General features: G+C 33.0%; 1 protein-coding gene and 1 pseudogene across 1 annotated transcript; one reads left to right on the top strand and one right to left on the bottom strand.

The window, feature by feature from the left end:
- Window positions 1-10,086: 10,086 nt before the first annotated feature.
- On the bottom strand, window positions 10,087-54,692 carry LOC107501673 (ovostatin homolog 2-like). Its single transcript, XM_036237698.1, has 36 exons — window positions 54,628-54,692; window positions 54,117-54,300; window positions 53,439-53,595; window positions 52,202-52,254; window positions 51,537-51,557; window positions 49,612-49,780; window positions 49,025-49,109; window positions 46,843-46,960; window positions 44,976-45,087; window positions 43,336-43,445; window positions 42,856-43,014; window positions 40,897-41,124; window positions 39,859-39,913; window positions 39,273-39,418; window positions 38,777-38,926; window positions 35,664-35,834; window positions 34,729-34,870; window positions 32,023-32,119; window positions 31,381-31,609; window positions 30,899-31,028; window positions 29,224-29,342; window positions 28,484-28,535; window positions 27,600-27,683; window positions 26,711-26,887; window positions 25,854-25,935; window positions 25,085-25,241; window positions 23,124-23,198; window positions 22,128-22,293; window positions 20,726-20,937; window positions 19,545-19,754; window positions 18,980-19,104; window positions 17,857-17,947; window positions 17,409-17,477; window positions 16,704-16,806; window positions 15,913-15,988; window positions 10,087-11,022 (listed from the first exon to the last, which is right to left on the bottom strand). The coding sequence occupies exons 1-35, from the start codon at window positions 54,690-54,692 to the stop codon at window positions 15,936-15,938; spliced, it is 4,356 nt and encodes a 1,451-aa protein (XP_036093591.1). The 3' UTR covers window positions 10,087-11,022; window positions 15,913-15,935.
- Window positions 54,693-66,087: 11,395 nt separating this feature from the next.
- Window positions 66,088-66,648, top strand: LOC118613602 (annotated as a pseudogene).
- The last annotated feature ends 3,688 nt before the right edge of the window (window positions 66,649-70,336 follow it).

The raw sequence follows: 70,336 nt of genomic DNA, 5'->3' as shown, positions 1-70,336 counted from the left end.
CTTTTACTCTACTTCTTTTTAGATATTCCTATTCTATTTCTTATTGTGTAAATGTAAACACCAAGAAATCTTGTTTACATAAAGTGAGAGAAATGAGAGAAGCTCTGTTATAAAAATATCATATAATTATTTAGGCATCCAAGTTACAAGTCAAAGGTCATTTTATAATTTTGTTGAAAGCGAAGCACTTGAAACTAGGTCAATTAAAAAAGGATTTGGAACTTAGTCATTGTAATCATTCTTCCTCTGTTTCTAGAAAGTATGCAAAAAAGGCTTACCAGAACTTATAAATGGCTACGATTGTTATTATTTTTTTTACTTGAACACATCTAATATACTTAAGAAATTTGGTAAAATTTAATTATTTAATGTCACTATAAAAATGTCAAAATGCATTTATCTTACTTTTTAAACTATGACTTACACATGTAGCTGAATAAATTTCTAGAAAATGTCCACCAATAACTTAACTTCCAAAGCCTGTTCTAGTTGTCAAAATAGTCCAATTATACTTCTTTTTGACAGAAAAAATAGTACTTGATTTTCAATTTTAATAAACTCACAAATACATATTTCTATGACAATTATCCTACTTCTAAATTCTAAGACAAGGCAAAGAGTCTTGCTGAATACTTATTACCTAGATAAAGCAAGGCACTTCCACTTCAATATTTCTTTCTATGTTCTCTGTTTTATTCTTTTTTAAAAAAAAAACATAATTGCTAAGTATAATTCAATTGTTATACTCAATTCCGCCTTGTTAAAATAAAAAAATAGTTCCAATGGAAATTACATTGTGATGTGATATAGATTTGTTGTTTTTGTGCAACTCTTGAAAAATTTGGCACCAAACTTACATTAAAAAATGTTTTAAAGCTTAATAAAAATACAGACTATTAATTTTTCAATGCAGCCAAAGGTTGAGAACAGGACACTAAGAGTTAATGAATCTTCCAAATTGAAGTAGTCAGTCCTCAGGGTCTAGAGCAGACTAAATCCACTCCTAGGGCCCTAGTGAGGGAGAGAAATGGGAGAGGAGGAGATGGGGAGAAAGATAAGGCAGGGAGTTCCTTCACTGCTTCCCAGAGGCTCTTGCTATAGTTTATGTTTGCCTCATTCCCTCAAGCCTGTGTTCCCATCTCTGGTTTCCTCCATCTCCATCCCAGAAATTCCTGCCAGTAGGCAGAACTAGAGAACTCTTCCTCTCATTTGTCTGACAATGAAAGCGGAGGTGAAGCCACAAGGGCTAGCACTGCAATGTCAGGGTTCTTCTTGACGATCCAATTTGGAATTCATGAATCATTTTCATGTATATTGAAAAACAAAACAAAACAAAACACAGTTGTAAATGGTAGTTCATGTCTACCATTAGAACAATTCATTTTAAGTTAAACCAGTGAGTGTATTGAGCTTAAAAGCTAACCACCATTTATGGTCTTTTTTTTAATGGGGAAAATGCCCTGAATTTCATACAACTTTTTTATAAATGACCAAAGGAAGGAGACAGGAAGTACTTTGACAGAGTCATGTGTAATGAGTATTTTTGGGGTCCAAAGTCAGCAGGGCAATTGAAAGGGAGAAAACTGTTTTGAGTTGACAAAGCCATGTACAGATACCCTCCATGTACCATGGGAGAAACTTTTGCCTGATAGATTAAAGCAACATGACTCTTGTCAGCCCATTTCTTTGCTGGCAAATACCATGGAAACGACTCCAATTGGGACTTTGCTGCCAAACTACTTAATCTCTTGAGCTAAGTTCTCAAAGTCTCTTCTGGAAACTGCGAGTATGGTCCAGAGGTGCTGCTGAGCTTTATAAAGGGTGTGCTAAGCAAACTTTTCTTTCTCTTTGGTGTACTTGAGCAACTGTTTTTTTCTAGAAAGTTTTCAGAAACAGACCAGAGTCAATGGGCACTTATCTAAAGATAGTATCTCAGAATGGTTCTTTAGCTACTATTAAAGAATTCAAATCTAAGAACCCAAGGTTCTCAAATAACCTTGTTACCTGGATAGAGCTAGATAGAGTTTTAAAGTTTTGCAGAAGTCAAATTTTTTTTACTGATATCAGTTTTTACTGATAAAAAACAAACAAAAACAAACAAACAAACAAAAAACTGTAGCTTGTGAAAGAAACCATGCACATCATTGGTGAAGAGCAAAAGACTGGACTTCAGGCTCATGAGAAAAAAAAGGAACACTTCACAAGCGAAACCATCTTGTGAAGAGACCAAACTCAGCCCCTTGTGAATGAAAGGCAGAGATCCCTATATAAGATCCGGCCACGTTTTGCATGGCAGAAATGGAGCACCTTAGAGGATCAGGGTGCAAAATCTTTCCAAGAAGCATAAGACTGAGAACAACTTTTTGGTTTTTGTGGACAGTTTCCAAGGAAAAACAATCAACATGTTTCAAGAAAAGACTGCAGAACAATACACTGGGGCTGACGTGGAAAAGAGGCTTTGGACATTAGCAGAGGTAGTCCTAGGAATGGAGAGCTTATCCATGAAGGGTAAATGGCATTAGGATAGGACGGGGTGATTTACCCAGAGATTCCCCCCTTCCATCCTTAGTCTTTCAGTTTATGCCTTGCTCCATGATCCTACAGCAATGAAGAGGTCGTTTTCAGTTTTCTTTCAAAAGCTTTAAACTCTGCTACTACCGTGTTAGTGGTTTCTAGATACCCACTTAGCTGGCATGTGGCTGACCCCACCAGGATGTGGAAGATCCCATTTCATCAAGCCTCCCTGTGGCCGTAACCACCTCCCCATCTGCCCCTATGCTAGAGTTCCTCTCACAACTGGAACTATAAATGAGTGTACACCAAGGAGTCACATTTTATTGCCATGAAGACATGTGGAAGACAAGATCCTCTGCAGCTCTCTCGATGGCAGTGGTGCCTGAGTAGTGGTTCAGACACATGACACACCTCCTCCCCACAACTGCGTCTTTGGGCTAACAGAAACTGTATTTGTAATTCTGTCTCTCAAGTTTTTTGTCTGGCTATGTGGAAGCAGCAGGTTCATTTAGTAGAAGGAAGTGCTGAATTGGCTTCTAGGTAGTTTGGACTGTGTTGCAAGAATGAGGCCTTGGGCTTGGTTCCTGAGCATTGTCTGCCTCTCTCTGTCTTCTTTCCTGTCCAATTCTTCTCTTGGCAAAGTGCTTCTTGTCTCTTTATGGAATGATTTTGGGTTTTCTCTTTCACACCAGAACGCATGGTCCCTGGGGTTTTTTTTTGAGTGTGTCAGGGGTGCAGCAGCAGTGACTGGGGATCAAAAATGTCACTGGTTTTCCTACCAGGTGGCTTTAGATGCTGTCAAGCCTGCACAGATGTTGATTCGTCAGAAATACCACTTCCTTTTTTTCCCTTGGGAGACTGGTCTTTTTAGGTATATTCTGAGGTTCTTCAGTTAGTCCAAAAATATTAGATGCCATCCTGTTAGGCCTGCTTGAAGAAACAGCTATTTCTGGATTTCTAAGAAGATCGCTCGATTTTCTTTGTGGGGGCTGCATGACCTTGGAGCTGGACAGGCCACCCTCGCTCTCCAGGCCCTGAAACATGTCAGCCACTGCTGGATACTTTAATCTAATGGAACTCCCAGAGGCAATACAAACATTGACAAGAGTTGGAGTGGGGAAGAGGTGAGGGTTTTAAATAAAAATTGTTGTTATTGCTGCCATCCACAACTACAGTATATATGTGCAAAAAAGTCCAAAACATCCCTAAAATACACATTTTTAATGTCATACTTTTTTAAAATAAATAACAGAAATATATTAAAGACAGATGGTTGTACGTGGCCTACAATGGGTTTATGATGCCTTAGGAAAATTTGTACAAATATCAATATTTAGAATTTTTTTTGGTAAAAGACAAGCAAAAAAATTTTTACTCCAAAGGACATCTAAAATACATATAAATGAATATTCATATATTAAAATAACTCCCCATCATGACTTAACATTATTATAGTGATTTTATATAATTATTTCCTACAAAGACCATAGGATTATTGATCATGTACAATTTCAGAGATTCCAACAATGATGTTGAAATAGGTTGAGGCCAAAGATGAACTCGAATGGCAGATTTTAGCCAAATGTCAAAGTCAAAGATCAAAGTCATGGCATTCCAACTTTTAACAGCAGGTAGCCACTTAATTCATATGAATGAAAATATAGTAATGACATTCCAGTCATCAGTTTAATAGATACTCAATAAATATTTGTTATTTGTTGAATGGAAGAATAAATAAAATAATTTGGCATCATTTACTGGCTAAAGTAATGTTCACATAGGAAGTGAAAGCACATAGAAAAGAAACAATCTGAAATATAACTGCACAAAGCAGCACAGCATAGTGGTTAAGAGATTGTCAATTGTCAAACTGCCTAGGATAGAATTTCGGGTTCTCTTACTGTGCCATTTTGAGAAATTACATAACTTCTTCATGCTTCGGCTTCCTGTATGGAAAGTTGGCTTAATAATAATTTTCCTATGATTGCATTACATTAATTAACATATGTAAAGCACTTAGAAAGTACCTGGTATAGAGTAAGCATTTTATAAGTGTCAGTTATTTTTAGTAAGATTACCTTTCCAGTTACTGTTGCTGATTTTTGTCTTAGAAACTTTACTGTGCAAGAGATGTTTGCTATACCTAACTAATGTGTAAGATTCATGGTTTTAAGCACCAAGTATAACTGACTCGGTTAAGAAATTCTCACATAAAGAATAAAAATGCATCTATGGAATCACTTACTAAAACTAAAATTAATATTAGATGAGTGGAAATGTTTAATAATAACTAAGAAATATGTTGTAGATTGCCTCGGTAGAATATTACACATATATCAAAAGTGAAAAATATGAAGACTTTATCACAGCATCAAAAGCTTTAATTAGTTACTGCTATATGAAAAAAGACAGAACAAATGCTAAGTTGTGACTCTAATAACAACATTAAACATTTACAAGGACTAGAGGAGAATAACAAAACATGAAGAACTGACTTTGTAATTGTTGATAATTCTGACATGTTAATTGTACAACAATAGATTAAAAACATTTTTTTAATAAAGCTATTTTAAGAAACTATGAAAGGCACCATTACCTTTGGACATATTTCTAAACCAATGTCATTTCCAAAAAAAAATGTGTTTACAGAGCATTGAGCAACTGTGAGTGGGTGAGAATGAAAGTGTCCTTGCCATCTCAGTGAACAATGGGGGAGGTAGAGTTAGAATCTAGCATATGTAGAATGAAATCAAAGCTCATATCAACAGATATGGGATATTCATAGCAACATTTTTAATAAATAAAAAAGTCAGAATCCTGGTTGTGATCATTTATCCTTCATGATAACTTGCTGATTTTCTGTATGTTTTTTCTTCTTTTGAATACTTGGCCCAGTAGAGAACAGGCTGGAAAATTCTGGGGCTTAATGGACTCATTTCCTCTTTCGAGGTTTCCTGCCACCAATTTTGAGAGGTAGGACAAATGATAAAAACAATATAAGGAATGTGTTATTTTTTTTTTTTGTCTTACTAGAAGGTCTCATGTTTAACATTACTATGATGATTCAGAGATCAGGCCAGTGGGCTTGTCAACTGAGCTGTGATTTCTTCATCCTGACTTATTCAGACTGTAGTAGTATTTTCTTCATACATGCCATTAAAAATTGCCCTAGTGGCAAATCTTCTTCCTCTGAGTCATCAGTGGAAGTCTTGTCCAGGAGCATGGCATTCTATGCCTGCATACCCCCCCCACCCCCCGCCCTGTGATTCCCATTCTCCACTCCCTGCTGACTCCTCTCTACCTTATCTATTTCAGCTATACTGAACTCCTCACTTCCCTCCAGCACTTGAGAACCATCCTGCCTTAAAGACTTTGTGCTTTTTGTTCCTTTCTCTAGTATTTGTCTTTTCTCAGAAGTTCACACATCATAACTTAAGATGTTATCTATCATAACTTTCTCATCTTAAACCTTTGCTCCTCTATCAACTTCTCAATGAGAAGCAAGTGTCATGTCTCATGGGCACATGATTCTTCATCCATTTATCCAACAAATAATTTTTGAATGCTTGCTTTCCATGCTAGGAGACAAAGCAAATCCAAATGCTCTGATACAGGATGAAAGACCATCTCCTCCCTTCTCTCCACTCCCTATACACACCAAGTTTCCATGCAGCTCCATTGTATATTGCCTTACTATGATTTCAAATTTATTTGTTTATGACTTAGTGAAGTTATTTTAATTCACTTGCTTATGACACTGATAGGCAGTCAGCAGCCCACTGCTGAGGAGATGCCCTGCTGGGATAAGAACATGGAGAAATGCAACTATGACCAGGAGACTATAAATACTGAGTTTGCGAGGACCGTTTAAGACTTTCACTTTGGGCAAGGAGACACGTCGATAACCTGAAATCTCTCACAAGACCCCTGAGACATTTACTCCTACCACAGCCAAGTTGACTGTTTGGTAGCTAGCAGTGTTAAACCATGTAAGTGGACTCAAGAGTGGTAATCTTTGGAGCAGCTCAGACTGCCCTTTCGTTCCCTAACAATGATCTCTGATAACAGGGATCTTTTGCGTAGGTAGCTAGAAATCAGCTGATTATTATTTTATTACAAATAATTTAAAATTTGAAACAAAGGATCTGTATTATATAAATTGATGTATTTTTTTTAAAAGCACCTCACTGTGCTTAATTTAATAAGCATTTTTTAAAAATCAGAAGCTTGTTGTAGTGTCATATTTTTTCTTTAAAACTTGTCAGAATTATTTGAAATTTTTTTTCTTATGGTTTTAATTTACATGAACAGATAATGTCAATTGATTTCCATATATTGAAGCATTATTTAATTCCTGCAATACTTCCTTCTAAGGTATTATTGTTGAAACTTTTTAAGAGATTAATAAATCTATTTTAATGAATGAGATTCATCTGTAGTTTTATTTTATATACAGAAAATAAAAACCATAGTATTAGAAAGATAACAGACATAAGGATATTAAAAGAAAGTTTTGTTCATGCATACTATTAAATAAGAATAGAAATTAGGTACAACAATTACTCAAGAATATGTTTATTTAAAAAAAGGAAAATGATGAGAAATAAGATGATAAAATAAATATATTAAAATATAGTGGGCTAAATAACATCATTAAACAAACCCATTAATTTAAAATAAAAAAATAGATTAAGCCTAGTTCAAAATAGAATTACTGACCTAGAAAATAAGTATAGACTGAGAACTAAATAATTACAAGTTTAAAGGGATTTGAGAAGAAAATGAGTTTGAAGTTCAGAGAAAAATGATCCCAAGTAAATATCACTGATGTCTCCTAAAGCAAACTAACAAATAGAAAAGGTATTTTTAGGAGTAAAGATCCACATTCTGCTTTTAAATTAAAATGTCAACGTTTGCATGTAAAAGAAAAGAATTAGAAAGTGTCAGTAAATTGGGAAGGAGTGATGTGTTTAGGTCTCAGAATAGGAGAAGGGATTTGCCTCAGAAAAAAAAATAAAAATAAAAGATATTAAGGTGGAAATCCAAAAATACAGATATACACTTCAAATTTCCAACTTTTGATCAAGCTTTGATAAGTGCCATCACAGAGTATAATTTTAGAAATGCAATGTAAGACTTCCTGAAACAAAATTATGTTAGGGACTATGTTTACCATGATCTCTCATCTTTACCAATAGTTTAAAACATATTAACACATGTATTTATATTCTGAAGCAATAGGAAAGACATGAACTATTTTAAAGGAAATATTAATGATAGACTCATTAAAACTGCTAACTGAATTGATCCTATATTTTAGGCCGGTGCCTGACTTAATCACAGCGGAGACTAGAGGGGCTTTATTGCTTATGTGAAAATAAGTAGGACAGACAAAACAACATCTTTTGGAACAGCATTCTGACATTCCCAAATCGTGGAGCAACTGGGACACATATGGTCATGGGGTCATGATAGATAGTGTTGAGTTGGCTCAGACCACTTCAGCTCAGGGCAGCCATTAATTCTGGGTACTTTAAGATTTTATGCTCTGTTAGTCACATCACCTTCCCTGATGTCCATTCCAGCTGTATGTTACTTGTCTATACCTCATCACCACAGATTACTCTTTACTCAATAAACCTGACAATGAATACAGAGTAGCCTTATCCAGATTTTCATTTATTTTAGATCCGGTGTAGTCATACATTTTTAAGTTAGTGTGTCAAGGAAGATTTGACCAAAAATAAAATCCTCAGCATTCCTAAGGTTGGAAGGTAGATCATATACCAGCTTTTCACCTTCCTTCAACTTTTTTTTCCCTCCTGCTTTTTCTTTTCTGCTTGCTTCTTCTCATCCTTCTGAGTTTTTCTCTTTCTCGTCTATACACACACTCTCAGTATTGTGATGGAAAGTCTTAACAAATCCCAACCTTTGCCTATTGAGCTCTTCTCTGAAATACCATGAGAGTGCGTAGAACATACTCTTTAGAACAAGTAGGAAAATATTTCTTGTCACACTTTGTCTCTGAAATGTGTGTCTTATCCATGACTTCAGCTGTCCATAAAAACACAGAGCTATATAATTAATTTGAATATCTTTTTTTCATTTCTTCCAGGAAGAACTTATTTCAAATATCCTGAATGTTATGAAATTAGTACTACTTTTAGAAGATCAACTCTCTGGAAATATTTGTGATGGAAATATCATGATTGGTGCATTACTAATACATTTAGTTTTCCTTTTAAGTTCTGAAACATCGTAAATATATCTTAATGTTTTCTATATTGACCCTCTACTTACTTGCCACCACACAGCTATAAGTTAGAGCAAAATCTCTTGTTTGCTAAGTTTGATATCTTTTTAAAAGAAACTCTAATTCCGATTCATGAATAATCAATCCAATGTACATTATTGACATAAATTGTATTAAATGATGTCTAAATATTAAATTACTTTTGTATTTTATAAATAGAACTTGATTTTTGATATATTACTAGATCATACTTGATAACATTTTATTTAAAATTTTTAACTACACTCATAATTAATGTTGATGTTAGTTTTTATTTATGAAGTCATATCTCTGGTTTTCAGCATTTTGTTGACTTCATACAGTGAAGTGGAGGTGAAATCTTATTGGAAGTCTCTTGCTCACTAAAGGTCAGATATACTTCAGTTAGGAAACCATATGTAGGTGCCTTTATCAGTAAAATTAAGTTGCTAACCTTTTCTGTGGTACTTATTCCAGGTTTCCATTCCCTTTGGGTCAATTTTAGTCATTTATTTTATACTAGGAAATACCTGTTTTCCCTCTAGTTTCAGATTATTTTCCTGATAGTCATTGTAATAATCTCTTGTAATTAAGGAAACTATATATTCTATTGCCCAATTTAAGACTTTTGAGAGCAAAAGACCACTATTAATAATCATTTAAGTGAGGACAACAGGCATAAGCCAGTGGGTCTTAGGCCAACTAGAATTTAGGTTTTCCATTCATAAATTTTTCATTATGTATAGGCATAAGCTACGTATCTTTTTTCATTTCAATGTTGTTTTTAGTTTTTATATTTATTTTCAAAGAATTCACTTTTAGATTTGCCTGCTTTTTTTTTTAGTTTGGTTTTATGTTTTATTTAGTTTTAGTTTAATCTTTATTAATTCACTCTTTTCAAGTTTTCTTCAGTTAGCTTCTTGTAATATATTTTTTTTAATTTCACAGAATGAGTCATGGACACCTTTATTTATAGTCTTTCTTTGATAATCACATTTAAAGTCAGACATTTTCCTCAGAATACCACTTTTCTTCTGCCCTGGTAATGGTGGTATGAAGGGTCTTTGATTTTCATTTCTCTTTAAATGGTTTGTATATCTGCAAGTAATTTTCAAGGTAAACTATAAATAAGACATATGTTCAAATCTGTGTAACTTCTGACTATATTTCAATAATATTATTAATAGAAATGGAGTACTTCTATTTCCACTGAAAATTTCCGTATATAATATATGAACATATTTTATATCCACTTAACTTCATCTACCATAAAAAAAATGATTGAAGAGAATATAGGCAACATATATTTTTAAAAAGTAAGTAGGTAAAAAGTAAAAATAAAAAAAAGAAAAAATCATGTTCTCTGTCTTAGTGAAAATATTTTATCTGTTCCAAAGTCAATTTTGGAATATACCTGCTCATCCCTTTGTCCTCACCTTTTCTGCTTCCCTTTCTTTAAGTATGGTTCTTCAGGTGGTATTAATCAATTTAATATTAAGGAAATATGAAACTCCTGGAAAAAACCTTAACCATTTTTCAACCTTTAACTCTCATTACTTTACATACCATTCAGTGTTAGGTAACATTTCTTCTTAGACAGGGGCTAACAGGCTTAGAGAAAATCTGCCAGGAGCTTATTGTGAGGCAGGTAACAAATAAGAACTTGTTCTTCCCTCTGCAGGACCTGTTCTTATGCAGAATTCCACCCACATCCCCCGCAGGCAGATATGTTGTGCAGTAGATGGTCAGCCACAATCATCTGTCTTCTCCCTTCAGATTTCTCTTTGTGTGCAGACCTACAGGAGTACGTGCTGTGGTGGGGCACTGTCAGGGGTGGCAAGCTCGCAGTGACCTCTTCTGAATTACCATTCCTGATCATAATAAGGTGTCCATAAACCTGTTGGTTTTGGCACAGCAAGTTTTAAAATTTTCTAGAATCTTTTTGCCAGCAGAGGCAGACTTAAGCTTTCAGTGAGAGGTGGTTGGGAATGAATGCAACTCGCTAGGAAAGGTTTGTAGTCAATGCAACCTCTTGGCATAAAAAAAAAAAGGTATAGTTTTGTTGTAGCCCAAAGGAAACTAGGTTCACTCACCCTGTTTTTTAAACATTAGTGTATTAAGAAGGTGATTTGTGCGTAGAATGTTTCTTCCTTTCTTTGCAAGCCAGTTACAAGAAGGTCCCCCGGTGCTGGAGCCTCATAGCCAATGAATGTCTAGGTCCTCCGTTGAAAGAGAGTCTGGGAGAGAAAAGAAGAAGAAGAAGAAAGGGAAATTCTGATTGAATTCCTCTAAGTTAGACATCACCATCTATGTTTTTTAAAACACCCCAGGCACCTAGAAAGTTTAAAAAAAAATTCACAACTCTTTTAATACATATGTTGCAATGGTTCAGAAGAATGAATGCAAATTACTTTGGTATATGATATCCCTTTGCGAGTAATGTTTTTCTAAGTAAGTAATCAATTCACAGTTCTCATTTTACTTGACTAGTCAGCAGCACTCAGTGTACAGTTCATTCCTTTTTCCTTAATACATTTTTTTTTCACCTGGCCTCCAGGAGACCACACTATTTTGGTTTTCATCTTACTGCATCGGTTTCTCCTTCATGGTCTCCTTTACAGAGTCCTCCTCAACCTACCTGTTCTCCACTATTTGATGTTCAAGTGTCTTACAGCAAATTTATTTGTTCTCTTCTATATCCAAGCTCACTGCCTGAGTAATTCCCTCCCATCCAGGGTCTCTGTGCTAAAATTGCCCAAATTTATAATTTTAATTCATAGCTTCCTCTCCCAAACTCCTGTACTGATTGTTCAACTTCCTACTTGATATCTCCACTTGAGAACAGTTGACCCTTGAGCAATATGATTTGAATTGCACGAGTCCACTTATAAGCAGAGTTTTTCATTAAGTACCATTGTCCTTTTGTAAGTGTTGATTTTACATCTATAGATTCAACCGACCATGGATGGAAAGTGCTTTTTCCAGCCCTGGTTTGTTGAATCCATAATGCCAAAAGCAGAGTGCAGAATAAAAGTCATATGCAAATTTTCAAGTGTGTGAGAGTGGAGGGTGGCTCCCCTAACACCTTCATTGTTTAAGGGTCAACTGTATTCGGCCTTGGATACAAAACGAATTCCTCACCTTCTACCCAAAATTTACTTCAACCACCGCTAGCTCATGTGATGACAATTCTATTTTCCAGTAGCTCAGACCAAAAGCATGGAAATAATCTCTGATCACTCTTTTTCTTATTCCTTATATTGTGTCCATCAGGAAATTCTGTTGGTTTTGCCTTCAAAATATACCTAGAATCTGAGCACTTCTTACCATCTCCACTGCTGCAACCCTGGCTCAAGCCAGCATTATTTTTTACCTGGATTACTGCAATGGCCTCTATCAGGTTTCTTTGTTTCTACTTTTGCACTCCTGTAGCTTATTCTCAACACAGAAGCCAGATGATCATTTCTAAACATAACCAGAGCAGGTCACTCCTTTGTGTAGAACCTTGCACTTGTTCCCAGTTTTGCTCAGCATGAAAGCTAAAATCCTAACAGTGACCCTCAACCCCCTACTTATTCTGTCTCTCCATTGTGATCCCCATGTGCTTACCTACTACCATATGCTCCTCTTTGCTCTCTGTTATGGCACACTGTGTTAGTGGCTGCTCCTTGAACACACAAGACACATTTCTACCTTATGCCCTACCTTCTCTCCTTTATGTTTTCTAGCTGTTCCTGCTGCCTGGAATATTTTTTCCTCAGATATCTATGTGGATAACTCTCTCACCTCCTTCAAAACTTTCCTCAAATCTCACTGCCTCAGTGAGGTGGACTCTCGGTCCGCTACTTGGTATTTCGGTCTTTCCCTTCTTATCTCTTTGAGCATTCTAGATCCTCTTACTTACCTCTATTTTTTTTTTTTTTTTTATGATCTACAACATGTATCATCTTCAAATTCTCTACATATTGTTTATCTATTATGTTGATTTTATGTCTATATAGATTGTTTGATTGTATTACATGTGTCTCCTCTGTTAGTGTGTAAGCTCCAAAGGGCAACCATTTTTATCATTTTCATTCGTTTTATTATTTTCATATTGAAAACATCTATAAGAGTGCTTAGCACAATAAACCCTCAAGATTGGTGATGTGAACTAAGGCAGCATAGCAGTGGTAGGTTAAAGCAAGTGGATCCATAAGTCATTCAGGAGGTGGATCAATAGTTATCGCTTTTAAAGAGTAATTAATAGAATGTGAGACATGAGAAAAGAAAGGAATTAATGTTGATACTAAGATGATTGTTTGGTGATATTATTACACACTGGATAGGAATCTCAGTAGGATAAGATGGTTTGGGGGTAGATGATGAATCCTATTCAGGTGGCTGTACGCTATTGTGCTAAAGAACACAGAAATTAGTGGCATATATGGGGCTAAAATGTAGATATAGAGGCATATATTTGGAAATCATAAAAATACAGATGGTAATTTAAATCATGATTTTAAGTATGTACAGTGAGAAGAGAAGGCTTGCTAGAAATATAAAGAAAAATATTTATGTTTGGGAAAACAAGTGGAGCTTAAAAAAGTTAGTAAGTTTTCAGAAAGTGAGAAGAAAAATGTGTATATTATGGAGAAAGAAATCAAATCTTTAAGAGATGATGAAAATAAAAAACAATGAATGAAAATAAGCCAAGACTAAAGAAAAGAGAAAGAAAACAAAATTGATGAAAAGAGGAGGAGGCCAAAGAAGATAGGATTTCTAGAAGACAGTAAAAAGGATGCTAAGTGTCTCAAGTACTAGTTAAATATATGTATAATTTATTTCAAAATACAAAAAAAAACATGTGTAATTACTATATAGGAACATGATAGATGGAATTAATTCCCATTGTTGAAAGTACTTTTGTGTGGTAGGGAAAGAGAAGCAAGTGCCAAACGAATGCTTTGATAACACAAGCCTCATCCAAATCAGTACTATACAACCTACATGAAATATTTCATGGTGTTCTGGTTTACTAAAGATCACTTCTTAAACACACACACACACACACACACACACTCATATCAAAGCTCACGTTTCTCATTCAATACTCCTCAACTGGAATGTTCCTTATGCTGCATTTTCTGTTAAAATTTGGACCAGGGAAATTACTGTTATCATTATTATTATTTTTTGTCCAAAATACACTGGAGAGAGGTTTCAATAAAAATGGTAAGTAACAAAGCGGTATTGTTCCTCTACTGTCTTTGACAATTTTTTAGAAGGTATTTTGATCTCAGTTTCTTGTTACCTCCTATACTCATTGTGACATTAAAAAAATTTGCAAATGTAAACATTAAATCAGACTTTCTCTTGATGTACACCAAATAGTTGACTCTACATACCTTCCCTGCTTGCTTATACTTTGAGGAACAGATTTATTATGTGAGCAGTCTAATTATTGAATACATGTTGAGTAAAATAAGGACTAAAAATTAATTGTTTACTTTGGGAAAAAAAGCTTCCCACCAAGAGATATTATTTGCCTCAAAGTAAATTCCCTTAATGTTTCTTGAACCTTTAGCAAAAATCATACTAGAAGAGTCACATTTTCCTTTTGTAGAATCCTTGAATAACTATAGAGCCTGAGTATTTTTAAAACTGTGAATACTGATGCCTTATCTATACATGTGATGTGCCATGTTTTGGTAAAATAGGAGAACTAAGATAGTATAAAGGAATTCTTAACACAGTGAAGTAAAATTTTATAGCACCAGACATGGACTAACTGTCCATCTATGATAAAATAATTAATAAATATTTATTAAGGGTCAGATGTAATTTAGGTATTAGAATATACATTGAACAGGAAGACTACAAAAATAAATAAGTTTAACCATCTTCTATTAAAACATTATGTTTTAAATTTGTTGAATATTGATGGAGTCTCAGGCATTCTGTTTCCAAATTTTTTAAGTCCATATCTGGAACTATTATCTATGGCTTTTCATTGACTGTAGAAGTATCTTAGGAGAGTCAGAAGCTTGTGTTAAAATTAGTAGAGAAATTTTTGTTTCCTTTCTTTTCTTAATATTAATGTATTGCTATCATAATAGTATTAAGTTAAGCAAAGGATAGACATTGCTTATCAATAATAAGTGATAAGTTCAGAATAATAAAATAATTTTTACAAAGATAAAATACCTCTGAATTACCCTTTCAATAATAAACATGAACCCAAATAAATTGATCATTTGTGACACTCTAAATAATCCTCCCCACTCTTTGATGATCTTTTACTGACAAGAGTCTGTGTGTCTTTGTTTTTTATGTGTTTATTTTTATTTTCTTGAGCTCACATGAGGTCCTCTTCAACTTAGTCGCTTTCTCTCTCCCTCATCAACTTTGCCTTTCTCTCTTTCTCTGAATGTTAGGAGATTCCATATTTGGTATGCCATAATGTCTAAAAACTTCAATTTAGGATTGACAACAATAAAGCAAGTTTCTAGAGTTGCTATCAAATGAAGCCCTGTGTTTTCTAAAATTAAAATTATGAACAAAGTACTAGAAGAATAAAAATCATAGACTCAGATGTAAAATCACAGTATTTAATGAGACAATAAAGAAATACAATTTGAAAAGAAGTCATGGCAGATAGCAGACTATTCATCATGTTTTTCCAGGTTTGGTATAGAAGAATGAGTTTGTTCAAAGTAAATAGCTTTCCACCTGGGATTTAAAAACATCATTTAAACAATAAATAAATGTGTATGTGTACATATACATAAATGTATAGATATGCAAACATACATATTACCTACACAAATATACACATATACATATATACATGAATGTGTATGAATATACATATTTAATAATCTATCAACTTATAAAACAAAAATGAGTTTTTTTAAATGAGAGATTTACAAAAAGGCATATATATAGCTGTATATTCTTTTAAAACTATTTTAAGGAAACTAATGAAATCTGAAATACTATCAGAATACTCATCTAGTGCACATAGCTATGCAAATCTTGTAAAGTACTAGAGACTTCTCTTTGTTTCATTCCTTGTTTTATTTTTAGGTTTTCATTTTGTTATCAGATATGTTTTCAATGGTCTTCAATGTATATAATTTCCTTACCTTTACTTGTGCTTTGTTTTGTCTCATTGGGAAACTGAAACATTGTTGACATTATAAGAAACAATAGCATATTCATCTAGAAAATAAAGGAAAAATTTATCCTTTAGATCTCCAAATTTCTATAATCCGATTATGTCAGACAATTACAGATACAGTGCGTCTAGTCTCTTCAGTATTTTGCAAGAGAGTCAGTCACTTCTGTTTTCTGAATCCAAAAAATATCACTAAAATTTAAGGCACTTGATGAAGTGCATTCAAGTAGTTAATGTTCACTGGAATTCAAATACTTCTTGACAAACTTTGTAAAACATTCACCAGGAAACTAATAGCACTAACAATCCAGGGAAAATTTTTATGGTCCCTATAACATCTTAGTAACTTATATAGAACCTCATCTATCAACATTTTCCTATACCATTTCAGAATATTGCCCACTCTTTTTCTCAAATCCAAGTTAATAGAGGTAGCATGAAACGGAAAGTTTTGCCATTACAACAACAACAACGACAACAATAAAAGACCTGAAATAGTTCTTATTTCAAGTTAAGGGGTGGGGAGCTCTTGCACATTATATCAAAAGGATTCTATGTGTTGAAAAACACCAACTAACTGGAAACTGGTCCAGTCAGAGGATATATCATGAAGTAAAAAAAAATCAATATATAAAACAAAATCATTTGTTTTTTAGTCTTCGTAGACTGAGGATGATTTTGGATAAACTGAAAGCTCAGGGAATCTTAGATATAGATATCATGTTCGATAGCTTTAGAACGTGGTTGCTGCTTCCCTACCTTTTTCATAATAATCATAGACCATGACTGAGGCTGGCTGAATGTTGGACACAAGGCTGCTTTGCTCAACAGAGAAAGTGAAACTATTTACTGTACCAGAAACCTATAAAAACACAAATTACAAATAGAGCAGATTTGCTGGGGAAAAAAATCACTGAGCAAATTATCTTCAGAAATTCATGATCTACCCAATTAAATAGATCCAAGATATCAATATCCTACATAATCTTAGATGATGATGAAATAATGAGTTAGGTAACATTAAATTGTATAAAAATCTATGTTCCATGGCTTGTATTGAGATGCAAGGGATTTAGTTGAAAGCAGGAGAGTAATACAAGCATTTATGTGAATGGTAACGAGGCACACATAGAAAAGATGACTTTAAAACTCACACCAGCCTTCGTTGGAGTTCATGTCAAACTATAAAAGAATTATACATCTACTCTGGACCAGACTGTGTTAGATGCCATGAAGAATGAAAAACAGGTAAATTAGTCTCCAAACGTAAGAATTATCTAGTCATATAGTCAAGGCATACGTGACATAACATTGGAAGATGATCAGTGGAACAGAACACCAATCATCTTTAATGTCCTATATGTGTTTTTGACAAATCCTGTCCTGCGTGTCTTTAAAAAAGGATTATCTAATTACCCTCTCAAGAAAAGAATGTCACGGAAGAAAAGTTATTGCTCAACTTACATTTTCCAAGTAGAAAAGAACATGGTCATTCTTGACTTCAGTCTTTATCACGTGGCCATTGTTCTCAAGCTTTGAAGATATTGGCAGGGAGGCATGGGGGATAAATATTACAGAGTGCCATTCCAATACTAAATGTGTCATAATTTTTATTTAACCAATTGTCAGGATTATATCTTATGACATGTTCCCTTGTGCCATGATGCTTTCATAAGCACAAGTAGAAACTAAATAAAGAAATAGATGATAAACTATAAAGAATAATGACTTAATTACTACAAATGAAGAATATCATCCCTCCAGTGTTACAGCCAAAATAAAATAAAAGTGTGAATTGAGAATAAGTTTGTTTAAATGAAGCATTCTGTAGCTCGGTTTTGTTAACCAATTACTTCACTATTGTTTGTGTGTGTGTGTGTGTGTGTGCTGAAACTGAGCTTCTGTTACTTACCTCCTCAATGGATGACATGACTGGAGTGAATCCTGACAGCATTTTTACATCAACAAGAACCATATTGGAGTTATTACGGATTCCAATGTATCTGAAATTTAAGAACAAAACACTAGTTTAGACATCAGTCTAGAAAAGTGACATCTTGTGGCAAGAGTGAAGGGCAAATAGTTTCTAATTGGCTATAGGTCTGGAAGCAAAGCTGAAGAGGAAAACACCTGAAGAAAGTCATTCTAAGACATCTGAGAATAGGGACAACGAGAATGATAACGGATGATACAAAGCAACATACGCTGATAGTACACATACTTGTGGTGGTCTTAGGTTTGCACAACATGAAAAGGAAATCTTTGCTTAAAAATCAGGATGTTGGTAGAACCATAGAATAGCCATGTCCCTAAGAGAGCTTTCAGGTTATGTCCCTAACTCAATAACATTGTTGGGACATGAAGTTAAGAGTTTCACAAAGTATCTACTTCTGATTTTAGCTCTTGTGTTCATGAGATTATCATTTGGAAATCCTAAGAAAATCCTCCAAACTAATTTTACTCAGTGTTTCCTCACATATTAACTAAGGTTAAAACTCTTTGGCATCTATATATTATATTTTAATTTAAGAGAATTATTTTGTTTTTCTACTCGGAAAAATAAATATTTAAAATTTTGCTCTGTATAGTTATGCAATAAGCACTTGTAGGTTTTCTCTTATCAACCTACCTGTGGTTGTTTTTAGGACAAAAAATAAAACTTCCATCGCCAAAAACTGACAGTATTTCCACACACAGACACACAGACACACACACACACACACACACACACAGATATACATACAAATGGAAGCATTGCTGAAATATTGGTGTGGCAGAAGCTTGCAAATTATACTTGCATACAGTACAAATTTTACTTGCCTAATTTTAGCTCTGACTTGATTAAAGTGTACTAAATTGTGATGTCTACACAGAGAGCTATAAAGTGACTATGCTATAGAAATTACACACCAGTAAGTGAACTCATCATGATTACCATTATTCATATTTTGTTATTCTGCGATTGTTTAAAATAATTTTTTATATATATTACTCTGTCTCTAACCTGGGAGTTGATAGTAAAATGGGGCACTTACTTGACAGACACTGTCAGGTCAAAATTACTCCGGAATATATCTGAAGAGTTTTTCTTTGCCATCTTCAAGGAAAGGGAAAATCCAGATGCCTTCTTAGGTAGTAGCACATTATACCTAAGGATAGCCTAGAAAAGAGCAAATTATAAGAAAATTCATCTATTTATCCTGTAGTAAAACCTGAACTTATTGTTTCTCTTATTTCTTTATCAATGCACTTTATTTTAAATCTTTGCTATACAAGAATAACACTAAAATTGTTTAGTTTTCAGAAGATACAATAATCTTTAACATAATTTAACAAAAATATTAGAATACTTTCAAACAGTGACATTCCTCTATTCCTCAAAAAATCTTCTCAGTTACCCAGTTATCTTTAAGAGTAAATATCTCTTCATTAAATAACTTGCATTTTAAGCTATTAAGTAGAAATTTTAAATGAGAGAAAAAATAAAGCTAATCATGGAAACAAGCAAAATGATAAAATAACACTTCACATATAACCGAGTAGACAGTCTGACTTTTTTCTGGCAAACATTCATTTCCCCCTCAGGTAGATTTCTGTTACCTGGATAAATACACAACCTTGCCCTTCCACATCTACTGTGTATTGTCCATGTGCTTTTGTTAGCTCTGAACGTTGGACCAGTAAGCGGTTGTCACTGTGAACCTGGAAAATCTCATTGGATTCTTCACTGCTAAAGGTGACAGTATTTTGATCATTAGAGAAGGTTAACTTCAGGTAGCGGGTTATGGCAAGAAGGCAGACAGCAGTGTCCTGCATAAAACAGTACAAGCAACAATCCTAGTTTTGTTATGCTGTAATATTAATCATAATTTAACCTTGAACTTTATATGAATTCATATGAATATTCGTAAGACATGTCAGTGCAACAGCAAGAAGCAATGTTCTAAAGAATAGAAAAATATATTTGCTTGTGCTGATCATTGCCATTTAAATTAATTTTCTTCCACAAATCTTAGATTTTAGTTTTCTAAATGATTTTATAAAGTATAATCTTTGATGCTGAAAATAGTGCCAAATATTTTCTAAAAATTAAAGGTGTTATACAATCAGGCTGCCTTGGATAATGCTTATACACAATTATGTTCAAAGATGGGAAGTCAGAATCCAGAAAGGATGTTGGGAGATTCACTAATGTATGGTTTCACTTAGAAACTAAGACTGAAAAAAGGTAAATAAAGAGGGAAGTAAAGATTTTTCCCATGGTAATGAAACTACATTTCTTTGTATTAAAATTTTTTTTTCTGATAAGACATTCATCATTGTTTTTCATAATCACTTCTTCTGTTACTCATTCATTTTATTTGCTTTTCACAATATGCAGACCACAGAAATAGAGAGACATTTCTTCTTAATTGGTATGTGGTTCATCCATAGTATCATCAGATATCTAATTTATCATCAAGACTGATGCTTATGACAACAATTTCTTCTAGACTTACATTCTATATTTATTGTGTGAATGGAGATATAAATCAGGCATAAATTCCTTGAAAAGGGGCTTCATTTTATTCATTTGTATATAGTGAATTCTTAGTAGAGTGCCTGATACACAAGAATTGCCCAATAAAAAATTGTTAATTAAATGTAATAAAACTTATAACAGGAAATATTCCTCATCTCAGAAAGTGTTTTCTATAATTACCTCTGCTGTCTAAATTATCGTAGAGTACTGCTTTTTGCATTAAATATATTGTTATTAATGTCAGACTCACGCCAATCACCTGAGTGGAAGAGAAGCCTCCATGGGAATTCATCTGTTGGGCAAGCCACTGCACAACCTTACTAGCATAGGTGAGATTAGGCATTTTCTGGGAAATGAGAGCCAATAGCACATAACAAGTCTTCTCAGTCTCAGCAGAAGGTGCCCAAGGAATAAAGAATGGGGTTGCTTCTGTCTTAGGTTTCTTTGCTCTTTCCCAGTATATCATGTTATCTGAGAGAAAGGAAAAAAATTTCACACAGTCTCTATGAAGAGAACTGATTAAACAATGTAAGAATACTGTAAATATCATTATTGGCCTCTGTTATGGGCTGGATTGTGTCCTTCAAAATACCTATTTTCAAGCCCTACTCCTCAGAACCTTGGAATGTGACTAATTAGAGATGGAGCCTTTAAAGAGGCGATTAAGTTAAAATAAGGCCAGTATAGTGGGCCCCAATACCATATGATTGGTGTCCATATCAAAAGAAGAACCGTGGATACATGAAAGGAACACCAGGGATGCATGCACACAGAAACAAAACAAAACAAAACAAACAAAACTGAACATGGAGAGGGAAGATGACTTTCTATAAAATAAGAATAGAGGACTCAGAACAAACCACACCTGCTGACACCCTGATCTTAGAATGCTAACCTCCAGAACCATGAAAAAAATGAATTTCTGTTGTTTAAGCCACTCAGTCTATGGTACTTTGTTATGGCAGCCTTAAGAAACTGATATAGTTTTAAATAGCAACTTCCTAAGGTCAAAAATGGTATGTAATTAAGTTTTACAAGCGGTTTTAATGGCATGGTCATTATGCTTGATTTTCTTTATTTCACTCATTTACGAAGAAACTAGGGGGGATAAAAGCAGGAAACAGAAAGCCTATAATATTCTTTAAAGATAAAAGTCCACTCAAACAACAAAAAAAGAACAAACAAAACAGAAACAGATTTGTAGATGCAAAGAAGGAGCTGATGGTTGCCAGAGACGGGTGGATGGGAGTACTGGATGAAAAAGGTGAAGGGATTAAGAAGTACAAATTGATAGTTACAAACTAGTCATGGGGATGTAAAGTATAGCACAAGGAATAGAGTCAATAATATTGTAATAACTGTGGATAGTGCCAGGTAGCTACTTATCGAAGGGGAGGGGTCACGTTGTAAATTATAGAAATGTCTAACCACAGTTATGTATACTTGAAACCAATGTAAAATTATATTGAATATCAACTATTATTGAAAAATAAAATTAATAATAAATAAATAAACCCAGTTAAAAAAAAAAGCCACTTGGAAATTCCATAAGAGAAATACAAACATACTAGTGAAAAGGGTTCCTGTATGATTGCTCACTAATTTTCCTCACTTTATTCTCAAGGCCATCTTCATTAGCAAAAGTGAATAATCATATTTACTTATTTTTGTAGCAGATTGATCGAGGATCTGGAGTAAGGATTCCACTTGCCCCTCTTTTCCAGCCAATCCAAAAGCATAAGCTAGCACTGCATGAGTATAGCCATTGGTGACACCATTTTCCAGTGCCTCCTCTAGACAAAAGAGCCCATGTCGTAGAATGGGAAACTAGTCATAAAAAAGAACAATGCATTTTAAAATAATCCCATGAATATAGATTTGCTGAATATTTAAACTAATTATTCTCTATATTACATAATGTATCCTTGAAGTATATTTTACATACAAACCTGTTTTTATATACACATGCATTATACTTTATACATATCATTAAAATAAATATTAATGGATTACTAGTATTTAAGAAATGAAAGTTAGGTAGTATGAAAATGGCAGCTTCTATATCTGATCAGTCATAGTCTAGTTAAAAATGTAAATTTCTTCTATGCAGCAAAGAATGTAAATTTATTTTTACACCTAAGATATTTCAACACCTAAAATAAAAGCTTATATTTCTAAAGATGATTTCTGAGATATGCTGATGACCCTGAAATTTTCTAGTATTTGATTTAGGAGTAGATTTTGCAATCAGATAATTTGACCTTTGGATTGGGAGGTAGCCAACACTTAAGTTGAAACATTTGCACACTGAATTGGTGAGACAAACAGAACACAGGTTACGATAATACTTAAAGTACGGGTTCTTAATCTGAATTTCATGGCTGAACGTCAGGAGATCTGTAAATACCTGAAATGGTATGAAAAACTTGCATACGTGTGTATATGTATGCTCTCCCTAGGGAAAAACTCAATAGTGTTCATCAAAGATTTAGATGCATGAAAAAAGTTTTGAGTAACACGAACTTAAAGAGAGGTAATGAATAAAGTGTTCTTTTGATGTTTCATTGAGTCTAAAAATTTCAAATCACTCTGAATCTACAGTCTATTTAATAAATGCATTCAGCTGACTGAAACTAAAAGATGATAGGCATCCTTACAGTGAAATTGAGCCCGGCTTCAAGAAATGCTCCAATGATATATGCAGTGAGTAAAATGTCCTCTTCATCTCCACTCTAAATACAAAGGAACAATGAGTCATACAGGATAGTAGAGCACAAAAGAACAACTATTCTTCCGAAGTGAAACTAGGTATGAAAGGAACACTGGAGCAACTACTGTGCAATTCATAAAATTAAATTAAATGGTAAATTTTAAATTAAATGGTAAATAACCAAACTCTCTGAGCAAGAATCCATCAAGATCCAATGCAATAATGGAATAAAACATACAATTAATCTCAAGTATACTTAATGACATATATAATTGTATTATGTGGCCTGGAATTAAGCTTTAATTTCAAACAATTCATATGAAGAGTCATATTTTACTTTTTTTGGTATTAATTTGAAAAAGCAAGCAAAGAATTTCTTATGGGATGGAACAGAAAGTTGCTGCGAAGCTTTCTGAACATCTCTGGAAAAGATCCCAGGAGGCAACGATAGTCAGATCTTACAGATTCTTCCAGTGTAAACTTAGGAAAATATTTATAAATGATGTGGTTTGCAAACTGACTGTACATAAAAATCTCTAGGAAACTTAAACATGAAATCAACCAGAATCCACAGAAGAGATTCTGATTCAAGAAGTCAGGAATGAGATATAGAGAAATAAATTTTAATGGGTGTTCTAATGTACTGATGCAAATAATATCCAGACAGTATTTGAAACCCACTGATCTAGTATAAACTACTTGTTTTACCTATTTAAGCAAAAGATGACCCTCTCTTTTCTTCAGAAAAGAATATTTCTGAGGAGCTCTGTTTTCAGGATATAAATAATTACAGATGGTGGATACTAAAATAAAAAGTAGGGACCCAAAGAATACTTAAATTATAAGAAAGTTCTATCATCATTTCTCTCCATTGTAAGTTTTTATCTTTCCCTTGCTTCTTTCTTCTTCCCAATTCAACACACACACACACACACACACACACACACACACACATGCACACACACAATTACAGAAGAAGAATTGGTAAGATCAGGCAAACTGCAGTAGCGATCAGTAACGAATCCAACAAGAAAGATCTGGAGATGTTTGGAAGGGAACATGACAAATTCTGATTTTTTCATAGAGGAATAAATTGTCTTTTCTTTCAGGTCCTCCTGATGTAAGGGATGGGTTTGGAATAACATAAAGACATTTATATCCTACACTCCATAATGGTAAAGCAATTTGAAAACAATTCACATTAAAATTAAATACCATTCAGAGTTGCCATTCATCCATATTTTGAAGTGGGTAAGCTTTACATTAGAAAATCCAAGACTAAGAGTGGTATTATGAAGGACATAGAGGAAAAGTTCAGGATATTTCAGGGACATCAGGGCATGCCACAACATTATAATCAGGTATTTTGTTTCCAGGGGAACATAATAAAGGACACAGATGATGGGATGGAGGTGAAGGAAGGACATCAGAAGGAAGGGAGAATGCCTTAGGTAGTGACTTATCTAAATATGAACAGGAAAAGGGAAGGAGTGATTACTCTCAAGGACATACTTCATCTCATTTGGGTTTTGAACAAGGGCAAGCTAGGCCTTTATGTTTTGACTTGAGAGGTTATTGAAAGAGTGATCATTGAAACAATGTAAATTACTAGATACTATTGCAGAACTTTCTTGCCATACACAAGCTCCCCTCCCTTAACAGATTGTCTGGCTCTAAATTTACATTTCTTCTCTGGGTTCCTTTTCTGTCTCCTCTCCCCTATCTCCAGTTTATCTACTGACAGAGACTGGTTCTTTGGAAAGGGCTAAACACAATAGATTTGTGAGGAGTTATATCTAGACTGTGTTTAACATGTATGCAGTAGACTCAAAGGGGTAATATTCCCTAGAGGTAAAGAAAACAGGTAGGCAAAGGAGCAAGGAAAGCCTGCTTCTCTTAATCCCTTACCTCCCAGGCATTGTTAAAAAGCTTGCCATCACTTTTAAAGCAGCCATTGCTTTCCTGTTTGCTTGAAAGCCAGATTAAGGTCTGTTGTTGAACTTGTTCATCAATGAAAACATATTTCTTCATTCCTTCTAATGTCTTAAAAGTAAGTGCACTGAGCCTGCAGTGCAAATCACCAGTTAGACAAAAGTTAGATAAGAAAGAAATGATGATGCCAGCTACTCAACAGGTTCATTACCATTGTTCCCTTTGGGTAGTGGATGCATCTAATTTGTCCAAAGTTGACTGTAATGAGTCTTTATTGATAGTGGCTCTTTCCTTTGGATCAGTTAAATGTTTTGAATAGCAATATGTGAAAATAAGACTAGATAATTTCCAGCATGTTTGCACCCAAAGTTCTTGCTATACAGTTCATTAGACTATCCACATGTGGAGAGAGAACGGGTGTAATTGGATGCTTTGGGGCCTTATAGTTTTACTCTGCTGAATCTATACGGGACTCTGAGAAGTGCAGACTAAGTTGTAGTATTTTCCATGGAGTTAATAAGCTGTGGAAGTAGAGGGGCTGTCATTTAATTTGCCATGAGACTCGAGGTATATTGTATGAGAGTGGAAATAATCAAAGATTTCGTTTTATCTGATTTGCCTCTGTAAATTCACCTTGACACTCACTTTGTGTTTAAATCCCCAGCTAACTCAACTCCCTTTATTCTCTCATAAGCCCTCCTCAGATCATTTCTCCATTATTTAAAATAAAATGTTCATGTCTCACCATACGCTTCCTTTCTGATTTCTCTGCTGAAACACACTATAGGAGCCATCGGAGTTTTTGAAAGACAACTGCTTTTGATAACCTAAAATACAACATTGTAGAAAATTATTATTTTTTTTAATTTAAGAAAGTTAAAAGAAAAAAATGATGTAGTGAAAATTCTGTGTTTTGGTGTTAAACAGACATAAATTACTAAGATGATCATTTCAACTTAATTTCTGAGACTCAGGTTCTCTATCCATAATGAAAGAAAAAATTCTTCCCTTATTCGGTTTTAATGGCAAATAAATTACATGTGACTAAGCCTAGTTCAATACTTAACATTTACTAATTGTTTAATACTTTTCTGTTAAGGTTATTTTACTTCAGTGTTATCTTTCTGAAAAGAAAACCCCCTAAAATTATACCCCTGGACTTTTTCTTAACATCACATTTTACAAGGTTTATACATCCTTTTTCTACATTCAAATCCAATCTCTTTATTGCATTGGAATACAATCGAAAGACAAACACGGAAGTTGATAAATGAACCATTTCTAGCTACTATTAAGAGCAACAACAACAAATAAGGAAGCCTGGCAAAATTATAGGCATTAAAAAAAACTGAGCTCATATTTGGAAATGTTACAGTTTTGAATTGTGAAACTTAAATGACCATTCAGGTATTAAAATTAAAAAAAAAAAAATCCCCAAATGCCAAAACCAAAAAAAGAAAAAGCAGCTCAGACACAGAGTGTGTCAGTTCAGATCCACTTTTTCCCTACGAGATCACCTCATAATAACAACTTTTTGAAATCTGGTTATCGGTAATGAGTGATTTTATCTCTCATGGGCAGAAGTTACTTAAATCTTCTTACCACTAGATAAGGAAAATAAAGCCTTAGATTTAACTTCCTCTGTTAATTGTTCAGTAGATTCCAGATAGTCAAGGACATAGGTATCAGATGCGAGTAGAGCAATATTCTGTTCTCCAGATCCATAAGGCATTTGGAGAAGATTCTCCAGATTCTGCGTTGCAAGTCCTAGAATATCCCCTAGAAATAGGAAAAGCAGAAGGTTATCATTGCTTAAAGCTGGCATCTCAGCATTAATAACTGTAGATAAAAGTCACAGGGGAAATAGAAAATGTTAAAAATTGAGTCTAAAAGGTGGAAATAAGGAATATTTTTCTGAAGTAATTCTAAAGAGGAGATAGGCATAAAGGGTGATGTTAAAGGGGTTTCTGGTATGAAAGTTATTTCTGAAAACTTCATTACTAAAGAAGAGCAAGTGAAGAAAATGCTTGCTTGCTTGTTTTTGTAAAACTAACCTTATGAACTATAAAGTATAATTCATATCTTCCTAAAAAGTCTTAATGATAGACAAAGATATTTAACTTTTGTGAAAAAGATTTCTCCTATTACTGAGAAAATGTCCAGCACCTTTAACAAGCAAAGATTATTCTGATTCTCCAAAGGGAAATTTAATATTTCAGATTAATGGGCTGTAATAGAACTCTTTGTTTTCCAAACACCAATTATCATCTACCAGAACAAGTGTTTCCTAGGGACGGAGATTTGAAAATAGTATTGTAATTTCCTCAGATCCCCTACAGAAGCAAGCATAGAGGATAATCCTCAACAATAATTCTCTCCAACTGATATCATAAGAAAACCTCTTTATCCTGTTATTTTTAAGAAAGATTTTGAAGACTACCTCAATCAAAAATTTCAAATTGTTTTGAAACACAAAATTTAACCAGCTTACCCACAACAATGTAAAAGGCCCTGGCTGATCCTTCTACCACATTGTTTGGTAAATCCAAAATTATCTGTTTGGAGGCTTTGGTACCTGGAAAGAAAATATTGATAAAATAATGTGATGACTTCCTTTTATAAAAAAGTAGCAGAAGTTTTGTAGGACAGACATATTAGGAAATGTATTCACCTATTTATTTTTATTTTAAAAGTTGCTTGTTAGAAGAGATGAAATTGAGGTTTAAATTTAGTTCAAATAAAAATACATTCAGAAAATGGCATATAAATCTGTGTGTTAGATAATGACTCCTATTTTCCATCAGTTTAATGCCTAAATTATTTATATATAGGAAAAAATGTAAAACAAACTACTGACTATTACATATAAAACAGTACATAAAAAGATAAAGTTTTGAGAGTCCTATTAGGCATTAAAATTATATCATAATCATCCAGATAAAACAATACTCATGATTACCATAAAAGAGGCAATTGAGGGGCAATGATTTATCTATAACTTGTTTCATCCCAAGAGTAAAAAACCAGAAGTTACATTATGTGCTATTTAGGCATAACCCTGATTTCCCACTGTCTAAATTTATGCCAATCATATGACAAAAGGAGTTAAAAATATACAAGATAGGAAAAATAGGCTGAGGCATACTAATGTTATGGGCAAACTAAAAAAAAAAAATCTCATAAATAATTTTTGTTTGCTAAAATTATATAATGAAGATAGGTCATGAAATAAAATAATCCTCCAGTAGGTATTTAGAATGAAATCACTGAGGTACTCAGTACATCAAGTGGACTAAAGTGGAAGAAAAGAAATAAACTGACCCCGTTGATAAATTTTTGTTAGAACTAATTGGACCACTTAAAAGATTCCCTTACCTTTAGTACAGATAAGGAAACTTTCAGTCTTTTCTTTTTCAATACCTTCAGGCTGTCAAAAAGTAAACAAAGACAAGCACAGAATAATGAGTCTGGATCATCCTTCCATGAAGGCAAAGTAATTAAGCATCAGTTTACATAGGCAGGAAATGTTTGTCCCCAGGAGAAGATCCATTCATTGCCCTCTTCTGTTTATATCAGGAAGCCACTATACGTTACCAGCCCCCATTTGGGGCTGTGTGTTCTCATAGTTTAGACAGAGATAATATTGATGTCACTGTGAGATTCTCTTAACTCCTCCAATCCTGTCCGGCATTTCCAGTAGACAAACAAAAGCATTTCACAGAGTAGAAACATGCAAAGAGGTGAGGTGAGAATGCTCTACCAACTAACATCGGTGGTTTTTTTTTTTAGGACTATGAGAACTACATAAGACAAATAGATTTGTCTTGGATTTCAATCAGTTAAAAAAAGGAAAGGAAGAAGAATAAGTGTTCAAGAAACATCACGAGTCTGGAGCAAACAAAAAATCAATAAGCCCGTTTCAAGTGATAAATTTTACTAATCTGGGTCAGGTATTAATTAGGTAAGGATGAACTTTAATGATGTTTTAATTAATTTAAAATGACATGTCTTGTGTCGAAAGTAACTGTAAAGATAATTTTTTTAAACAGTTAATCTATCAGATACTGTGACTTTTTTTTTTTCAATAAGAGTTTGATAGTTTTGTGTGTACATACCTCTACCAACAAGCTTCTGACCACAGTATCTTTCCAGTTTAGATTTCGCTGCTCAGTTGCTCCATTAGGGCAAGCACTACTCCGTTTGGACTCAGCGACTACAGTGATGTTCATTTTACCTGGAAGATTCCCAAACATAAGTTGAATTGACAACTGGCCCCCTCTGTAGTGGGAAATGATGAGTCTGAACTACATCTTGAACTGGAGAAATGAAATTCTATCATCTTTATGCTTAGACCAAAATAACTTGTTCTTTCTCCTGACTGGACATAATTTGGTATGTTCTGTTTTACCTGTTTCAGGATTCCTTGAATTAAATAAGCAATTTGTTTACTTAATTAGAACTCAAGAAAGTTTAAGGAAAAATAATAATTCTGCAAATTTAACTAAGCCATTTCCTTGATATTGGTTTTTATATGACAACCAATTGGTTAGATATGACAGTGAGGGATATAACATTAGATAAGCAGAGCTCCTACCTTTTCATAAGATCAAACAAGCAAAAATAGTAAAATATGACATAGTTGGAAGGGTATTGGATTTAAATCAAGTACTAGCAAGGAATCAATTATTTTTAACTCCCTGTGATATCATGGATCACATAATTAATACTAATCACCAGTTTCCTTACTTGCAAAAATTAGAAGATTGAAAAACATAATTATTTTGGTTTAATGTTACCTATCTACCAATATATTATTCTTGCTTTTTGTTTGATGGTATATTTTGTTTCATTTGTTTCTTTTTTAGAAAATCTTTGATACTCCACTCTTAGAATGATGTCCTCCACTTAATACTATAAAACTATACAAATGAGTACAGTATTTTATCTCAATTGCCAGGGTAAGATTTTTAAAGACATTGTGTAGTTAGAAAAATTGAGAAACTTAAGATTTAATAGGAAAACTAGTCTTAGAGAGATCAACATCACAGATGAACTAAAATAATATAATAAACACACTCTGTTGCTAAAATAATATAATGAATATGAGACATGAAGTTAAGGAAATTTTAATGATCCTTAATTTTTTTAATTAATAATAATGAGTATCATGCATCTATAACATCTAGCATTGTTTACTAGACTCTTTTAAACTCTTCCCTTATATGTTCAACAAGATACTTTCAAATTTATTTTTTTAATGTAGAAGATAATATCTATGCACCGAGACAATACTCAGTGTTTGATCTTCATCCGAGTGTTCAGTGTTTTTGGTGTCTCATGGCATATTTGGTAAATCTACAAATCTGGCAATTGCGGTTGAGGAGCAATGTTTGTATAGGTGATATGGGTTCATGATGACAGGTGAAGAAGCAAATGAGAAGTGAAGGAGCTGGTCAGCATTAATGAACATACGACCTTCATTTGGGATAATATATATAGACTCGATAGGTCATGCAAATTAGCATTTATATTGTATTTTGATCACTTATATTGATCATTGATATTGTATTATGCTTTTATACAAATGAAGGGTGGTTTTACTCTACACAGACACTAGCAACCAGAAATTAGATTAGAAAAATAGGATTTTTAATTGAGAATTTTTAAAAAGAATTTTAAAATGTGATGGAGGAAGTTATATTTGTGTAGAGAACTGAAGGAAAATAAAGAAAGGCCGTAAAGATGGTCTGGTTTTCCATGACAGATGGGCATAGACACATAGCTGCTTACCCAATTTCTTAGGCGTAAGAGTCCAGACATATGTTTTCCTCTCTCCAGCTTGAATAATCTCACTGCCATTGTTTTTAGGGCTGTTGATATTTGCCTCAAAATTCTGAGATGCTTCCAGTTGAACAGAAATCTAAAAGAACAGTCATGGTAATGAAGGCGGCACTCTAAATACGTTGTTCTTACTATTCCTTCCATCTTGAGAAAATTCTGCTCTACTTATTTTGTTTTAAAATAGCAAAAATAAAAGAAACCAAATGGCTCTTCTCACAAAAAAATAAACATGGTAGAACACATATCATTACGAAATGACATTCTCAAAGCAGTAATTAAATCATCTCTGTGAATTAAAGGACTACAGAAACTAGTCATCGCTTTATAGTAATATTATTCATTTAAGAATAAAAATAATATTATAATATTCAAGGAAAATGTTAAGAATTCTTTTGTCCTTGTTAGATTTTTGTCTCCAGGGAGCAACTTACCTCTACACATGTATTCAGGTAGCTGAAGACATTGACAATCACATCAGATTGTTCATTTTGAATGACTGAAAAGGGTAAGGTCATTTCAACAAAGAAAGATTGGGAGACTTCCAGGGCAATTGTTGATGAAATGCCAAAACCAGCTTCTCCATTCACACAGAAGCCACTTGTCTCCCATCGAGTGATAGTGTCAGGGATGAGAAATGAAAGATTTGCTGAACCTGAGGAACTGCAAGGCTAGATTTTTAGTAAAATGCATTTTTTTTTCTAATCCAGGAACCCAAATTTAATCTAGAGCAAGCAAAAAAGTATTAGCTGAAGGTTAAAAATGAGCTATAGTGTTTGGAAAGGCATTAGATAAAAGTCTTGAGAGTTATATTTCTATGAAATTTAACTTTCAAAAGGTCACATTTCTTTTAACATCATATTTTTTAAAAAAAATTTGAAGCATTTTACATCTATCTACATAAAATTAATAAATGAGAAACAAGGCTGGAGAAAAAAATTAAATATGTGGTCAGTACATATTATATATTTTACAAATGTGGTTCTGCTTCATATACCCAGAAATAAAGCTTCATAAATAATAAAAGAAAAAATAAAAATAAAGACACATAGGAGAGAAAACTGTTAAAAGCTCACTTGACACTGACGAGGTCCCATATCCATGTCTCTGGAAAGTTTGTTCTTATTGTTTCCGTTATGGCTTGTTCTACAGAGTCAAAACTCTCCTGCGTGACTTCACCAGGTATAAGAAAAGAGAAATGCTTAATTTAGAGAGAATAAAAATACATGTTTCAATGACCCATACCCATAAGCTATGCCTTCACCACACATGTTTAGTGTGAAGCAATACAGGGATTTGCTCCTCGGGCTCATTGATAATAAATCTCAAGCTTGGCATCAACATTTTGATGCTCAGATCGCTCCTATCATTAAAAACAACAACAACAACAACAAATAAACAATCAGCCTACATTTTCCACCTATAGCTAGATTCAGAAAAAGTGATATGTATTCACTGAATCTAGTTTCTCATCTAAAATCCTGGCTTCTGTCAGAAAGCACTCTGGTGCTTGCCAACGCCACCACACTCACGTTGCTTTCACTAAAGCTCCAAATGACATTAATGTTGTTAATTCTAACTTGGCCTCTAGGCTATGTGTGATAGTCTTATAATCACTGTGTCCTTTTCAAACAGTCACTTTTGTTAACTTCTATCACACAACATTCCTTCTAGTTTTTGTTTCATCTCTTTTTGTTGCTCTTGTTTTGCCATTCTTGTTTGAGAATGCAATTTCCTCGCCTTAGACATGCTCCTAAGAGTTCTGCTTTAGGTCCTCTTCTTACTTGGCACTCTCTATTATTGATACCCTCACACATGGCTTCGTTACAATACTTATGCCGAAGTCTCCTAATCTGCGTCTCCCACCCAGACCTCTTTTCTGAGCTCCACGTTGGACACGCAACACCCTTGCACACATTTCTTTTTAGATGCTTTACAGACATTTCAAATGACACTGCTCCAAAGATACCAAAATCTAATTACTTAACCAATTGGAAATTTAAGAATTTTCCTTGACCCTAACCCCTCACATCATGGATTTCCTGTCATAACCAACTAAATGAAACAGCTTAAAAACAGCCTTTTTATAGTATAGTCCAAGCACCTTTGTCTCTCAGCTCAATTACTAGCTTTTAAAACATTAAGACAGACCTAAACAGCCCAAGTCCTAATCCTTTTTTCCACAGAGCAGCCAGAGATACTTTTGAAATCACATATTAGATTGTCTGCTTAAAACTTGCCGATAATGTATTATTACATTAAAATGAATTCCAAATTCTTTAAATGCCTTATAAAGTCTTCATGGTGTGTCTGTTTATCTCTTTTATTTTAGCTGTCTTTATTCTTTCCCTTGAACCCTACTTTCTGCCATTCTGAGTGCATTTAGTTTCTTACCTTATTTTTCATAGTATTCCCCTCTATGCTTGAAAGGCCCTTCTCTTTCTTTTCTTTAAATTTATTGGGATGACATTGGTTAATAAAATTATATGTTTCAAGTGTACTGTTCAATAACATGTCATATGTATGCCTTTCTAACTCTTTTTGTGGTATATTATCATTCACCTTTCAGGATTTAGTATAAATGCTACTTCCTCCAAGAGGACAGAAAAGGCCCTTGAGAAATTTAGATCTCTTCTATTGATCTTATTACCATTTGATACACTCTTTCCAGGTTTTGTAAATTATCTGTTTCACTGTAAGGCTTCCCTGTTAGACTAAAAATTCCAAAAAAGCAGAGGTTAAGCCATTGCATTTGTGATATGTAACTACATTCTTGGCCTCAATAAATGTTCAGTGAATTAATAAATGAATAACTGAAGAAAGAAGAGATTAAAATTGATGACTTGTGAGTTTCAGTATATTTTATTTCAGTACATTTTATTCAACAATACTAAAAAGTTTAGATCTTTCTGATAAAGTTAAGTAAGTATGGTTTAACCTAGTAGCAGAAAAGTAGATAGCTTCAACCTCTCGAGAGGACTTCAAAGTAGTTTTAACTTCTGGACCCTATAGGGCCTCTTGAATTCACTGAGTCTACTCTTGTAGAAAGTTACGAGGTCTTTCATTTTTCTCAAGTGGGGTTTCTAATATCCATTTTCAAGATCAGCCCCACTTCAGTTACTAGACGAATCTCAATGGTAAGCCAGAGAGATTTAAGGCATGTTCAAGTATTTTTAGATCTGAAATACAGCTTTTATTTTAGTTCTGTTCTTATGTCCTTGTTTCATTTTGCTTCCCTGATGAAATTTCTGTATTGGAAATCTGCCTAATTACCTTTCTCACCTAAGATATAACTGAGTTTTGTGCTTATAGTCCTTATATCAGGAAATAGACTAGTATTTGAATATAATTCTCTGATGTCAGCCATTTGGCTTTCTAGGAATCAAAATATCCTCTCCCTTGAACTCTTCGAGTTATGGTCTCTATATAATAGTGTATAAGGTTCCCCATAAGGATACCTCATTCTTCTGTATCATACTCATTTATGATGACTGTCTTCTCATATCACCACACATTGCCTGCTCCTACATACTTCTGATATTGTGATCTACCAATGAAAATAGACTTTCTCGCATATCTAAAGCTAATTCTTTTTTTTAGCCCAAACCAATCCCATCCTTTCTTATTCTGCTTTATTTTGCAGGATGTGTAGTTGGAGCCAAAATCTGACATAATTCACCTATAAAATCCCATTTTTTGATAGTTTTATCTCAAAATACACCTAGTTCCATAACATCCTTTCGGCCATCTTTCGGACACAAAATTCTAGCTAGATTACTCACATGCAGTTTTAGATGCACTATACAACAGTTTAGAATCTTCTCTGGCTAGATACAGTGGCCTAGGAAATGGCCTCATTCTCTCCATTGAACATACTTCTGGTTTCCGGTAATGGAGATTGGTAAAAACTTTCAGACCCATGTCCTTCAAAGAAACAAACAATGAAAGAACAATTGTGCATTCCTTTTATGCAATACCTAAAAAAGGCCTATTACCTACATTAATGATAAATATATGTACTTTCTTTTCTAGTAAAGGTCTGGAATTTTAGAAGCCAAGTCATGTCTATTTAGCGTATGGGAGATCTCTAATTTAGAGAAAAAATGATAATCAGTCTGATTTATCTAACACTCATCATGTGCTAGGATTCTGCTAAGTATTTTACATTATTTTCCATTTAATTCTAAGGGAAAATTACTTATGAGATAGGTACTATTATAACCCTAATTAAACACACACACACACACACACACACACACACACACACACAATATACAGTCCGTAATTTGGAGAACTTGGACTTAAACTAAAATCTCTATGCCCTTTTTCTTCTATACCTATGACTTCAATTATAAAAACCCTTTCATGGAAGTCTCAGCATATCTAATTGATAATCCAGGTGTGAATAGAGCCCATACTATATTCTAGCCTCTTGATTTGATAATTTCTGCATAAGATTTATCATAACAAATAAAAGATTATCTCATTACTTCAAACACAGGTTTTTATAATTTCAGCTGCCATTTATTTTCATCAAAAGAGAGAAAATCAACAAAAATTAAGACCTCCTTTTAATGACAACTTCCAACTGCTCTTTAAGCAGGTTACTGACACTTCTTTCAAAGAATAGGAAGAAAACTACATAATCAGATATACATTATAAATACTAAAATTAAAATCGAAATAAAATAATTTTTAAAATTTTAAGTGATCTTACCCTGATGATATCGTATATGTCTCCATCCTCACTGTTGCTTACGGGTATGTAATACAAGCCATTATAAAACATATCCTTCTGAGGAATGCAAGGGTCTAGCTTGTCATCATCAAGGTTGAGATCATGATAGAAATAACCATAGAGTTCTATATTTGGAAGCAGATTGTACACCTATGAGAAAAATCACATCGTTCCCAATGATTTTAAGCCCTATTTTTATTTTTACAAAATTGGAAAATTTGTGCCATAACTACTTATTCTTATTTTTTTCTTTAAGACCATAGCTGTAATATTGAATCTCACTTTTGAATCAGCTCATTCTTCTAGGAGGGGAAACCTTCAATTTTATTTTAAGTGGTCAGTGACACATTTATAAAATTTTTCAGCATTGGTACAAGAATAACATCTAAAAAAAAGAAGCCCAAAGATCTATGGCTTAATCCGAAGCCCAGTGTACAGATAATTCCTTACAATTATGATGCTAGAACTCTCAATTTTGGAGAAAAATGATATTTGCCTGGTTCTAAATCTTTTCACAAATCCTTTCAAAGAAAATATAAAATTGAAGAAAAGTAATAAAATCCATGACTTATATCTTTAACATTACTTGGGTACAGATAATATTGTGATCTTCAAATGACTTGTTAGTAGAGAAATAAATACCAAATTTCAACTGAGTTTCTACTGCTTCTGAAAATCTAAGGGTATGGAAAGCTGGAGAGGAAAGGCTCAAGAGACTACAAGAAAAAAATAAAAACAGAAGAAAGCTAGAGAAATTAGAGAAAATATACAACAAATCAACTCCAGATTAATAAAAGTTCAACATTAAGTGTGAAAAAAAATCAATCATTGGATGCGAGAGTTTCCAGTATAGGAAACAGGGAAGGTGCTTGAAATGAATGGACCTAGAAGTGGCAGATTTCAAACAGCATGGCTGATGGGAAATCAGTTCATTCAAGGAAGTATAGCAACCCTTGGAAATAGAGCACTTAAAGGAAAAAAGGATGTAAAAGGGTAAAATTTAGGACACTGCAGAAACAAGAGGAATAAAATATGCTAATCTCTTCATTCCTATTTCTGTCACCAACAACATTTTTATTAAAGAAATTTCATTTCACTAAAATAACAGGAAATGGTATCCTTTATCTATGAACGCTGTCCACAAAATATCGAGAACTGGAAAAAATTAATTCCAACAAAGTTTCTATAAGATAAAAGAGAAATAAATGCTAAAGTGTTAAGAGCTCAAGAAAACAATAGATTGAAAGAAAAAATTAAAAAGTAGCATAGCAAAAAAAAAGAATAAAAGTGAGAGAAAAATGGATTAAAATAGGACATAGGCAAAGTGGTTGAACTGGAAAGCAGGCAAAGATAGAGAATATTTATAGAGTTTTTCTAGAAATAGAAAAATAAATAATAGAAAAACCAATATTTAAAATTGTAATTCAAATTCTGGAAATAAAAGATCTGTATTTACTCATTGTGCAGGTCCACTGAGTACTTAGTAAAACTTCCTCCAAACAATAAATTCTGACAGGTATTCTACTAAAATGATTACATTTAAAATATAAAGGGCAAAAAAAAAAAAAAAAAAAAAAAGAACCTCAAGGCCTTCAGGCAAAAAGATTAAATAATTTACAAGGGCAAATGAATTAGACCTATGTCTGAATTTTTCAAAGCAATATTCAAAGCAAAGCAATAGTGAAGAAGCATTTTCAAGAAACCTAAATAAAGTGGGAACCAAGTATTTAATAAACAGATAACTTGTCCTCCTCACAACAAAACTTTAGTAAAACAATTTTATATTGGAAAAAAATATGTAGTTTATGGCATTATTCATAGTTATTAGATATTGTTATTAATTAATTTTTATAGCTTTGTATTTAAAGCGATTTACTGTTGAGTGTTAATAACAAAATTTAAAAAACTGCATTTTTCAGTGAGATCTTGTTTGTTAATTACATATGCTATCAGAAAAGAAATTTAAAAAATTACCAAAAAAAATGTACTTATGTCTAAGTTTTAAGATTATGAGTAATTTTAAAGATTTCCTTCTTCATGCTTATGTTTATTTCGTATATTTCCTACAATACACAGGTGCTGTGGTCTGAATGTTTGCATCTTCCCAAAATTCATGAGTTGAAATCCTAATGCCCAGTGTGATGACGTTAGGAAGTTGGGCCTTTGCGAAGTGATTGGATCATGAGGAAAGAGCTCTAAAGAATGAGATTAATGCCCTTAAAAGAGGTGATTAAACTTTGCTAGTTATGTGGATCTCTGATCGCTATACTATACAATTGAAACTGGTATATTATTGTGTCAACTATAATTGAAAAAATAACCTCTTTGAATTGTACAATGTAAATACAATCAACTAATTGTCTATAATATTTCAATAAAGATGAAAAAAAGAAAAACTCCCTTGTCCCTTTACCATGTGAGGACACAAGAAGTCTGCAATCCAGTAGAGGGACGTCAGCTGATGGTACTGGCGCCCCGATTTCAGACATCCAGCCTCCCAAACAGTGAGAAATAGATTTCTGTAGTTTATAAGCATCCCTGTTTGTGGCATTTTGTTACAGCAGCACCAATGGATTAAGAAAATAGGTGTAATTTAAATAATAATAATTTTTTAAATTATTAGATTAATTTTAGATGTGATCATAAATTTCCATATTTATATATATTTGTGTTAAAAATAAAGAGAAAATTATCAAACAGGTATTAACTGAAACAATTTTGGTGTGAAATTCTGAGATTTCTGGCCAGAAATGCTTATGAAAATACGAGATTCATTAATAGATAATAACTTTAGACTGTATCTAAGCATATCTTTAAATGTAGAGCTATAACTCTAGGTTTCCATATATGTATGATTATATCTATGATTTTTTAAAAAACCACATTGTATGATCCTTAACCTGTTACAATTATCTGCAGAATTCTATATTGTTATGAGTGCTGGGTCAGCCAAGGGAAATAAAAATATAACTCATGAAGAAACGAAGAAAGAATATTTGGTATTTTCAACATGTTCGGTTTCAAACAAGAAATATCATCTGAGAAGTTCAGATTAAAATGAGGAAAATGAGGAAATCAGAGAGCTTACTTACACTTTCAGGCAATAGCTCCTTTTCCGATTTCAGTAGAAGAACACTCTTATCCACAGCCCGGAGGGCACAGAGTGAGTCAGGGGCTGTTTGAAGATACAAGCTAGTATTGGAGCCAGGTAGTCCCTGCTCCTTAGAGAACTTTATGCTAACCTAAAAGAAAAAGAATGAGAGTGAAATAATTTTATATGAAAATAATTTGAATATATTCAATATTTTCCAAATAAGTCTTTATAGATTTCTTACCTGTATCTCCCCTGCCTACTCTCACCTTCGACACTTCTACAGGGACATCCCCTAACATGTCAGGATTGGCATTGCTGTCAAAAGTTATTCATTCCATTTGATAATTCTCTCATCCCCTAATAATTTAATTATGCCAATATTTATTGTGAGATTGCCATGTAAAGTTTATAGTAGTGAGACAAGAAAAAGGTGACAGAGAGAAAACTACTCACCCCTCTCACTCAGGACCAACAAGAAATAAAAGAAACCTCACCTTGTTTTTAAAGCACTTGTCAACCTGGAATTTGACACTGTCAGCCACGATTTCCCCACTGGGATGAAGGGTGTAGACAAACATGATGGTTACAGGAGCCAGGTCAGCACTGATGTCGATTGGGAATGAGAAGTTTCCATTCCACACTGTGTAAATAGGAGATGCCATTGACAGATATAATACTAAAAGTTTCCTGGCTCACTGAGTATACTTACATAAAAGAGAATTGGCTTATGGATAGAAAGAGCAAATTGAGCTTTATTTTAAAGGCAAATAAATTAAATAGTGGGAACTACACAGACAAATAAAGAAGGCTACCTAATTTAGGCAATAACAGTAATTGATTTCCAGACACCACTTTTCTATAATGTGCTTGATAACTTGGCAATAATAGAAACAGGTTGAAATAGACTTCATCAAAATATTTAGTAGGTTACCTTGGACCATGCTATTGCCCTCCATCCACAAATAGTAATGTTAAGCATTCTTCTAATCTAATTGTTGACTCTATCACTATAACATTTCCTTAAAAAGAAAGAAAAATGAAAGTAGAGTACATATTAAAAAATAAATGTATTATATACACCTTTGTTTCTGATTTCCTTTTGTCCACTGAGGAAGATAGTTCCTTTTGCCATGACCTGTGCAGAACAAGACAACCCAATATGTGAAATCATATTATTTAATGTGATATTATATTATTATTAGATAATGAATGATCTAGTGATAATTCTATTTGTATGATAAGGTATTTTCCATGAACAAATATTAAAAAAGGACTTCACACAACTTGGAAAAGAACAGAGCAAGTATCTATACTTTATTGAGAGTCTATTATGTGCTAAAAACGTGTTGAATAATAAGCAATGCACTGTGTGGGAGGGGGTGCATAAAGCTGCATAAAACTGCATAAAATCATTTAGATCATCTGGCTTCAAATAAGTCAAGTCATTTCAATTCTTTGCCTCTGTTTCCTTATTTATAAAATGGAGATATTCATAAGGCTGACAACCAAAGTAATACTCATAACATGGCCTGATACATAATACTTACCCCAGGAGGTAAGTCATTATTTCCAATTACAAATACAGAGAAGAAAAATCTAAGGCTTAGAGAGTTTAAACAATCTGTCCAAGATCAACTAGCTGGCATGATAAATAGGAGAGAATAAAAAATTTCAATTAGGAGTCTGAATTTCTAAGTCTGTAGATTTTTACCTTTTAATATGCCTTATAGAGACAAAATAGTTAAATATAAGGACAGAACCAAAAGGGCAAATTCCTTTTATTGCTTATTAAAACTGGCCTTTCACTTTAGTCTTTGATATCTGCCTAACATCTTACTCTCATGAAGGGTCATAAATATTTGATATACATTATAGTTGAATGCTTAAAATAGCAACTCTAAATGTTAAGTTTCTCAGCCTTAGGGAAACTGAAATTAACTTGGATCTTTTCATCAGTTCATTGACCTGTTTCTGTTTGTTTTTAATGGTTCCAATAGTATTCATCAGCAAAGTAAGGTTGGCTCACTCAGATTAACATGCATGACTGATATACCTATTTTAAGCTCAACTGTGTTAAGTGGACAGACAAGATCCAAAAATCCACCAGCTGAGACTTACCAAATAAAAGAAGTTTATATTTGAATCATCCTTATATGCTTCACTGTTTAGTGAGTAATGCACAGTAACAATTTTCTGTTGATCGCATCTAAGTTGCTCTTGTTCAGGAACAATCTTTAGGAAACTGTTCGTTCGAGAGTAAAAGCGTGCGACTGAAAAATGGGCATCCACATACTTAGGCGTCAACCAGCTGGGAAGATAGCAGCTCTTAGGGTGAAGATATGAGGCCTGATAAGATAAAAGAAAATAAAAGATCTGAGACAAGAAAAAGCTGAAGGAGTTCATCACCATAAAACCAGTATTACAAAAAATATTAAAGGGATTCCTTTAAGAAGAAGAAAATCAAAAATATAAGTAGGAAAAAAAAACTCAAAGGAAAAAAATCTCACTACTAAAGGCAAATGCATAATAAAAGCAATAGATAAACCAACACTAAAGCTAGTGCAAAAGTAGAAAGATTATGTGTAAGTTTAACAATAAATTAAGGGATATGGATATGCACACACACACAAAAGAAGTAAAAAATAATAACAAAAACATAAACTTGAGAGGGTTGAGTAAAAATGGTAGCGATTTTAGAATATGTTCAAAGTTAAACAACCATCAACTTAAAATAGGCTCCTATAAGCATAGCTTGGTGTGTATGAAGCACTTGGTGACCACAAATCAAAAATCTTTTAAGAGATATACAAGAAATTAGGAAAACAAAATCCAAACATAGGAATAAGAAAGGAACAGAGAAGAACTCCAAAAACATTCAGAAAGAAATTAATAAAATGGCAATAACTATATACCTATCAATAATTACTTTAAATGTAAATAGATTAAATGTTCCAATCAAAAGACAAATGGGTAAAGAATATGTGGTACATATATACAATGGAATATTACTTGGTCTTTAAAAAGAATGAAATTTTACCGTTTATGACAAGATAGATGGACCTAGAGGGTATTATGCTAAGTGGAATAAGTCAGACGGTGACAGACAAACACCATGTGATTCTACTTATGTGCCTAATCTAAAGAACAAAATAAAAAAATGAACAAAACAGGAACAAATTTATAGATTCAGAAAACAAACTGATGGTGGCTGGGTGTTGGAATGGGGTTGGTGACTGTATGAAAAAGGTTAACGTATTAAGAAGTACAAATTTGTAGTTACCAACTAGTCATGAGATGTAAAGTACAACTTAGGGAATATACTCAATAATATTGTAATAATTACATATGGTATCAGGTGGGTGCAAAACTTACTGGGGCATCACTTTGTAAGTTATATAAATGTCTAACCATGATACTGTACACCTGAAACTAATATAATATTGAATGTCAACTGTAACTGAAAAAAAAGAAAACCAAAGATCTTAGCACAATTACCATTTCAAGGACAGTAATTATTACAGAATGGGAGGCTTCTTATGTTTTCAAAATAGGGAGGAATTTTAGCTTGTGGCTGACTTTTAACCTTAAGCTGTCAGAAGTAAAATAATAATAGCACTCTCCTCTTTTTGTGTACAAAACATGACCGTAATTGTATGTCTATTTCATTAGGCCTACAATGAATTGTTTATTTTTAGTTTGTAATTGAAGTCAGAGAATAGCCTTAGGCCCTCTGTCTTTCAGCTACATTTGAACACTGATAAATTTTTTAACTGCAAAATTCTGCTTAACAGAAAAAGAAAATCATAGTATCTCCCCTATCTATTCATACAATGGTCAGAAGAAAAAAGTCAGATCATCTTCATAAGCTATTTCATTTTCTCAGAGAAAAATATTGGTAGTTAGAGAATTTATAACAGTTGTGATAGGTTATTATCTCATCTCGAATAAATATTCTTACATGTTATTTAATGAACGAGCAAACATAAAATACCCTAAATTTTAAAATGTTGTTAAAATTTTCAATACGTTATATTTTAAGCGATTCTTAACATCCAAATCCTCTTTAGGATATCTTACTTTAAGGGTGAACTCCGGAACAAACATATCTGAAGTATCAATAGATAACTGAGCTTCACCATTCTCATCTGTGGTGTAATTTCCTATAAATTCGTCATTAAGCTCCAATTGCAATAACTTGTTTGCCATCGGTACATTATTAGGGCCGGAAAATTTAAGCTGTTAAAACAAAAAGAAGTATTAATTTTTAAAATTCAAAATGTCATATTTATGCAGAGAAGGAATTTTCTATTCATAATTTAATCATTTCTTTGTAATTTTCTTAAGTTTTGACAGAAAGATGTTCTAATAAATAAATGTCTAATATGGAAACAGCTATAATTTTATCTATTGCTTTCTTTAAACTTAAGACTTTTTCCAGTATATCAGACACAGTAATGCTGCAAATGTGTTATGAAAAAGGTACTCAGAAATTTTAAAAGGGCAAACTAGGATCGAAGAAAATGAAACAAGTAAATGTGTTTTTTTAGTCAGACTCACAGTTCCAGAATAAGGAATTCCTCTTCTATAAAAAGTGTCCATGTTCTCAAAATTCACACTCCCAAGCAATTGAGTGATAGAAATAGAAGCCTTTTCACTGATCTGTATACCTGTAAGAAATGAAAAACAGTGTCAGGGAAGATCGATCATTTGATTAAGAATTTCAAAAGAACAAATAGCTTAGGGTACATGTGCAAATGTCTTTACATAGAATTATATTCTTGCTCTACATTGAAAGGGAGTTGTGGATATTTCATGGATATTACATATTTTATTTTACAGCCTATTATTGATACACATTTAGGCTAATTTTTATTTTTTTAATTAAGTTTATTGGGGTAACATTGGTTAATACAATTATATAATTTTCAGGTGTACATTATAGTTTGACATCTATATATTCTATTGTGTGATTATCACCCAAAGTCCAGTTTCCTTCAGCAATTATATATTTGATCCCCTTTGAGGTGTGAATGTTTCAAAGCATGTTCCAGGGTACTCTATATCAATCTAATTATAGTATACATCAAACTGAATAATATAATTAATATGAAAATATTTAAATCAGAAGCAGGAGAAAATGTTCTTAATTTCTTTTCTCTTGCCATTCTACTCAGTTGTTGCTTATAACTCTCTTTATGATAGCAAATGTCAAAGATATCTCAAGAATAAGGCTTTCGCTTTCTGAAATCTTTTTTTAGCCTGCAAGATAACTGTTTTTATACTTTCACCAGATTCAAAAATTATCTGATAGTAAAGTAAGTAGAAATGCATTGTGATGTCAACAAAGCATGTAATAAGTAGAGGCAAACACACCTAGCTAAATTACAATATAAGTGCGACAAACATCCCTCAAGAATGCCATCACAATATTGGCCAACTATATTTATATAAAGTACTTTATAAAAATATGATCCCAATTATTTTTAAGTAACAAGAAATAATTAGTACTTGAATCTGGTTTTCCCCATCTCAAATTAAATTTCACTTTACTTTTTTTCTTTTTTTTAACAAATATTTGAGTACTCACTATGTATAATCTTATAAATGTCTCACTAATAATTTTTGACTTGCAAATGTCTCCAGTTGTATTACATCAGAGGCTGAAAAACTTCTGTAAAGGATCTGATAGTTATTATTATTAGCTCATGGACTACATGTATCTCTGTCACAACTATTTGACTTTGTCATTATAGCTCATAAGAAGGTAAACAAATGTGGTCCTCAACCAATAAAGTCTCATAACAGGCAGAGAGGTGGATGTGACCTTGTAGATGTAGATTGTGAACTCATATTAAATCAAAGATTAGACACTAGCAGTTGATAACCAACTAATTTACACAAGTTAAAAAGAGATACCTAACTTATTAGCTTAGCTCTACTACTTCAGCTCATCTGCCTGATTGATGCAGGCGTAGAAGCAGTTTTAAACATGTAACAATTACATAGTAATTTTATTTTAAATATGGGGAGAATCTTATTCCAAAGCAACCCTTCAGTTGACCTATTGGCATATGTACCCCACTTTACTATGTTGAGCAGTTATTGATCTGTAGTAGGTGAATACTGCTAACTCAACAAAATTATCCCTAGTAAAACACTGCACATGTCCTCAACTGCCCATAAAACACAATCATTACCTGTCCCAATTTCTGTCGTAGTTACAGTGATATGAAATGACATGTCAAATCCAGAACGGTAGAGTTGGAAGACTTTTGTATTTACAATTTGAGAAACGCAACCATTTCTCAACTGAAAAATAAAGAGTAAGTATAATTTAAAAAGTTAGGAATTCAAAAGTCAAACAAATATGGAGTTTGATTTAGCACAAATACATAACTTCCCCCGCTACCCCATGTTTCTATCTCACAAACTTGTTGAAATGATCAAATAATTACAGAAGAAGGGGAAAGGTGAATTAAAACAGCAAAGTAAACAAAGTAAAGAGATAATGTATACTCCATAGATTTCAGAATTATTCTCCTGGAAACGTTGTGGAAGGGGAAAAAAACCAAAAGATAAAAATGGAACTGAATGATATTTTAAGAATAAGAAATTAAAATTATCTCTAGAGGCACTATGAATGGATGGAACAGAAGAACCCCTCAGATGTGTAATACCAGAACATGATTTAAGGTAAATCATTCTTAAAATATGGAAAAATCTGTAGATAAACTTTCATTGGTGACACCAGTAATTAGAGAAATATAGATTTAGTTATTTTTAAAATAAAAAATATTAACAATTTCAAATTTAAAATGTTAGAGGATATATCAATTTCACTTAAACAAAAAAAAAAACAGGAATTATCGAGTTCTCAAAAGAGCAATCCAAACTGATAATAAAAATATGAAGATATGGTCTAACTACCTAATAATACCAATTTAAACAAAACAAATTTCTATCAAAATGACAAAAAATTTAAAACTTCTTTATATATTGCTAATAGTAATTTGGAAAATATTTTATATTCATATGTTACTGATGGAAATGTGAATTCTTAAAATTTTTTTGACAATATGTTAATATTTTTTAAATTAAAATTATGTGTAATTTTATCTATCTATATCTGTCTTTTTACTTTAACTCAAAAAAAAGAAAAAAACAACTCCAAGTAATCTATGTCAAATAAATAAAGCTTCTCATTTAAAAAGATAGGTTTAGCAGATCATTTATTACTAAATTTTTCACACTGGGGAAAAAAATAAAAGATTAACTAAATGAACATCCATCACTTGTTAAAATGGTTGACTAAATTGTATAACAACCACATCACAGAATCATGTGCTGTTGATGTAGAAGAATTTCACTCAGCCTTTCTTAGCCTATAGTTCTTATCTAAAAGATAGGTTTCAGCCTATCTTTACTGAATATTAATATTTATCTAACTGGTGTTCAGAAAATTTGGTGAGTAACTTCAGGACGATCAGGCTTAAAAATATAAACAGTGTGGTGTATACAATTTTTGCTTTGAAAGTCTAAAGGTGATCCTCAGAGAATGGGGAGAGTTGCTCACTTAAGGTTAAAATGCTACAGGTTAAGAAAGCAAAATAGTAGCTTCAAATATGAACTTAGAATCTAAAGCAACAAAAGCAGCTACTCTGAATTGCAGATGTCTATAAACAACCCTTTTTCATAAGAACTATTCTAGGTTGCATGAGGAATCCTCTGAGGGATTCATTTGTTTAAAGGATGATTAATGATTCCCAAAGAAAGATCAAGGAGGTCACTAAGACTGAATATGATACAAGGAAGCCAATAAGATCTTTAAATTCTAAAACTGTATTAATCTGTAGGTGGATAACAATTTAAATGACCTAGAAAATAAGAGACTACTGTTAAACATTGTATTTTCCCCCTCATTCTTTACCTTATGGTAGCTGCAACCTCCATTATTCACAAAATAAAAATAATATTAAGTCCCTCTAATAACTGAAACCAAAGAAAAAACAATAATGAAAATGAACAAGAACTTTCTTTTTTTTGAATAAAGATCATGATCTGTACCTGTGCAATAAATTGTTCACATATTTCATTGTTGTCTGTCTCACAATTCTGTGAGGAAAAATACTCTCTGCACACACGGATTTGGGCTTTCCCTTGCACGGGCTGGCCAAAGGTATACCTAGCAGGAGAAGGTGTACTGGTAATTATGAATGAACAAAACCATCATAACATTTTATGGACTTCTTCAGAAATTATATATGAAATCTCTAAACTAGGACCACCCCAGTGATCAAATTCCATTAGGAATTCTCATCTACTGGTGCTGCCATCCCCACAGAATTTAGGTTAATTTAGTCATTTGATCTGTTAGGAGGATTCAGCATCTTTTTAAAAATCAAATCCAAGATAATGTGGACTCTAAAATCTCAGTGAACAAGATTTAATGATAAATTGAGTTTCTCAAATTATATTTTAATCTGACAGGAATATTACAAAAATTGTTTATAAAACTTTTTTTCTTTATCAGAAAATATATACATACATAAATGCAACTTGGATTATTTAGGATTTGAAGAACTTCTAGATCAACATTTTAAACAATAATTCTCATTTTACCACTTAATAACTATAAAAAGTATAGAGATTGGCATAAACTAAATATACTTTGACCAGAAGTATAATGTCTTATGAGGTGGGATTAAATAAATATCTCATTATCTCCTAAAACACAAAAGACTACAAGTTTTTTAATGGTTCAATCATAGGCGAATATGATTTTGTTAGCATACCATTGGCAGATAAATTACAGATATTAATCCTATTGACAATTCTGGCATAGTGTAGGGTTTTTCATGTGAAGCCAGTTTAGGATCTTGGATTTCTTCAAGCTTATATTTATTACCCCATTACTTTTAACATAGGTAAAATAATACACATTCTTTCAAATATTACATTTAGGAAATTCTGGCATTTATTCAGCTACTCTTCATTAAAACTCAGAAAAATATTATGATTATTTTCCTAGAGTCCAAAATACATTTTAAATACTAACTCCACCAAAAAGGGGTCGGTGGTGGTAAAAACTGATTTTCAAGATTCTTTGTGGCATCCTCCAGCACTACAACTATTTTGTTAAACAGCCCTTTACCCATCGTACATTTTAATAAACTGCTGAAAATATTCGAAGGCAAGGAATTTTCATGTGATCAATTAGTGTTTATGAAATATGGCAAATATTAATATTTTTAATCATTTATATCAAAGGTCTTAAGAGAATGGCTCTGAAGCCAAATAGCTAAGGTCTAAATCCTAGTTCTATCATCAAAACACTCCACATTTAGCATTGTGATAAGAATATCAGTCTAATGCTTAGCACAGTAATTGCCATATGTTAATAAATATTAACTATTTTTATTACGATTAGAAATTTGAGAAAGGCATCACACTTTAAAAAATGATGACACTAAAAATAATTTCCCAAAAAGAAAATAAAAAATTTTCAGATCACATAGGGATTTTTTTACATTAAAAGGATTCAAATTAATTCAAATTAAATTGATAATGCCTTTTTATTCCACCAAGTTTATTTTATTTTATTTTTTGATGAAGATTCAATGAGGCCATTATTTCTGTACAAACTGTGGGAATTGTACATTGCACAACATATTTTGGGAGGATCGTGACAATCAAAAGACTAAAATAATGTAACACATTTTGTTTTGGTAATTCCAATTCTGGAAATCCTTCTTAAATATTTTTAATTCAAAAGCCACTCCTTATACACTTATATACAAAGACATATACTTTGATACTATTTATTACTACGAAAACCAGTGGAACAGCCTACATGCTATATAATAAAAGAATAGTTAAATAACTTTAGTCAAGCCACATAGAGACATGTTTATGCAGCAAGGAATTGGAATTCGTGGAAAAGTTGCCATAATATGAGTGCATGTTTTCTTAATTATAGTGGGTAGAAAAGTATGACTGCAGTTGTGGAAACTATTCATAAAAGATTGGAGGGAAAAAAAATCCCAATGTTAATGGCAGTCAGTAAAATTAATTAAGGTAATTTCTAATATTTTTCTTTATATTTTTCAAATATTCTACAATAAGAATTCATTATTTCTCTAACCATTTTAATGTAAACATATAAATAATTAAAGCTATAGGATTAATTTCATTTCTTTCTCTCTGGGTCTTGTATTAACCTGAGGAGTCGACTCTCCTGAATACTTACTTAGCACATGCATCCACTTGGAATTCATCATCTGAAATAGTTATTGTTTGTGGCACATTGACTTTAACTTCAAACTTGGGCAACACTGGAAGCAACAAGAAAGATGCTTCAGCCTTAGCAATCACTGGTGAGCAAAACTTTTTGCAATCATGTAACTAAGCCAGCTACCATGCACATTTTCCTATGCACACATCCTTATAGACCACCTTTCAATTGTCCCACATTCTGTGTGGTTCCAGTAACTGATCATGTCTCATTAATGGTCAATTAATTCTTTTCTCTTCCATAGTCTCAGATTTTCACATTTTATTTGTTGTAATACTTTAGATCCTTGCTAGAATACTATTTGGATTCTATAAAATGAGATATTTCCTGGAGAGGAAAAGTTGGGGTCAAAATAAGAGTACGAGCAAGGAAGGAGCGAGGAGCAAGAAAGGAGAGACGACGAAGCAGAAGAGGCCAAGAAAGAAAGGTGGCGGAACACGAAATCGAATCTCGCCTAGATTTGTGTGATTCTAACATCGAAGTTGTTTTGTTCAGTCCTTGAACTCTTCATTTGTGTAATACAACCATAAGTAATGGGTTACCATATCTATTAACAGTAAATTGGTGAATCAATGTATTTCCTGATTTTCTTTGCACAATAATAGAGTAATCTCCAAACATTGGTTCTGAAATCAATAGGAATGAGAGTTGGGTGATATTTTGAAAAGAAGTCACATTTTTCCATTGAAATATCCTGTTATTTTGAGGATCCTAGAAAATAAAGAAGAAACAAAAGGAAGAGGTCATATAAGAATATTATTTGTTCCTTATTGATTTGGGGCACTTTCTGTAGTTATGGGAAGTGAGGAAAGCTCTACCATATCATTAGACTAATATCTCCAATTGTAAAAACAATATAATTTCCTTAGGTATTCACATTCAGTCTTATAGCATATCTCTCTTCAGCCCAAAATAAGATAAGAAAAAATAATCTATAATTAATGTCTTTGCTTGTGATCTTTCTGAACCAGAGTTGCATAAAGAATTTAAAACTCAGTGTGCATGCTGTGGAGTAGTGCTCTCTGAAGTATAGTGGACCCGCAGCAAGAGATGCACAAGGAAATACTCATCCTAACGAATACTTATAAATATTGTCACTAAATCTTATTTGGTCTGAAGTAAGTTGGTCGTGAATTTCACATGGCATACAAGAGCTGTTAAATGGAAGTTCTACAATAAGAAAGGATTGATAATACCATTCTGCTCCCTTTATTTGTTTATAGCCTATTGCAGATTATGTGAGAATGGGTCAATAAATTTATTGATATCATCCAATTGTGGTTAAAGAAATTCTGATAAAAAGATTTCTACAGAGCAACACAAACATTCTCTACTATTTTTTTTCTTTCCTTTACAAGAAAATCTAGAAAGCTAAATTAATCTTCGATACTTCCTTTCAGCAAGGATTGCCCATGTGACCAGGTGCTGGCCAATTAAATGTGAGTGTAGTCACTAGATTAAAACATCTTTCATAAAAATCAGACTCATTTGGCATTGAAAATAAAACAACACATCGAAGATGCCAAAGAAGTAGAAGCCTGGGTCCTCGATAGTGTTATGCTGCTTCTGTTCTAAACTCGAAGTGCCTACACTCAAACATAATGGTTTGAGAAAATGGTAAACTTTTTACTCAATATAAAACAGTGTTAATTAAGCTTTCTGTCGCTTTCAATGGAACACAACACTAGCAGAATTAGGACGTAAAAATAACACTATTTATAGATTACAAATAATGCAGAAAACATTAAAATGGCTGACCTAATATTTATCCTACTAGAAGGATGTGCTATTCAACACCAATATACCAAAGTCAAAACATTCAAATTATAAAGAAGACTATTTGAAGTACGAATTTACACACATAATCATTAATGATTAACCTAGATATCAGTGTGTTAACCTTCAGAATTAGTTAATAATAATGGCACATATATCTTCTGTAAAGATTTAAATATATACGTTGGAGTTGAATGTTATTTGCTGGCAGGCATAAGACTTCAAATACGTTTGAATGTCACACTACACAACATTAGAGATTTGAATTAGTAGAAAGAGACTCCATTAACTATTGTCAGAAAACAAAGATTCCATTTTATATTATCGCCTTCTAGCTAATTTCTAAATTTGTACTTGTTTATGTTTTCTATTTCCTTAAACAAGATATAGCTAAATTAAGATAGAGAAGGGCTAGCAGCCCAAATTAAGCAATTCTAAATATAAACCTCTCTTAAAAAAAAAAACTCCAATCTTTTCTTTGCATGAAAACCTAAGTTACTGCATATACCACACAGTCTACACTAAAAATGACAATCCTTTATTTAAAGCTTCATCTGATGTCTTACTAAAGATTTCTCTCCCCCTTATTTCGGTTATCTTAATTTCTAACTAGACATAATGAAAACTAGGACTAATCAAAAATCATTATCTGAATATTTTAAATAATGCATATGAAAGGTAGATCTCTTACCTGTAGCGTGATTAAAGGATACTGAAAGAGGGGGGAAAATGCAGGTTAATATTATAATAGTGCATTCATTTTTTTTTACCACATAGTGCATGATAAAGATTATATGACTTAATTTGAGTGTTGAAACTTAGCTCTCACTTTCCCAGAGTGCAAATTTTGTACAACTAAAGATGCCAAGAAAACCCCCAAAGTGAAAGGGATCTCGAACCTGTTCTTGGAAATAAGTGGAAAGGTTTCATTCAACCCATTTTCTATCTTATATGGTGAAATGTCCTAAAGTATAAATAACTCACTATAAAGAAAAGTTTTATCTATGAATTTGAGGTTTAATAATGAAACTATAGCTATATATTTCTCCATGTTAGAATTTATTTATTTATTTATCTATTTATTTATTTATTAATTTTTTTGCAGTGACATTGGTTAATAAAATTATATAGATTCAACTATACAATTCGATCATATGTTATATGTATATTGTATTATGTGTTCATTGCCCAAAGTTAAATTTCCTCTGTCACCATGTATTTGACCTCCTTTACCCTTATGTACCTCCCCCACCCTAGAATTTATTTTTATATTTATGAAAAGCTTCCTAACGACACTTTCTATAACAATGGATTTAATGTTTAAATTTCCTTGTAGTTAGAAATTGTTGAACTTACCAAATCCTCAACAGGTTTGAACTTGATATTCAGTGTCACGATGCGAATTTGAACTAAAAGAGAAGATATGATTGCTTATAAATAGACAGAAATCAATTGCCTTGCTATCATAGAGTACTGCCTTCCCTTCTCCCTTAGCTCTGACTAGTCCCTTTGAGATCAGAGTTCCATTTGGAAGGATCTCTTATTGCACATTTCTAATACCTCTGTTGATAATGCTGACACTAGCTACTGCCACTGCTGGAAACTTTTACCCCAATAGCCCATAGCGATACCTTAAAAATTAGTGACCAAATTAGTCATAGAAGGACAAATGTGAAATATGTATGGTAGAAGTTAGACATAATGTTAGCAAACATAACAGTATATTAATTCAGAATTCTAGAAAACCATTTTAGTTAGTTTTGTATATATAGCATTTTAATAAGTCCACATAAAAATATAATACAAAGAAATCACCATACGGATTGTTTTAATTTTATTTTTCGATAAATCATATAAATATATATTATTAGAACAAAATGTATAGATGTCCTCATTTAACTCTATTTTACAAATGAGAAAGCTAAAGATCTTAAAGGTCAGAATTTACTTGGCAAAAGTCAATAATTTATTAACAGAGCTAAGGCAAAAACCATATTTTTCTGAACCCTTGTTTGGTATTCTTTCTGCTACCTTCCCTTTACAATAAAGAAAATAAAAAGGGTCTGCTTAGGTTATCAGATTTATGATTACATCTACTGACATGAATAATAAAAATAGCAATAATAAATATTGCTTATGGAGTCTACTGTATGTTAAGTACTATTTTAGATTTATTCTCTTATTTTATTCTCATAATATTTGTATAAGTGAAACAATTTTATTGTCTCCATTCTACTGATGAAAATATTGCACTAAATAGAGATTTAACTAGTTTACACAACTGAGAAATTATGGAGCAACGATTCAAATCAAACATTTTTGCTCCACACCCATGCTTGTAACCATTATATTGTATAAACCTGTTACTGCAATTAGTAAAAAATTTAAATGACATGCACAAGCATTTAGTTACTGAAGTCGAAGGGAATTATTTTATAATCGAGCTAGTCAACCAGCAAAACTCCTAGAAATCCATGATCCCATAACATTAAGAATAAATTTAAGACTAAAATTCATGTGTTTGGATTACTCTGAATGTGAAGAATGTGTTTTTCAGGTCAATTATACAAAGGAAACACAAATATTGACTTACCATTCTCTCCAAGTTTATAGATTGGTTTATCTGTCTGCATAAAGGTTACTGTCTCATCTGAAGTGAGTGCTACAGACCTCCTTTCAAAGATTTTAAGAGTATCTCCCTTAGCCAACAATGTCACAAAAGCTAACTGTTCAGAGGGCTTTTGAGAAACCTGTTTATGTTAAAGAGCAGAGAATAGGAAAATTACTTGTAAATATTAAGACAGCAAACAATATTTCAATTTGGTTTTTCAGACTGAGAGGAGCCTTGTAAATTCAATTCTTAAAGAGAGACTTAGTGATCGCTTGTTCCAATTCCTTTACATAAGAGCAACTTGCAATTAAGTTATTTTCATGTTTTCTTGCCTTCTATTTTCTTTTTTTGTTGCCCTAAATCCCAATTCAGCTTCCCTTTAATAAGATTCTCTTTCCTCATGTTGTTAAAAGATTCTGTCAAAAAGCAGTAATTGTGTCTTAATGTCACCCCCATAAGAGAAAAATGACAATATTCCACAAGTTTTTTGCCTATGTATATTTTCCTTTTATTTCTTGCCTCTTGGAAATTCTCTACTAATACTCTCTAGCTTCCGCAATTAATCTGAAATGAAGATTTGTTATCTTTCTAAAAATAATTTTTAAATCATAACTTTATCTTCCCATCTGAAGTTCTGAAATGGCAAATTCAGTGTCTCACCTTGAAATCTGCACAAGCATAGAAGTTCTCCTCCTCCACAGACTGGTCAAAAATAGTGGTATTGAATTCATTATACTCTAAGACAACACTCAAGAACACAGATTCATTAAGGTTTAAAAGGTGGAGACAAGCCTTTTCTGTAGAATGACTCTGTATCACAGAGGAGACCCACAAAATATATTGCCTATGCAAAGACAATAACCAACACTCTTTAAACAAGTGTACAAAAAATGCAGATCATGCATAAAAAACAATGTTAACTTATCAAAATATTCCTGAAACACACATTTTTTTCATAGACAGTAGTATAACATATTTAAGTATACAGAAAGAAATATCTCAAGAAAAAGATGTCAATTCTCTTCAAGTACTTGTTTAAAACTTATAAGGCAAATCAGCACTCAGTCTCGGGAGCTGAAATGGTAAAATATCAAATTTTAACACAGAATATATTTAATAAGTTCACTTTGCTAGTACTTTAATATGAATAGAGAGTATAATATTCTCTTACGGTTCTGAAGCCACAGCAACAGTAAAATGAAACAAAAAGGTGCTCAGAAAAATGGTGGATGCCATTTTATCCCAATGCCTGAACAATAAAGAGTTCAGGATAAGTATTATTTTCTCTGTCCCTGTCTCTTTGATACTCTTTTTCCCTTATTAAAATCAGCCGCTTTAAGTCTCTAAGTTCTTTCCTTCTTTCTACTCTGCCGCTCCCTGCATAGTGTTGCTTTTATAGTCACACACGATGAAGGATAGATTCCTTTTTGGAACAAGTATCATGAGACCCACCAATTACATTTAGATCACCTTTCTCAATACTTCTCAAGAGGTGTTACTTAATATGCTACTTCCTTCTTAAATTCACTGGATGCTGCTCTGTTTTTGGAATCAATAGCACAGGTTGGGCAAAAAGAAAGAGAAAAACAAAGAAAGCAGTTGTGTGGCATTTAGGAGTTCATTAGTTTAATTTAGTACCTTACTCACAGGGCTGACCGCAGAATCAAAAGCATCAACACATAAGAATTAGCTCTTGGAAGAAAACAGCCTGTTATCATTCCAATTCTCAAAAAGTAAATTTTCCAGGCTTCTGAGAGAAGTGGCATCTTTGATGTTGCCCAAACCCAGGAGCAAATATCTCAATATGGGCTCATTTTACAGATAATTGAAACTATTTTTTTTAAATAATTTCATGATACAGAACACAGCATTTAAAATATTGATATGCATTCAATGCTTACTATGATTTTCTTAGTGAGGTTCTTTTTACAATGTTCAATATTTTTATACCCTAAGTATAAGAAAAAAATAAAAGGTAATAAACACATGCGAGTGCATACACACCTACTAGCATCTTTTGTCAAAAAGAAAAAAGAAAAAGATTTACTACCATTTTGATTGCAAAACAGTCCTACAAGAAAAATGAGCCATACTAAAGAAACTGGCAACTTTTTGCCCGAGTTTCCAGTGGGTTAATTCTCCCATCCATCTTGTTTTCTTTAACATCCTTTCTGTTTCAAATATTGATGGAGTTCATGCCTCTGGCTTGAAGAATGTTACATTGGGTAATGAAAGACAGGAATTGGTGTGAGTCTTTTAGAAATAGGCTTGCAACATTGCAACTACAAATACAAATGACAGAACAACAAAACCAATTATAATAGGTGAGGAACTTAAATGGAAAGTAAAATACAGGCAACAATGAGGCCTAGGAAATATGAGAACAAGGGTTCCTTGTTGACCATATTTCATATTACAATGCAGAACTGTGTTCATGAAAACTGACTGTGCTGTTCTCTCAGTAGAATTAAAACTTTGCTCCTTTCCCCACTCATATCTAGGACTTTTGTTTTTGTTTGCCTTTACTCTAACAAGCTGATCCTCAATTGTTGACCTGTCCTACCAGTTTCAAGATTTAATTTCTTTCCACTGGCCCATAAAACAGTCTCCTTTTTTCCCCTCAACCTTATAGGCTTATTATTAGAACCACTCTCTATACTCTACTCTCCATACTCATAAAATAAATCAAGTCATTAGCTTCCAAAACAAATTTGAAGCTCACGGCTTTTATTAATCGGCATTTAAGATAAATAGCACCACAAGGCAGATTGTTTTTAAATTAAAGCAACCAATTTTTTATTCCCAAGGCTGATAAATCAAAGGAATGAAACTTCTCTAAAATAGGTTTCTAAATATAGAATTTTTATGCTAAGTAAATGATTCTGTTTAATCTTAACTTTAATCAAGCAACTAATTGTTAACAAAAATATATGCTTTGCACTATTCTATTAAGTCATCTTAGGAACTAATATGTTATTATGATATCTCTCTCCTAAATATACTTTTATCTGGTTAACATATGCCAAAATAATTTTATCTGATTAACATGGTCATCAGGTTAATGAATGAGCTCTTATTCATATTTTATTCAGATATGAATCCAAGATCTATTGAGTACTTGTTATTTATTAGCAGCAGTGCTAGTTTCTAGAGACAACAAGATGAATAAGACACAGTTCTCTGAGAGAGTTTGTCTTCTGGTAGAGAAGGGAAGAAAGGAAAGGAGAAAGGGAGGAAGAGAAGGAAGAATGAAAGAAAAGGAGGGAGGCAGGATGTGGGGAGATAAAGGAAGGGAGGAGTGTTAAAGAAGGAGGATATTTGCTGACTAATAATTAGCAGGCAGTGTGCTAGATGCTGACATTAACAGTATCTCATTTAATCCTCAGAAAATACAATTTTAAATTTATCATGTATTCTCATTTTACAGATAAGAAAAATACAGCATCAGAAAGTTATTAATTTTCATAGGATCCTCCAAACATTAAGGGGGTGGGAAAAATTTCTTTTAAAATCACAAATTAAGTGAGATGGAAGGACAACTTTATACATAATACTAATGAACATGGATTAATGTACTATGTTCTAAATTCTCAGTAGGTTTCTACTGAGCAAAGGAGTATATAATAGAAAACAGATATTACACCATCATCACTTGACAGATTCAATATTATTTAAGTTATTGGTGTTCACTGCTACAGGAATACCTCTCTTCACGTACCCATTCAGTATATATTTATTGATTACCTATTATCTGCTAGAATTATGATTGAGATGGAGAGGTGAGTATAAGTTTTTGAGTTAACACTTTGTCAGGAAAACCAGAGATTAAATAATTAATTGCACAATGAATTATTTCATTATAATCATGGCAAGTGATACAGAGGAGAAAGAACTATAGGGCATCATGAGAATGTATGTTGGGGAGGACTTAGCATTAAACCACGCCTTAATGATAAACAGATGAGTAAGACCACTTCTTTTCTTAGAATAGTTTACTGTCCACTCAGCAGAATATATAAGCAAAAATTACTATGCCATATGATACAAAAATTACCCTATATGAAAACTCTGAGCAATGTTCAATGGAATCACATTAAATAGATAAATGAGAAAGTTGGAAAAGAATTAAATAAAGGGGTTTTGAGTTGGAAATAGTAACATAATGATGAAGTTTTCAGGTAGAGTAGAAATTTAAGAAAGCATTACCTAAATAACATCTTTTTGAAGAAGATTGTAATATTATAATCAAACACTGTATGTTCGAAAAGTAATAGTAGGTTCAGTTTTGATGAAGAAAAAAATGTGGTGTAAAATGATGTTCAATAAACCTACTGATAAAAGGTTACTGTTTACTTATAAAAAGTGTTTTTCTTGTGTTATGAGTTCAAATGTTATTTTGAAGAGTAATGAATGTAATAATTGTACTTCATGGAAAACAGAAAGAAGAATTACATAGTGGTAAGAAAACCATATGTGAGTCTGCTCAAAAACTACCCTTGGTTACGGAGGTATGGGACTAAACAACGGTAATATCGAACAACATTTTTTTCCATTCTGGTTGTTAGAACTTGAGGCAGTTTTGATGTGAGGATGAAGAAGAGGGAAAGGGTGAGATTGACGCTGATGCAAACACTGTTGCAATTAGACAAGGGAAGGAAGAAAAATAACTACATAGATGAAGTGGTGATTTAAGTTTGGTGTATACTAAATGTAAGGTGACTGCAGTACGACAAAATGATGATACCTGGAGGACAGTTGAATTAATAAATCTGGTGCTCTGAAAAAAAAAGATGGAGATGGAGATGTGGATCCGAGAATCATTATATCAAATAGATGATGTTTGATACGATGGACTTGGCTAAATTATATGAGAAAACCATTTACAAAGGGAAAGAAGAGAGTCAACAATAAGAGAAAGACTGGTGACGATCTAACTGGCTACTCTGCTACTCCAGTTGGGGGATATTCAACAGGCACGGAGCGATATTACTTTATTTTCCTCACATTACTGAGTCAAAACTGAGGCAATGCCTTGAAATATTGTTCTGACATTATATGTTTTTTAAATTCTTGAAACAACATGAAAAAGTTTTCTTGATTTTCCCAGCTGCATGATTAATGATAGTCCATTTTAAGTGTCAGAAGTTTAAAATATATTTCAGAGTTCCAGAGAACATCTTGAACTTATAGTTAACCTTTATGAAATGTTTGAGTCAACACTGCAAATAAGAGTATTGCCCAAGATCAGTAATGTATAGGCTGTTAATTAGGCTTTAAAACAAACAAACTATTCAGTTCCTGGTGTTGTAATCCATTGAAAGAGAAATCACCTTTTTCCCTTGACAAGTAAATTTGCTTGACAAGTGAAATTGCCTTTCTTGTTCTCAGATGTTGATCTTCTGTATCACTGATTGATTGTTAGAGTTGCCAAAACATTTCTAATCACACAATATCCACTGTGGCTGAGTAACCAAAAAAATTTAAAAAAAAAATAAATAAATAATAATAATAATTATGAAAAATAGGGTAGAAATGGATGGATAATAAAGGACCAGCTGAATACTTATTATGTGACTGGGTTTATAGAACCACATATTTTCAGCCGAACAAAGTTCAGCATTGTTAAAGATAGGATTTTATCCTGAGTCACTTCGGATCAGTTTTTATCTTTCCATTTACCTAAGCATCCACCACCAATTCTAAGTACTATCACTTCACTCAAACAGACAAAGTAAGAGACAAATGTTAAACAGAGTTTTACCAAATTACTATCAGTACGATAGTTCATACATCTTTAGTTCTGCAACTTTTTCCTTTAGTAGAGGAAATATTAAAAGCTTGAGATAAGGGATGAATGAAGTAGGGAAGGCTGTGTAATAATAAAAAAGTAATGTATTATTCATCATTATATAATTTGTTAGTGAAATCATCATCCCCCTGGAAATTTCTGTTACTGTCCTTGGAGAAATATGGCCTTAGAAAACATTTAGACTTCAAATAATATTATCTATTCAATACTGAGTTTTATTCATTGGCTCAAAAAATATTTACTGAAATGCATTTTAGATTTTGTGATTAGATAGAAACAAAAAATAATAATATATAGTTTATTTTCTTCAAGAATATTGTGGTATAATCGGTGAAACAAACACAAAATCAACTCCGGACCATGTAAATAAAATAATAGAAAAACATACATTTTATAAAGGTTTTTACCTGGAGGAGGACAAGATCAAAGAAGATTGCACCAAAAACTTATTATTATTTAAAACTCAGAAACTTTAATCAGATGTTGTACTACTCCATGCCAAGGACTATTGCTACACTTTAACTTGAATAGGCTGGGTAATACAGCAACTTGGAAGAGATTATAAAACCGTGAGGCCAAAAAGATTTTTAATTTGGAACCTGGACATTAGGTCTGATGGTGGGGCAACCATATAAAGGTCACTCTAAGCATAAGGTTATCTTCAAATCAAAGAATGATGCACTCAACTCCATAGAATAGAACAGAATTTATTATAGATTAATTTACTTACAGGGATGTGGAGTGGGAGCAGACAGATGACCCAGCAATGTGCAGATTATTCTCCACTAACAAACTTCTGTTATGGGACTTTTTAAATTGTATAATTCAGGTACTACCAATTAACAAGACAAAGAGACAAAGAATATCATACGTGCCAGAGGCCATACCTCCTGGTCATCTTGTGAGGAATGATTGATTCTAATCCGTAGTATCATCTGTTTGATATTTATCTCGGTTGTCATATCATTCTGGCTGTCATTAACACAACTGTTTATAGTACATTTTAAGGGACACAGATAATCATCAACTAGAAAGCTTTGGTATGCTTGTTAAGGACGGCGAGGTTACTTAAAGGTCACAGCATGAAAGACATCTGGGACACAGAGATGCAGTTGGTTTTTGTTCACAATCAAATCTGTAAAGGTATGATTTTCTCTTTCTTCTCCAAAATAAGTGAGTATAAAATTAGCTAATCTTGGGTTCTGGATTCCTCCAAACCAGTGGAATTCTCCCTCCTCCTATCATCAACTCCTAGGTTGATAAAACCAACTAAGATGGCATTTCTTTGAAGAACAAGAGAGGCACTAGAGGCGTATCCTTAGTTTCTTGTGTATCTTTTCCTTTGTTTGCTAAGTGAAAATAATAGTAACATAAAAGTGAAATAACCTCATCTGACTGGATCTGACCTACTTCACTGTGACCATTTGGGCAATCCTCAAACTACCTTGAATAACCCTTCTGGTCTGGACACCTAGCTCATTTTACCATTTTGTTATTTAAAAGAATATTTTATATATGACTCTTACTATGTTATTTTATACAACTTTACACATTAGTTTTTCTGCCACTTTCTAATATCACAGTGATACAGTGATGGTATCTTTAATTGAAATATGTCGTGTTGCTATGGCCTGAGTTACATATTTTTTATTTTTTATTTATTTTATTTATTTTTATTTATTTATATTATAGTGATATTGGTTGACAAAATACAGTGAGTTTCAGGTGTACAGTTCAACAGTAAGGCATATATGTGTCGCACTGTGTATTTACTGCTTCTAGTTAGATTTCCTTCTGTCAGTGCATATTTGACCCTTTTTATCCCATCTACCTCCCCCTGAGTTACACTTTTAAAAAATATTTATTCACTGCCTATTTTACCTGAGACCAGTCCAAATTTCCTTCTAACTCTGTGCCTCTGATGGTAAATATCAACTATATTAATCTGAATTGCTGTTACAATACTCATGGAACAAGATATGACATAATTCAATAATTTCACTCGGTTGCCATTCTATAATAAATCCATTTGTAGGTGATCGTAAACTTTCAGGGATACTTCCAAATTGCTAACTGTGTATTACAATGGGAGTTTGTCATTTTCCTGTTGTCTTTGGACTCCTGTCATTGACTATAACCTAAGTATTGCTTGAAAAGGCCTCCAGGTAATTGACTAGGTAAAGCTATAAAAAGCAGGATACATTGTTTTTAAAAATTGTCATTCATTTAACAAATAATTACTGGACACTTACTATCTGCCAGACCTTAATAAAGGCTCTAAGAACTCGATAATTAATTAACAAGGTAAATGTGACTCCCACTCCAAGAGATTTTATCACTTACAGGGAAGAATATTTTCAAAATCAGTTTTAATACAGTGTGATGAGTGCCTTGGTAGGAGCAGTGTAAGGCTAATGAGATGTGCCTTTTACCTTGAGAGGCACCTTTCACATAAGAGAGGTAACCACCACAGACTCAAGCAGCAGGGAAGTCTGCCTTCTGCAAGTGTGGCAGCTCACATGAAAACAGGAATGTGTTTGTAATGGAAATACATGTCTATAGTTGGACTAGTAGTAGATATCAAAGGTAAAAAATGTTCCACGACTTAGAAGTAAGAGTTTTTCAAGCACAAGGATTCGGTGGCCAGAGCAGCTAGAATGTAGAACAAGAGAGGAGAATGTAGTGAAACTCGAGGCACCAGTAAGCTGAGGTGCCAAATTTTGGGGCCATTTTGTTTTTATTCTGTTCAAATGACAACTGTGAGCCATTAAAGTGTTTTAGATGTGGAAGCGACAGAAACAGTTCTTTGATTGGGAACTGGATTCAAGAAAGCTCTAAGACTTGTATTACTCAAATTAACTAAAATATTCAGAAAGTATAGGATAAACTTGATTATTTACATTTATCAATCTATCCGGCATCTCCTTGGCATGTAAAATTCCCATTTTTCCTTCTTGAGGGAATATTTGGTGAGTTGTTTCAGATACCTTATCGAGTAAGTACAGTAATGAATTTTACATGGAGAAAATGTTTTTCAGAAAAAAGATTTAGAAGGAAAAATAAGAAAAACAACATTTATTAAGTCTTTATTACATGTCAGACACTGTGCCAGGTACTTGCATGTACACTTTCTCCTGCAAATTTAGCCTGGGAAAAGGGAGGTAACGAGAAATGCATTAGATTAAATGTTAACCAACTCGGACCCACGTGGCTTCAAATATGAGTCAAAGTCCCTAGTTGGAGTCATACAATGCCAGGAAACAAGGCACTGATATTCTTTCTAAGAAGTGTTGCCCTGAACTACTACTGAACTGCTTTCTTGTCAATACAGGAATTTCTTTATTTCTTTGATCTTCCAGATCAGGGTTTCTCAATCTTGGCATTATTGATATTTGGGCTCAACAATTCTTTGTTGTGGGGACTGTCCTCTTCATTATAGGATGTTTAGCAGAATACCTACTCACTAGATGCTAGTAGCAGCTGCCCAGTTATGACTACCAAAATGTCTCCAGATATTGCTAAATGTCCTTGATGAAGGGAGGCAATCTTATCTCCAGTTGAGAATCACTAGAGCAATGCTCAAAGGATGATGTGAGAGTATCAGAGAATAAGATATTGGTGTTGTTGACAAAGTTCGCATTAATCCTTGGGAGAATAAAGAAACCTGACAACAAATTATGTTCTTTATTCTGAGTTTCCATTCTTCCTACATGTTTGGTATCAAATGTTCTTCCTTTTATAGAGTAATGGTAAAATAAATAGTTGTACTTTTTAATGTTTACCTTCTTAGTTGGCAAAATAAAAAATCAGCCAGCTTTGGCAATTTTCTAATTTTTCTGTTATTTTATTAATAAATGAAATCCAAAATGTCAGGTAACGTCTTCTGTAGAGAAAATTTAATGGCCACCTCATCAAAAGAGAAATGTGCTTACAACATCTGGGAAGAAAATATCTGGGTTAATTCTGACTAAATAGGAAATAACGGTTTTCCTTAAAACTCCATACATTCCACTCTATCACTCTCTGAAAAATCTCCTTCTGTCACTTGTAAAGTTATTCTGATAATACTGAAAGTGTTAACTACTCTAGGGTATGTACATTTTAATATGAAATTAGTGAATACAAAAAATACTTCAAGGCCAAACCAAAAATCTCTCTAATAGTAGAATTTCAAGCACAAGCAACTGTGGAAATCATTAGTGGCAGGAAGTCTATCTTAAATTATACTAATTTTGCTGTTAAGATGAGTCCTATAAAGTGATAATTTCCATAGAAATTTAAAAACATAATACAGATGCATAATGTAGAAGGAAAATGAACAAAGTTTATGTTTTTCGTAATACTTAAAATATTTTTGTTTTTGCAAGTTACAAGTCTCTTTTAATACTTTCAGTACAGATTTGAAACAAAGTTCATAAGGCACAATAGTCTTTTAAGATGCTAATATGTTCCAGGTCATTATAGAAGATGGGATAATACAACTCGTCTGTGTCAAGCAAAAACAGGGACTGAATTTCTGACTCCTGTGAGTGAATGTATCCCTCAATATCTATGCTATTAAAGGGATTTTTGACAACACACTGAAGTACTGTTTTTGGATAGTCTATAGAATCACATGTTTCTACATTTCTGAGTCTTCTGTTTGGTTACTTACTCTTCCCTTCCTATTTCTTCCATGCAGAAAGGTCTGCTTATTCCTTGCATTGCCATTTGAAAAGTTGTTATACACTCACAAGGGAATATCTAAATCAGAGAGATCAGACATTGTGTTGAGACCTCTCCTGAAATCTCCTCACACCCTGGAGTGGTTTCATAAGCCTAGTCTGAATAGGCTTCAAAGTTAAAGTAACTATTTGTATAAATGTAAAAGAATGCTGTCTTAGACTGTGAAGAAGGAATATATGTCCTAATAATTTAGCAAAGTCCTGAATGTGACCATCGGAAGCCCAGAAACCTTTGTTTAGTATACTAAAGAATTACTTGTTAGTCTTTCATAGCCCCTAAAAACAGGGCTGCCACCAGTTTATACAGTATCTTTGTGTGAAGAAAAAGGAACCTCTTCTTCCAGGTGGATGCAGACAGGCACTAAAGAACATTACCTGGCCAGCAGGACTTAAGTTGAGTTTCTGGCCCTCATGTCCATTTACTTTATATCGACATTAATTTTAACTTCCATATATTCTATAATTAAAATTTTGATTAAGTCTTCCACTGAAAGTTCTAGAATTTACTGTTTTCTAATTTGATGTTTGGTGTTTCTAATTCAGTGTTTTCTAAATTCAAGTGGAGAGGTTTTCTTGGTTAAACTTAGGGTATAAAGTTCCATTTATATGTGCTGTTATATATGATTTATAAAAAGTTCATCTCCATGAGAATTGTAAAAGTCTTTTTCCTTATGGTACACATTTCAAAGTGAATACTGGTATATTAGTTATTTAATCTGTATTTCATAGATTAACATTGGAAATGACTACCTATAGACACTTGAAGCTAGACATGTCTAGTATTATTTAGTTTGTAGTAACTGATGTCAGTCTGGTGGTGTAAAACACATCTAATCAAATTGTGGTCCCTAAACCAGCAGCATTAGCTGCTTGTCAGATCACCATTTCAGACGTCATTCCAGATCTATTGAATCGGAATCTGCATTTTACCGAGATATTCAAGTGATTTGTGTGCACATAAAAAAAGACCAGACTAGTAATATCCTCCAGGTTTACCACTGCTTACCAAAATAACTTCAAATTTCTAGACTTTGTTCCTTCTGTAAAGCAAGATTTTAGAACTAAATAATCTTGAAACTCACTTTAAGTTCTAAAACTCATTGTCAAATGTGTAGCAATTCTATATTTCAAGAAGGCTATTCTACTTTAAATGTTTTAGTCTTTAAAATTTAAGGATTAACTTAATAAACAACTCAATCTTGTTAGAAAATAGTGAAAGTTTCAAATAATTTAAAATTATTTCCATATGAGATGCTTCATCAAACACTTAATGCAATTTAAATATTTTATATTATTTAACCTCTCCTTACCTTAATGGGTATGCTTGCCATTATTTTCTTTTTCAGACTTGTATGTTTTTAATTATTTATAATTCTTACCTTTTAATGATATGAGACACTTCCATATCTTATGTCTGGACAATGTTCAAACAGAAAGGGCACAAGGTGGACTGTGTGAGAGAAACACTAAGCTTTGAATCCAGTTCATTCAGTTGGCTGGAACATTTCAAATCATAAGTAGTCTTTCATCTTCAATGCTTGTTCTATAAAATATATACATATACATGTATATGTATATATATACATATACATATATATAATTACTTTAGAGAAGAAATGGATATTTCTATTAGAATACATTCGCTCAGCAAATATACATTCGCAAGGGTTTTCCACAGAAGAGCACAATAAATGTTTAAAACATAGTAAACATCTAATGTGTTAATTGAAATATCCAATAAATGGAAAAAATATTAATTTAAAACTATTCTTAGGGATGATAGGTCACCTCAGCTGTGGAGACTTACCCATGTTCTCCTGTACTAGATCTTTTCTGTCCTTTCTTACTATGCTGAGCCCTGAATTTATAAAGAATATACATGTGTTCCAAAATATTCTTTAGATAAGACATTAACAACTTATAAACAACCTAGAACTCAGAAGTGCTGGAATTTCTTCTTTTCTTTTTTGAGGTGAAGAGGAGTCCTAAAAAATTATAGTATGATGTACATGCTTCCAAAACCTTTTCACTTGCTGTTTCCTCTGCATGCCTCACATTCTCATCAGCTTAAAGTTTTGTCAAACGTCAGGTATTCAATATGGAGAACCTGCCCCCACCTCCTCAGGTCATCCACCTGGTGTATAAAGAGGTGACAATGTCGACCGCTGACCCTCCAGCTGGAATCAAGGTCTTTCCCAATGAGGAAGACCTGGCTGATCTGCAGGGCATGAAACCTGTTGGGCATGAAACTTCTGCTGGGAAAGGACTTCCCTGCCCCTCACCCCGCCCTGCCCTAAGGGCTACTTCCTGACCAAAATTTCCGTCCATTGAGAATGCCAGTGGTGAGACCTGCGTCAACGCGCTCAAGTGGGGCTGGGTGGCCGAGTTGGGCCTCCGGCACGTGTTGCTGACCACCAGGTGCCTGATGATCCATCCTTACTCCGAGTCTGTCCTTAAAGAGGAGACGAGTCGCCTTCTCTTGGAAAAAAATGCTGGGAGTCTCCTGCTGGGTCCTGCTTAAACATGAAGATCTATTGGGGCCAGTGAGGTTGTGATGTCCTCCACCCACCCTGTAGCCCCAGGGTACCTGGAAGGAGCCAAGGTCACTATGGCCAAGACGCACTCGGGGAAGTACAATAAGAAGCTGGGGGCAAAGTAAAGATGGGCGATGGGCAGATGCTTTCATGGCTCTAGTGGGCTCTTCCTACTCAACCTGATCTGACCCTCCTGACCTGGACCCACAACATTGTCTCTAAGTTATTTAAATTATTGCTGGAGTAGGGTAGAGCAAGGGGGCACTGGACCTTGGATTTGTTTTTCAAAATAAAGTTAGAAAAGCAAAAATAAAGAAAAATAGAAGTAAGCTCTTTCCTTATCTCTCTATTTTAAATTGTGTTATTCTGCAGAGCGCCCTATTCTTGTCCCTGCTTAATTTTTCTCAAAGTGTTTATACACTTAAGACAAAGTATATATACTAATATATGCAGTATCCACATACGTGATACTGATTTATAATAACATTAGTATGCACGAAAATATATTAAATGTATATTAACATAAAATTATATATATAATTTGTTGATTGATTTCCCCACTAAAATAAAGGCAAAAATTTTGTGCTCCTAATACCTAAAAAATGCCTGGTACCTAATAGGTGCTCAATTATATTTATTAAGTGAATAAATTTAGGGGTTCGTCTTATACTTTCCCTGCCTCAGCCCTAGAATTCCCATGCCCTGCCTCAGTGCTTGTGCTTTTTAGAGTTTCCTGACTTTAATGATTGTTTATTTTACCATAACGATTTTAGAATTAGCTTACTTCCAGAATAAAAGAAATTCTGTTGTTAGTTTTATTGGAGTGTATTAGATTAGAGAGAATTGATATCTTTATGAAATGTTGATTTTTCCTGTTTAATACATTGTGTGTCTGTCCATTCTTTCAAGTCTCCTTTGCATCCTTCAGGGATATTTCAGTAATTCTGTCACACAAATTTTAATATTTTGTTAAGTTTATTCTGAGTTATTTTATTTTTTGTTATTACTATAAATAGTATCTTCTAATGTATGTAGACATTATGGTTTTTGATTTTTCATATGAACGTTCATTTCATATTTTACTAATTTGTTTTATAGAAACATTTCAAATGATTTTTTGAATTTTTCAAGTATACAGTAATAGTGTTTGCAAACAATAGCAGTTTTAGATATGTATTTTTTTAACCTCCATTTAGATACAAAATTCTTCAGATTGTAATTGCAAAGGAGTAAATTCAGATCTCAATGATTTGCATGAATTTGTTCCTTTCAATCCACTCATTAATTTATCGTATTTATTCAGTAACTGCTATATGCCAGATACTAGGAATCATTATTCGAAAAAGTGAAGGGAAAAGAAAAGCTGGATTTTGTTCATGCCTAAAGGAAAAAAATGCACTGTTAATTGCAAATTAAGATTTGTTTTGTATTAACTAACTAGTAAAGGAAGAAAATTTTGTAGTATAAATTTCTAAAGAAACACCGTTCTTTATTTTTGAGGTGTAATATATTTAATAGATTTAGTTTTGAACAGCTTGCTACATTTCACAAATGCATCAGGGATGAGTACAGACAATGGAAAGGGATTCATGATCATCTAAACTGATAAATACAATGTCTATTAAACTAGATCGAATAAAAATAGTTTCAATGATGTTTTTAACCCTGAAAAATAAGGTATGTAAAATGTGACTAACAATTGTATTGATATAATGAAAATATTTGTGTATATTTTCACACATCTGAGTAATTCATTTGGCAATATTGCTAGTTATAAGGTATTAGAGAGGTAGAATATGTTATATTTAAAATGCAGGGTGAGGAATCTGACAGGGTTTAAATCTAAGCTCTGTTAAATAACAAAATTCAACTGAGTAAATCTGATGATCTAATTGGCTTTATTAAGCCATTTCATGAATTGGACAACATCCTGTCTAGCAAGGTTACTTGGAGAGGTTGTACAACATGGAAGGTTTTAGAGGAAGAAGAGTGTGACAGAAGATACATTAGCAAAGGAAAAGAAAGAATTATTTTCAGACCAGAGCATCTTTTTTTGTGTGTGGAAGGAACCAGCAAGGCAAGTGTATTATCATATAAATTGCTTCTTTTTCTTATGGGGAATGGAACAGGCCCACAAAAACAGATTATTTCATTAGTGTTGACCAGAAAATTCCAGACTCGATAGTTAAGATTGTATTTCTTTAATTAAATCAGGATTAAGTTAAATTTTCTATCATGAGCTTTTATCACAATGATCTCATTTTGGGCCTGTGGTTTCTTTTTAATAGCTCTTTCATTTACAAACAGATTACTATTGGGCATGTTGAAACCTCCTGGAAACTAATTTCATCATCTGCAAGATAAGGAAAATAATACCAATCTTAGAGAGTTTTTAAATGGTTTAAATGTGTTATTAGAGTTAAAATGCTTAGGACAATCCTTGACACTTAGATAAAACTCAATAAATGCTAGAACATATAAGATGAGGTAAGAGATTGGAAGTAAGCAAAGTAAAATTCTTTGACGTGGCCTCATGTTTGCTTTTATAGAATATGGCCATTGTGTAGTACATAATCTCTATGATTCCTTCTACGTTTATATAGCTTACTTCTGTGGTCAGATATTCCAAGCTACAGACAGAATCATTTATTTAAGAAAGCAGGGGTCATTTGCTTGGTTCCAGGAAGTAGGAAGGAGAATCAGTTGCTTGCTATGACTTGGACTCTGATCAGTTTGTCTGATATTGTGCAAAATAGTACAACAATATTTGATTAATTTAGTCCAATACAAACGAGGAAATTTCTTTCTGATCAACTTCATCTGACAGTATTTTTTTTAAAAAAAAAAAATCCAAATGTAACTGAGCTCTTATAAAACCAAGCATTTTCCTTTATAAACTAAAGATTGTGTAAATAAGAAAACGTTTATTCAGGATTAGAAAATATTCTAGGGTCAACAAACCATTAAGGCCTTTGTTAAAAGCCTTTTAAAGATCTGTCTGAATGGTGTGTTTCCCTTTGTTCATTGATCTGCAATATTTTTTAAACTGTAAAGAGGAGAAGAGCTATCAATGTATTATCCCACATCAAACGAAAAGAAATGAAATATTTTTTATTGTAAAATCATTATTATTCTAGATAGCCCTGACCAAGAAAAATGTGCTTTTTTTTTTTTTTAAATCACGACCTACTTTTGAAGAACTAACACAACTATGTAAATTAATCCCTTGTAGAGAAAAACTTTTGGTGGCCCCTGTGATCTCCTAAGAAAAGATCTTGCCATGATCAACCTGCTTTTTTTTGCCTTGTGCAACTTCTTTGTTCCTGCTCCTGCTGCATATAAAAGTTTAACTTTGTACAGCTGTTTGGAACTCCTTTCTATCTACTAGATTGAATGTTGCTTAATTTAAATCTATTTTTTGTCAAATAAACTCTTAGTATTTATAATATGCCTCAGTTTATCTTTTAAAAAATTTTTATTTTTATTTTAAAATTTTTTTTTTTTAATTAGTTTCAAGTATACAGTACATTGGTTAGACATCTGTATACTTTACAAAACGATTCCTCCAATTGTTCAGTCCCTCCCCTGGCCCTCCACTTAGCTATCATATTAATGCTAACTGCATTCCCTCTGATATGCTCCCCATCTCCGTGACTATCAACTACTTATTTGTATTTCTTTAACCCTTCACCCCATTTTCCCAGCTCCCCAAGCCCCCTACCCTCTGTCCATCACCAATGTTTCCATTATATTTGTGAATCCGTTTTTGATTAGTTTGTCCATTTTGTTACTTAGAGTCCACATATAAGTGAA

Source organism: Rousettus aegyptiacus, unplaced genomic scaffold, assembly GCF_014176215.1.
Source record: "Rousettus aegyptiacus isolate mRouAeg1 unplaced genomic scaffold, mRouAeg1.p scaffold_m13_p_2, whole genome shotgun sequence".
In the NCBI taxonomy this organism is placed as follows: Eukaryota; Metazoa; Chordata; class Mammalia; order Chiroptera; family Pteropodidae; genus Rousettus; species Rousettus aegyptiacus.
The sequence above is the reverse complement of the archived record's forward strand: the minus strand, read 5'-3'. Positions and strand labels throughout refer to the sequence as shown.

Coding starts and splice junctions, on each gene's coding strand:
- LOC107501673 (XM_036237698.1), bottom strand. CDS start 54,692: ATGGCATCCACCATTTTTCTGAGCACCTTTTTGTTTCATTTTACTGTT. Junction 39,419..39,858: donor AAAGGAAATCAGAAACAAAG/GTGTATATAATA, acceptor CTATTTACACAG/TGTGGAATGGAAACTTCTCA. Junction 19,755..20,725: donor GAGGCTTCTCTTCCACTCAG/GTGATTGGCGTG, acceptor TGTTTTATGCAG/GACACTGCTGTCTGCCTTCT.